This window comes from Haliotis rufescens, unplaced genomic scaffold (genome assembly GCF_023055435.1).
Source record: "Haliotis rufescens isolate VD_foot unplaced genomic scaffold, xgHalRufe1.0.p SCAF_11, whole genome shotgun sequence".
NCBI classification, from domain to species: Eukaryota; Metazoa; Mollusca; class Gastropoda; order Lepetellida; family Haliotidae; genus Haliotis; species Haliotis rufescens.
Window position 1 is genome coordinate 230,291 of NW_025963791.1, and position 53,214 is coordinate 283,504.

At 42.6% G+C, this 53,214-nt stretch overlaps 2 protein-coding genes across 3 annotated transcripts; one reads left to right on the plus strand and one right to left on the minus strand.

Moving 5' to 3' along the window:
- Positions 1–6,205: 6,205 nt before the first annotated feature.
- On the plus strand, positions 6,206–14,611 carry LOC124113714 (forkhead box protein J1-B-like). Of its 2 annotated transcripts, none has more exons than XM_046474219.2 (3): positions 6,206–6,506; positions 8,326–8,888; positions 9,692–14,611. In XM_046474219.2, exons 2-3 carry the CDS (start codon positions 8,397–8,399, stop codon positions 10,484–10,486), a joined length of 1,287 nt encoding a protein of 428 aa, XP_046330175.1. In that variant the 5' UTR covers positions 6,206–6,506; positions 8,326–8,396; the 3' UTR covers positions 10,487–14,611. The 2 variants fall into 2 exon arrangements, with proteins under 2 accessions (XP_046330175.1, XP_046330176.1); XM_046474220.2 differs by lacking the exon at positions 6,206–6,506 and adding an exon at positions 6,708–6,892.
- Positions 14,612–20,338: 5,727 nt separating this feature from the next.
- LOC124113716 (WW domain-binding protein 11-like) lies at positions 20,339–51,685 on the minus strand. Its single transcript, XM_046474221.2, has 15 exons — positions 51,503–51,685; positions 46,993–47,024; positions 46,663–46,756; positions 45,944–46,041; positions 42,222–42,309; positions 39,131–39,202; positions 38,624–38,717; positions 33,427–33,536; positions 32,802–32,984; positions 26,209–26,411; positions 24,930–25,176; positions 24,557–24,748; positions 24,135–24,428; positions 23,695–23,820; positions 20,339–21,355 (listed from the first exon to the last, which is right to left on the minus strand). Exons 1-14 carry the CDS (start codon positions 51,564–51,566, stop codon positions 23,696–23,698), a joined length of 1,896 nt encoding a protein of 631 aa, XP_046330177.1. The 5' UTR covers positions 51,567–51,685; the 3' UTR covers positions 20,339–21,355; position 23,695.
- Between the last annotated feature and the right edge of the window lie 1,529 nt (positions 51,686–53,214).

A 53,214-nucleotide genomic window follows, 5' to 3' on the forward strand; every position in this document is an offset into this window, starting at 1 on the left:
AATTACCTCCTACTAACAAAATCAAACAATTGTTGACCTGGTGCCATTACCTATGGTAAAGTCTTTTCGGGAGAATACAAGAGAACGTTCCCGGTCTAGGTTCTATGCATGGTCAGACATGACTTGTGTTATAGTGCCTCGGTGCTACTGAATGTCCCGAGGTACGATGTATTAGCCGACGCCGCGGACAAGTGGCTTCATTTGATCTGATCGTATGAGTTGTGTTCATTGAAATCAATCAGCTATCAATCCCCCATGGACTCGCGTGTATGTTTGCATTGGAAATTGGTAAATATGTAAATATATGCATGAAGCACGCTCATTGACCAGGTTTATCAACGGACATTTGAGATGTGATAGTTAAGCAAGGGTAACTGTACATTGCCCTTATCTCAGTGATGACGCACCAGGCCATTGTACACGCAGGTATAATGTCCTGTGCTATGTCTGCAAACACATATTATATTACAGCCTCAACGTACAAATAACAACATTTTTAATTGACTGTGAATGTGTTACAGCCACAATAAACAAATACATGTACTACTTCCTTTTGGTTAATGATTTCCCTTTAATAGTCTCATAAGATATCATGATATAATTTCTTGTACATTGTTATATGTAACCTAAGAGATCATTTGCTCTCATTGATAATTTCACGTGGCAAAACAGATGATTGCATATTATGAGCTACCAGACATGATGTTCGCATTAACACTGTTGCGATACTCCCGCCGAGCAGACAATCCGTGCTGTACTAGACAATATCTTCAACAGCTAATTCTCTTCTCGTCAACTTTTAACACACAGCAAGTTAGTCCATTCGGAAACAACGATGTAGGTTGAAATATGTGTTTGTCTAGTAGAACTATAGCCAATTTGTGCGATATTGTGTGTTGTAATGGGCTGTGACGAGCCGGGTTACACCCTGCGGGGCGGCGACTGTGATCTGGCGAGCAGGTTGTCTTTCATCATAGTCTCAGACTGCGTCCATCATTAGTAGCCATGATGGAGAAATTAGGCGGGAGTAAAGGACTAGCCGCCACATAATTAGCCATGTTTGTTCCACTGGGTGTTTACTGTTGGTATTGAGTTAACGATGTTACTGTACCGTCAATACAACATACTTGAATATAATATATGTACGAAGTTTGTCGCGTTATTCTTGCGCTATATTCAAAATTCTTATAATTTTAATATAATCGGAATAAATATACGTTTATTGTTAGAAATTGCCTGTTTGTGTTCAGATATATCGAGTGAAACAGTCTTGTAAATTAACGAAACTCCGCCCATGGTATAACATGAAACATATCACATGTTTTTAAACGTAACGGTAGATTAACATTTAGTCTCGGAAATAACTTTTACAGAGAAAAAAAACGGTCGTTAAATTATAGCTATAAAATGTAATAAAAAGGAACCAAAAGACAATCTTCATTTTCAAACACTGTGGTAATCTAGACTTGCCAAATATTATAGACTTGCATGGGCTTTATTGGATGTATTTGTTTCAGGGTCTGTATGAGACGCTACTGTTTGATATTAGTGCGTATTTAGTAAAACACAATGTAATTTGTGACAATTGTTTATTCTGATTGAATGAAACGAGCACATTAATTGCCAGATTACATTTTGCGTCTATGTTTTTGGCGGCTCGTTATGCATTAATCTTCCTGATTTGATAGTCTGAGCAGACATCAGTGATTTAAAAACATATATCCATGGGCCATTCGTAATTAACATCCACAAACATAATGAGCGCGGAATTAGGCGGGAATCCTCGCCGGAAATCAACTAGTTATGCCTCGATCGTCCGCTAAATTCAAGAAACAAAATCAGCGGAGCAATTAATTAAGCGCATTAACGAGATGTGTGCAGTGGATCCACTTAGCCACCTAACGTGGCATAATGACAGTAATTGAAGCCCTTTGTTTTGCCACTTGCTGGTTGAATATCGTTGGTTCTATTGAAGAGCACTCCCGTGCTGGTTACCCCATTCCCTCGATACACTGGCAATCGGATTATGTGATACGGGTGTTTGCGCATGTGTAATTATGACATCATTGTCATTGTTTAGAAGCAAATAGCAGCTAATCCTCGCCCACTATGTGTAGAGCAAACATGCTGAATCGGGATAGGGTGGTTGTTCCACACTTAGCAGTTTGTAATGCAATCTGTTTGTCAGTTTCGCGCTATATCGAGGTAACGATGGCCCATACGTAGTCAGTTTGACGGCATTGTTTGTCAATCGTTTACTGAATTGACATAAATTTCATGTTTGCTTTGTGATAATGGTTTGTCACAAACTAATCTGACAATATAGTGCTACAATCAGTGTCAGTATAGATACAGAAGTATATGATCAAGCAAGTGCAACAAACATTATAATATGTCAATTACAACATTTAATATCAATCTCGAAAGTGGGTTTCATATACACAGGAAGCCTTTCTTGAAAAGCATGGTAATAACGATATACGTGTAAACATATTTAAGTGGAAGTTACGGCAGGTCGATACATTATATTATCATGCTAACAAATGTATTCATTATCAATTATGCACATCGGTGGTGGTGCTCTCTGTGAAATAACTGACGATACTACAGAATATTGAAACAAACATGTGCAAAACACATTTACATCCACGATCAACTGAAAATTACATCACGCGTTGTAACTAAAATGCGCGTCGGCGTTAATGGAATCTTATCACCTTTAGGGTAATATAAACATCGATTCATAAAAAATCAAATATTAGCAAAATAGATTCATCAAAGTCATAAAGACATACTCCAGTTTCCACTCCTCTTTTACAAGACGATATATTGTAACACGTTTGATGCTGTGATATGATCGTTAATAGCACAGGGCTCTTCTTATACCGTGTTAGAAATGTAGTAATGTCATCTTGAAATCACGCGATGACTTGGTGACTGCATGTACCACCTAACCCTCTCTACACCTCCTGTGAAATATGCCATGTTACCTATGTATGTTCAGCTGGCTGCACAGACGTTATCAAATCAACGTCTTTGTAACATTTGACGTTAATATTACAGCTTAAACAACATGCCATTTGTTGATACAAAACATCTCCGCAGTCTGCGATAGAAATAATGTATAACAATCAAAACCATCGATATCACATGTCAGTCATTACACGTCACCTAACCCTAACATAACCTCTAGGAAGGCGAAGGTCAAGTTACATAAATGACGTGAACGTAATGTCGGCTAGGAACGTCAATATTTGCTCGTCTGTGACTTGCAAGGATTCGTGTGTTGACTCCGGCATTGTTGAGCATGTGGAAGGAAACCAATGGCCGTTACTACATAAGTACATGGAATGTTTGCTCTGTATGTACTGGGTGTATAAACTGTTTACCTTTACAATTACTGGTTGCCCATCGCAAATATATGGGGTCTGAAATACACTTCAAAATCGAGGTGATATTAATTTCAAGGTATAATGCAATAGCGTCTGGACACCCTATTGTCCAGACCTCGTAATTTCATTCTACATAACCTGCCCAGCACATTTTTCTTAAAAATACACGCGTGTATTTTTGGTTTTGTTTGACGTTTAACGAAATATTCCAGCTATATGACGGACGATTGTAGATAATCGAGTCTAGACCAGATAATTCAGGGATTGATATCATGAGCATTTGGGATACGATAACATGTATCAACCAATGACCACCCTACCCCGGTAGTCGCATCTAACGTCAAGCATAGACGCCTGTAACGACAAGCGTGGGTTGCCGAAGACTAATTATAGCCCCGATCTTCACGGGTCCCAAGACTCACGGAAATACATATTCCCTCTTCCAACATTTGCACTTATATAAATGAGATTTAACTGCACTTTAAAAAAAAACAAAAAACATATTCAGTGGTGGCGACTCTCCTACAAACTGAATATTCGTTATCTCAAACTTCGGTTATCTGATTGACTCGGTTGTTGTGCCATACAGACCAGTGCCAGTTGGTCCATGTACGTGGTGTGCACGTTATAACGTGTTGGAATTCGAGATGCCCTGTTGAATAAATGATGACCGGACGTGGCCAGTCCTGAATCAATTACAACACGCGTGTCATCAGCTAGATACACACGTCTATTTCATCTGTATTTATTTCGCCATGATCACCTTGTTTTGGCAATTGCAGCCATCCTTTTGCGTTGTCTATTTCATCCACCAAGAAACAAATAGTCACCGCCGTGTAAACTCTGATTATACGTCGTCTATTCATTGCTAAAACAGGAAAAACATTAAAATATGGTTGAAAAAAGCCCTTGGAGCCCTAGTCTCCCTTCATGGATGCCAGACATGCCTGTTATTCTAGTACCTCTAACCCCCGCTCTCTTGTGTCAGGTATGACACACATTATTTATTCAACGTGAAACATGCAATTAATTGTTCATCCTCCCGGTGATTGGAAAGGTAACATATATTCGAAGGTGGGAAGATTTTGATGTATGAGAAATAGCAGGAACATCAGTGACATAAGATACTGATCTTGTATTAATGATTACATTTTCTTCAACCGACCACAAGCAGTGAGTTTATCCAAAACCGAAGCATTTTTGCCAGCCTTTTAGACTGGCAGTTAAGTCACGAGATGTAACAGCATATGCTTAAATAACAATGGAGAAATAATGAAGACTAAAATGGTCAATTTTTATAGCCTTTAAAACTTATCTGTCACTCTCTCTTTCCTATCAGGGGGCACGGGTGGCCCAGTCGTCTAAGGCGCCGCGATTTGCTGTGCAGAATTGCGTCCATTTGGCACGCCAGAAACCTATGATTGTGGGTTCGAATCCCGGTTCGACCCGATTATGTTTCTAGGTTTGTCAGCACCGTGCTCGTGAGTTTCACCGAAGTGGTTAACGTCTGAAACCTGCATCACTTCGGGCTTTCCTCCCACATAAAGCTGACACGCCGCGATATAACTGGAATACTGTTAAAAGAGACGTTAAAACCCAACACACTCACCCACTCATATTAGTTTCATTTTGCGCAAAAAGCACATTGGAATTAATCTTTGATCGGAGAAGTCTTAAGAACGATTCTTCAAATTACACTTGCATACACTTAATACCTATTATGTATGTATCCTGTCACATATTCTTATTTTAAATGTCAGTGTATCAGTGAAGTATTTTCTTTCTGATGGTGTATAACTTAAATCCCCGTGACGTCACATACAGGATTTCTTGTACTTGACCAGCAATGGATATGATTGACGACTCCGCGGTAACACTTGTGCGTGCACAATGAATAATCCTACGAACAATAGGTTTTTATGTAATGTAAAGAATTATCCCGATTTCATTTAGTATCAATACTCCTGTATTAACAAACCGGCACCCCAAACCTATTATTTCACGAAATGACAAGGAAATGCGATTATGCGATTGCTCATTCATCTCAGACAATTCTTGATCCTGCGTGTAGAATCTATAATCGATGTCGATACCTTTGACTCTAAACCCCATCAAGGCCATTTCAGAATGTTCATTAATCCAGACTCAGTCCAAGTTACTGGAACGAGTATAACACACACGTGAATAAAGTAACAAAGTAAGATATTGGAAAATGGTGTGTGACCTAAATGCCCTGCTAATCCAAGTCATCCGGGCATGTCTAAGACAATATGTGCAATTATTCTTTGCGAGGTGTTATAAATCAATAGAACATGATCGTCATCAAGTTGTAGCATTTTCTTATTTCTAGGCACCGAAGAAATGTTGAGTTATTATCTAACACTAAATTCATTGCCTACGTCAAATACGTGTTTAAATGTTGACCTATACTCTTCCACTGATTTAAAAAGGAAGTCCGCTGGGATGAAACTGCCCAGGCTTTGATTTATGAACTCCGTGTACGAAATAGCGCTGTGGTATATTCAGTGTGACCCGAACCTTGTCGCTAGCACTACTGTTTACAATGTTTATTGTTTTCAACCCCCCCCCCCCCCCCCCCCCTCCAACCATACGTATTGATGTGTACTGACAGTAGTCACATACACAAGACAGCGTGGTCTATGAATATCAATTTCACTCCCGTTGTTTACATCGCTGCCATTGGCGCGCCAATCAACATCGGCCCAGCCAATGAGAGCGCAGCATATTATTTATACCGGTTTACATTGTTGCTAAGCCGGGGCTTATTCACCACGAGGGCTATTTATTTCCACTCAATGAATGTGACCCTCAGTTGTGTCACGGGCCCTATTCGACGGGGAAAACGTGTGGATGTTCATCCAAACAGAAGTAAATAACAACAAGTGCATATTACAAGTGACAAGTCGGAATCAATTTCAGTCATACGAAAAAGGGTTCCGATTGTAGTTGCAAACTGTTCGTACTTGGATTTTAAGTGTTTACTTCATTTCGTCAATACCACAGCTGATCGGACGTCAAACTGCTGAATGACAGGTCTTGATATCAACACGCCGTCAACAAGACCCGTCGCCACAACTCACTAAAACACATAAAGTAAGTGCAAATTATCAGTTTAAAATACACATATATAGCGGCAGAGCATCGCCACTCATTGTTTTATTGACAGTTAACGTGTAAACAATTAAACCCCGTTATGTTATGACGGGAGCCAAGGCGTGTTGAGACCGGCTTCAAGATCGGCGCTTTCCGTCAGCGGGCTCGCCAAGTCTGTCGTAGCTTGTCTTCATGCAATCATTGTAGGCGGACCGGGAACCGGGACCTTGTATATTTCAAGGGCAGTAGTGGATATGGTCAGGTTATGATAATTCTGCTTCAAAACTGCTATTCATATTTCGGCTGTACATAAGGACGGAGGACTACTCGCTGTGATGGAGTGACCAGTGGGAACTTGTCCTGTCGCACTTGATATTGGCTTACTTGTATGTATTGATTGTTTAAATAACATTCTCTCATGATAGGCTTGATCTCTAACACGAAACAGTGAAATCAACATGAGGAGATTTCACTAAAACCTCAAAATAATCTTTTGATATAGCATTGTAATTATCATGGAATCTAATCAATGTATACCATTCTGGACGCACCTGTTCACGGTGACGACAAAGGATACATATAGTTATAAAAAACAATTCCTTAATTTCACCCTTTCTTATTCTCGCACCTTCTGGATGCATCGCCAACCCTCCCACTGTCAGAACCCGTGGTGACATAAACAACCTTATCAATGAAGGAAACCCCTGCTATTAGCCTTACGTCATGGTTATCGATTTCCTTCGTATGCCTGGCATCCCGGCTGCCACGAGTGTGTGTGATATCCTCTCTGAAGACTTACTGTAATCAAAGCCTATACTAGTATTCATCTAAAGTATTGATCATAGTTTCAGGGTGTCAGGTTACTCTTGATTCTGCATGTAGATCTGAGCACGCGAAGGACTTATTGTGGCATCGTTGTTATGTACAGTATTTCTTTCATGTCAGTGTTGTTAACCTCCGATATGCTGAACGTCCGCTGTAACGTGTGTATTAACATTATTGCTCCACCTTATCGTTAGCGAGTGCAACATTACAACAGCTCCATTAAAGCCCTGATGTATTAATACAGTTGGCCAAGTTTCAATACATCTGTTCAATCATGAAATAGATTGGGTACAGGTCAACACAACATGGAAAGCCCTCCCCGACAAGAACACGTATTGACACCTGTGTAAAGTTTTAATCTAACACACTGTATATTTTTCATCTTCAAATAGCATTTTGATAACGAAAGAACACATTGTAAACGGAATTCTATAATCTTAATAGCCACCCCCTGTAGCTGATTGGAGTGAAACGTTTCTCCAACTATTCCTGGACAGCCATTCGTGTAAGTCACGCCTGACAGAGTTCAGTGGGCTAAGAAATGGTTATTTTTCGCTAGTTGGACCGTCATTGATTTGCAGAGCAAGGGTCGATAAGTACGAGCACAGGTAACCCAATTAACCATGAAGCTGATTACCCTAATTAAGTCTACCAGTGCGAGGCTTGCGGGGCAGTCACAGTGATGGTAGTTAATACGTGAGCGGAACCCCACAAGCCACGTCTTGCACGCCACCTCAAACACGGCCTACATTGCCATGCCTCAGCAGAAACATGTACATATCTGTATAGGGTCTCTGGCTATATGACCTGAATACAATACGGTACAAACCTGTATAGGGTAATCTGTAATTTAGTAAATTACTTACATTAAAATACCGCTAATGACTGAAACTAGTTGTAGATCACGCGTGTTCTATGGTTCATTGACCTTGGTAATGTCCGTTGTTATTGTTTCCGTATGGCGGTTTTATACAGTTTCCTTGTTTCCTTCCAGTTCATTCAGTCCATCAACCAGCAGCCAAGACGAAGTTCCTCAACAACCTCACGCTCAAATCCCCGGCCAAAATGCCAATTCTAACACGTGACCATTTGGCCAACAAGTTCCGGCAGAACTGGGCCGCCAAGCACCCCCTTGATTCCTGTAGCGGGGGAGGGGTCAACCTAGATGACAGCTTGACCAGTCTCAGCTGGCTTCAGAACCTCAACATCATGAACATCACATCCCCCACTCCACCACCCAGCCCGGGGCCACAAGATACTTCCAACAGAGCCTTCAAGAACAACAACAACAACAACGTCTGCGTGCTAACCACCGTCCAGCCACCCAAGGTTGACTCCCGTATCAACCTGGCCGACCCCGCACCGGCCTGCCTCGGGTACGGCACTGACTCCATCGACTACAAGTCCAACCCATATGTGAAACCCCCCTACTCCTACGCTACACTTATCTGCATGGCGATGAAAGAGACGAAGAAGAATAAGATCACCCTATCTGCTATCTACAACTGGATCACTGAGAACTTTATGTACTACAGAATGGCCGACCCTAGCTGGCAGGTGAGGGGAAATCTGTTATTGACCATATACATTCCAATACTTTCAAAACCGGATTTACAAAGCCGCGTTTAACCCAACTCAATTACTGAATAGTCCACAATTTTAATTCAGAAACTAATCTCGTCACATTATCCTGAGCAATAGGTATGTTTACTTCTGCCGAGGGAATGACGTAATTTATTGACACAATCATATTCAATTACTAGAAACAATTATTCATCCCTGAGCAATAGGTATGTTTACTTTTGCCGAGGGAATGACGTAATGTATTGACACAATCATATTCAATTACTAGAAACAATTATTTATCCCTATATCCGGCGAATTTGTAATGAGATAAGGGCCAAATGCCAGTGTCGAATGTCACAATGACTTGTAGACTAGGGAAGGTCTTCTCCCACTGAGAAAGACAATTGAGAGAGCAATGCCATTAGGAGCCAGCTCACCCTCCCCAGACCTCCCTTCCCCACCCACACCGCTCCATTGTCCCACACGCTCTCAAAAATCATTAAATCCACAAGACGGAGGGCTTATTACTGAAGAAAGGCTCCACCTTCCGCGACAATCGATATCTTGATATACCTATCGATTTGTGTGAATAAATAAGCATTGTTGTCTCCATGTTTGCCTCAGAGAATACGTAGGCGTTAGACACAAATACTCTATGCTACGTTAGTACACCCGGACGCATATCTTATAATGATTACATTTTTGTCCGTAGTTTGTGTTTGAATATGTTTTCAAAACCCTGTTTCATTTTCTGTCGAAACATGATTTTAAACTGATCTTGTTCTGTGTTTTAGAATTCTATACGCCATAACCTCTCTCTCAACAAATGCTTTGAGAAGGTTCCCCGGCGAAAGGACGAGCCAGGGAAAGGTGGTTTCTGGCGGTTAAATCCCGAGTACAGCGACATGATCGAGAATGGCATCTTTAAGAAAAGGAGGGGGAGCAGAGATTCATGCCCGGCTCCACCCGCCAAGAAGATCAAGAAGGAGGAAGACCCGTATAGCTTCTTGCACGAAAACACCAAGAACCAACGCGAAGACAAGTTGCTAAGTAATGGCTCAGTGATACATTTCAGTGCCCATGATGAAGATGAGGAAGAGGACCCTGCGTTAAAGGGGGACTTCAACTGGACCTCTATATTGAGTCAGGACATTGAAATAGCCGGGATTAAAATCAAAACAGAACAGCTGCTTAATGATGATTCCGACGCTGGGCCTTTGATAGCAATGAGCCCTCCTAGTTCAGAAAGCAACTCAGACGATTTAGGTCTGGATGACTTGTTGTCCCAAACCGACCTTGTCAATTCGGACTTCCCTCTAGATTTCACGAACAATTGTCCACTGGATTTAACGGTTAGTGGTACAGGAATCAAAGCGCCCGATTGGTGGGAGGTCGGGGTCAATGGTCGCAGCAGTTTGACAGACATTGCCAACACAAATGACAGCCGTCTATCAACACCTGTCCATCAACCGGGCTATGATGACCACATCAGCTGGGATGATGGGCCAAGTGTTGCAGACATTGCTAGTGCTTTCGACGTTGATAATCTGTTTGACATTGAAAACATACCAAGTCCTCGGTTATTATGAGGTATCGTTTCATAGACTACCATCAGCATTATTCACTCTCCACCCATTGTGTACCCCAAAGCTCATTGAGGAGATTACACCAATACACGAGCCAACGAAGGGCCGACCTGGCTCAAGGAATGGCTGTGAAACCAGTATTGTGATGATGTCCCATACAGAGACGTGCCAAACATGCTTGGAGCTTGTCAGGCGTGATGCCTAAGAATGGACATCGACATAGGGTATATATTGTACATATCAGCCTATTTATATAACAAACCAGTTGTGTGTTTGATCATTCTCTGCTCACAGCTTGAGACTGCCTTTTTATATTTCATAACCACGGTGTAGATTGCAGGCCTCGGTTGTGACCGTGTTAGTTACCTGGCACACCGTCAAACTCTGGACAAAAGTGAAAGTTTATTTTTTACTTATTTATTGGGCATATAAGTGCTACACTTTGGCTGTATCTACAGCCTTAATGTCTGTTTTAGCCAACTTGTTACATCAAAAACAAATAACTGTGCATTCCAGGGTGCATTGATATGTACAACCGTGTCACTTATCACGACATGACGAGTAATGTATCACGCATCTTTGACGTGTGTGTATTGTTAAAGGAGGCGTTCCAAAGAAACTTTCAAAACATTGTTTATACAAACGGTATAATCCCGAGGCCTGACTCCCGTGTAGCATGCACTTGTTAATTGTTGTACATTGCAGATGTCAATTTCATTTACATATTTATTTCCTTGTGTTGTGTGAGTGTGATACTGACATGCCCATCACAGATCCGTCCATATTTACCTATTTATATATCCAACTTGTGATATTTTTTTACAAAAATGATTTTTTTGCGAGAATAAATGCAAAGATTTATTAACATTTATTGTACATATATTCAAAGTTGAGTCTTGGAAGACGATAGTTCACAGCAGGTATATATAGCGTCATGTTCAAGTTCCGTGTTGTGTGCCCTGTTCAATTCTCAAAGCAATAGTCAAGTAGCTGTCACTGTCGGATGACGAACACGTAATACTTCTGTAAGGGTGACAAACAGTTGCCTCGTTATATGTCTATCATGTTCCATTACGCTGATAAATATTTGGAAAACCACACCTCTTGAATTCCTACCCCCAGTACCTTTGAATGTGTATCGATACTATACAACATAGGGGAGCAGAGTATGTTGTCCCGCAGCACGGCTCTCCCTTCAGCATGACGTAGTCAACTCCCGTAAACAGATTGTATCACTGGAACAGTCCATATATTTTTGGGGTAGGGGGTGGGGTGTCTGGTATAATAGAACCTCTGATAAGACATGGCGGGCAAGCGAACACGTAGTTTATTACTGCAATCTGTCAAGTTGGTTAAACACTTTGATGAGATAAAATACTTGGAACGCCGTCAGTGCTTTGAACAATTGGCATGAATAGGCCAAAAGCAAACGCTAAACAACCTGTTATAATTAAATAATCTGATTTGAAAATATAACCCTACTTGATTAATTTACTCACGTCACTCTTTTAATTTTGTTTCAAAATTTCAAAGATTCTCTAAACTGTATTGATCGTATCGGTAGAAGAAAGCAAATGTTTTCCTTAATTTGTCAAGTATTGTGTTGAAATGTGGACGTATTGTATTCCAGGGAGGTAATACAAGACGGCCCTATGGTTACAAAGAATACCCATGTAAATATTTGGTTTCAATTGAAACATTAAGAATGGTTTGATCAATGGAGGTGGGAGGATAAGTCAAGTTGCTCAAGGAACAGTTTTCACTGTGTACAAAGACCAAATATGAACTGGTACAATGTGATTATTCAAGGTGTTAAAAGATCTTATATCGCCATGTCTCCGAGTCTAGTATTTGCAGTGAAATGTATTCACGGGTGTATCATAAAACGTGTCAATGAGAATTCCACTTTGAGCGGCCTGTGCGCCGGGAAGGGGCAGGTTCAGACAGGCTGTCAAAGGTAATGGTACACTTACGTCTCCGACAGTCTTGTGTGTGTTTATCTGCAGCGCTTATCGTGTGGCATTCCCGACGTCTACTAGCAATCATGACTATTCGTTTCACTTATCAGAGGTGTTAACATTGAAATAAGTGATAAAATATGTTTCACCTGAAAGCAATTATTATTCAGGATTTTAGTGAGATGCGTACAATGCTATGTGTTTATTTTGCATAATTCTTTAAGTGAAAATGTGTCGATTTCACTATTATTTTGGTTTTGTTGAAATCGGTTGATGTTGAATGATATTTTAACATAAGGATGCTGTGCAATGTATAATGATTTTACATATTAGGTGATCACATATCTGCACGGTACGCGTACTAGTTCTACAAGGTATTCACGTGTACACGATACCAGAGAGCAATTTAACGGTTGTCGATAGCCTTTTTTGCTTGCTTATCAACTTCCTGTCAGTCATAACGCGTGTCGAAATACATTTCATGGCATTGCTTCGCTACAGTGTCCGGGGGAGAACTGAATTGGCTTTGTATTGTTAATCTGGGCGTTTGATCCGCTCTGAGACGTGCAGAGACAAGCCTGGGTTTAGCCTCACAGGTAGCCCTAGGGTACTGACTGATCGCCGACAGTAATAGACATACTGTATTGATTATCAATATCTATAGCTTGGATATCGACAACGTCCATATCGAGGTTGCTACTGGTGGTCTATTTAGCTTATCTTAAATGGCATACTTGATATTTCAGATCTTTTTTAATTAAGTTGCCAAAACACCTTCATGGCGGCGTTGTTTGTAGCAGTTAGAGCAGCATTACGCGCTGTGTGTGCTAGATGTACATATGTTAGTGTCATCGAAAGTATTGTATTCAAGTCTGATCCACAATCTGTGATATTTGTGTGTGAAACTAGACAGTATTGACGTATGTAGTCAGGTTGTGTTTCTTTACAACACTCGTATTTTTAATAACTTCTTTGAGAGGCATTTAGACGGTGAAGTCCAAAGGAAGGATAAGGTTTATGGATGAACAACTTCTTTATTACAATTAGGAGCGACGTTTACACCGAAACATCGTTGCTAATTGTAATAAAGAAGTTGTTCACCCATATATCTTATCCTTACGTAGTATTTTTTAATACTTTACCCATTGTACACTTTACAGTAAAGCATGTATAATTCCACTCATTATGCCATTCCAAACAAACCAGTAAAACATCATTCCAAAACGTGTGGTGAAAGTATTGAACCTGTGATAATTATTTCAAAATCAACTTTCTCCATTAAAACATTGCTGATTAAGTGTGTGCTACGACTGAAACGAAGGCCAGTTGTTTATGAACCTGCTCAATTCTTACATGTGACATTTGACAATGTTAAATATGGCACGTGTTGAACCTGTTTGTAATTTCAAGTGATCTGTTAAACTAGTCACGCGTGGTTTTGAGCACCTCTCAACACGCGTGACTATTTCACAATATGTAGCATTATTATTGTAACCGTGTTTCTTTCACAGCTCGCTTGTCCATAAGTTCGCATTTTAATATGACAAGAATATTAGTGTATATAACATGGTGTCCTTCTTTGTGTGTCACAGGACGAGTGATAAGAACATGTTATCGACTGGTGTATATTATCTCCTGTGATTCCTGTCATATTAGTTTCCAATCGCATGAAGCTTGTACATTTCCGTCAAGACCCGATCCGGTCCGTATTATTAACTACAAAAGCTATCATAACCCTATTGTTATGATGAATAACATATCTTCATTTCATGACATTTTATTGTCACACCTGTCGAAACTGAAAAGTACATTTCAAAGACTTTTCATCACAAAATATTTAAGATGTACTTTTCAAACATTAGCATACAAAAGTGCAAGCCATTTACCTAATCATACTGAACGCTATCATATTTTTCAAATGCCCAGCCTGGTTACACAGGGAACCAGGCTGTCAAATGTCGAGATATTGTTGAAGGATTTCAAACATTCTCGAGTATTCTTGCACAGTCAGTATTTCCGCCCTTGTGACCAGTATTTGCACATGTTCCAGGCTATATCATCCGTCCATATGTTATACATTGTCAGTGTGGTTTACACGAGCTGCTGGCTCGACCTGCGTGAGGTCATGATCTGTGATGTGAACATGACAATAAAACATGAACAAATACAATCAATACTTTGTCTTACTATGGGATGTCTATGGAGTTGAGTTGGTCGATGCTGGAGCAAACTATTGCTGCTGTGGAGGTGGGGCGCTGTCGAAGTCGTCGTGGTCCGCTGTATCGATGGTCTTCAAGGATGCGTGGAACGTTGGTCATGCTATCAACCACTAGTTTGGCTGGTCAATTTAAGATACACTTTGTGTCAGTATACGTGCCGGTGTACTAGTTTCTTATATCTACATCGGCCACCTACGTGGTGTAGTGGATAGAGCGTCAGCCCAGAGAGCGGAAAGATGGTGGTTCGATCGCTTGGCCGCGTCATACCGATAGATTTTTAATGAAGGTATTTGTTGTTATCGTGCCTGGCGCTTGGATGTTAAGGGGATAAAACAAGGACTAGCCGATTCTGAGTTTGTATACTGTGTCTAAGTGGGTTATACATGTTAAACTGCGGCATGGTATCTGAGTGGGCTAGCACTATAAACCCGACCGTCCGGACTAGCAGCCACACGTGGCACGTCGTTGAATAAATGAACAAATTTTGAACGCGACGTGAAACCCGATTTCTTACCACCTCACCTATATCAATATGCAAATATGTCCATGTCTTTATGTAAAACAATATTTAAAAAATATAATTTGGTTCAGATTCTATTATATCCGATCTAATCTGTGTACTACATTCTTTATCTAGATAATTGACTGAAAAGATCTTACATGCTGTAATGCAAAATAAAATTATTAAAAAATAAAATGTTTGGGTATATCTTTAGGAATGAGCCTTATGCTCTTAATCTTGCAAAGCAAACATTGTTAAATTTGCTCAATGTTGGCCATGGTTTGTTTCAAAAAATATATTTGAACTTGATTTCGCTTAAATCTTTGCTATAAATGTTTTTCAAGAGATTTGTGTCAGGAAATTAACATATCAATAGCCGTAATGACCAATACAAAATTTAAAATAATAAATAAGAAGAAATGGTCTGTCCCTAATTTTAAAGTATTGGTCTGATAATATTTAACGCATTATCTTGCAATTAAATACATCGTAATACCATGGCTCTATATTTCCAATCGTAGCCTTGCATTCTTCTCGATAAAAAATAACTCCTCTCAAGGTATCAACCTGCTTCGTCTAACTTTAAAAAAGCAAACAGTAGCAATCAGACAACCCAAGTAAAATCAGGGATGAGTGACTTTGCTGGTAAGACACAGTAGGCATGTTGATCAACTAATTTTACTGTTAACACGGTGCACAAAATTAAAACAAGACATATATATATTTAACCGCAAAATTTATTTATCTATCTTAGCACTTATACGTGAGTAAAAGGTTGTCAGCAAATGTTATGCAGCACTTATCACCACAAGCATTATGTTGTCAACAAGATACAGACACACATGCATATTTGAGTTGCCTTCCGCTACAGTCTGCAAGGACCTCGTCAAGCACTGCCCACGTGGAGTTGGTCACTTCATGGATTGGTTAACCTTCTTTGTACGTTTATCTGACATTACCTTGACGGTAACCTCAAGTGTAATCCAGATTTCAGATTATCACGTTGATATCCTCATTTTAGTACAAGCAAGGTGACAAAGCTGATCCAGAATTGAGTTACGTGGGCGTAGACGTGAACATGTATTATATAAGGCATCCTTGGCCGGGCTTATGATTGACAAATTAGCCACGATAGTGCTGTGATTGATACGGATTTGGCTTTGTGGAACTGAGATTCCCAATGCTTTATACAGATGTGACATAGTATGTACTGTAGATATGCATTGAACCCTGGGTGATATGTTAAACACCCAGTTCCATTGTGTTTGTTCTAGCGATCAATGCATATTTCATTTAATATTTGAAATGAATGTTTACTCCAGTGCATAGCACAAAATCAACACAGGGCATAACTCCAAGCAAGTAAAACTGACTGGAGGATTCATTCAAAGATAGAAAGATAGAAAGATAGATAGATAGATAGATAGATAGATAGATAGTGCGGCGTTAAACAAGAAACCAAACCAAAAAAGAATGTAGACTAAAAGGCGACTAACGGGATCGGGTGGTCAGGATCGCCGACTTGATTGAGGCATGTCATCGATCCCAATTGCGTGGATCGATGCTCATGGTGTCAATCACTGGATTGTACGGTTCAGACTCGATAATATTGGAATATTGCGGAGTGCGGCGCTAAACAACAAACAAACAAAACAATAACATCTAATCACAATGAAATTTCACATCATGCATGAACAGCATGTGATGCACGTGCACACAGAAGCCAAAGTATGTGCTCCTCTAGGGGTACACCCAATCACTTATGCAACTGATTTAAGAATACACTTAAAATTGGGTTATCAAAAGAGAATTCGGTACAATAACAGGAAGGCGAATTTCAACATATATCGTAAAAACCGCCTGCGTGCAAGGCGTCCTGTGAAGGGTGTAACCCTGTCAGCTTTGCATAGGCGGCAAAGATTAGGGTGAGCTAGGCAACACCAGTTTGGGGTGTGCGCCAAGGTTTTGCCTTCTATTCACAGATGGCAGGAAATGTTGTAAGAAACGTAGCAGCGAGCGGAGGCAGGGGCAATAATTGTTCAGTGAGTGAGTGAGTTGGGTTTAACGCCGATTTTAACAGTATTCAAGTTATATCACGGCGTGTCAGATTAATGTGGGAGGAAAGCCCGAAGTGATGCAGGTCTCAGACGTTTACTACTTCGGTGAAACCCACGAGCACGGGTATGGTGCTGACAAACCAAGAAAAATAATTGGGGCGAACCGGGATTCGAACCCACAATCATAGGTTTCTGGCGTGCCCAAGGGACGCAACTCTGCACAGCGGATCGCGGCGCCTTAGATGACTGGGCCACCCGTAACAATTCTTGACCATGATCAGTATGGGGACGGTATAACCCATTGCAGGCAAACTGATTTGGTTATTGCGAATGAACGTTTGATTCGCCAGCGCTGTATTGACGTAATTTTGCGTCCTGACGTTGTTTTATTCGGTAGAATTATCAGCAGATATTTTGAACTGCAAGATGACAATGCCAGACCACATCGTGCCCAGGTCGTCACCGATTATGTCCGACGAGAAGACATTCGGACATTGGACTGGCCCGCTAAGTCGTCTGACATCATGTCCCCAATTGCGCATCTCTGGAATCTTCTCGGACGGAGCGGTACGCCAGACTAATGGCCCAGCGGAATGGCGGGCAATAAATAGGGGCAAAGGGAGGGGTCCAAAATATCAAACAGGGGTGGGTGGGGGTCTACTACATGTATCGCCCAACATGGTAGACACACGATATATTAATCTACACGCCCGACATTATTTTTGCAGACATCGTCCTTACACCTTCACAATAATTTCATACATTCACGTACCTTTGTGTATATAATATATATGTCTGCTAAAACACAGGGGAAGTGCTGAATATTTCAAGAATACCCCACATACATATACAAAGCCTGTTTGTATTCTATCCTGGAGAAAGCGAACATTAGCATGAATAATACATAGCTTCTCACACTCGGACAGTACAGTGATCTCTGATTGGGAGGCGCAGTTTACTTATTGTGAAAACACTATACGCTTTGAAGCTTTTTATATATATCTATAAAAATCGTCTCATATTAGCCGTTTTCGCCAAATGCGGTGCCGTTTTCGCCAGAGAAATCGGTGACGTTTTGCTGAGGTGCCGTTTTAGCCTGCACCCCTCACAGGCATGCGTGACGTAAGAATAGATCTTTTGCGGCAGTTCCATGCTTATATACATGTATATACAAGGTCGTAGTTAAAAAAAATTGACAGGGGATGGGGGGTGGGGGCAAATATTTGTACAAGTATCACTTGTCCCCAACTTGTATTTTCATGATTCAAATAAAACTGTTTTCTATTAAACAAAATCCGGCTGGCTACGGCACTGATATATGAATATTGAATACATTCCAAAAGTGGTCCAGTTATCTCGGCCGCTTCGTGAGATCCTACCTGAAATTCGTTCCATTTGACAGTGTGATATTGTGAATCGATTGTCTGACATTGACACCTGTGTACCCAACACTCCTGTTTCGGGCTTGCCGCGTTCCTCCGTGTTCCCATGGTGCATTGCGTACAAACAATGATCAACACATTTCTCACACAGCACTGCGTTATAGAGCACAGAAAACGTTGGAGGAAATGGTTGATAAAATAAATGGGGGTGTCCTATGTCGCAATCGATTCAAGGTGTCGGAGGCTTGAAGAAACTGCTTTATCGCGTGCCCCGGTGCATTTCGGCACTGTTGTGCATCTATTAAAAAAATATAGGTAAATACACAACGACACAACAGACTAAATTTAGCCAGTGGTATTCATTATGTAGTAGAGCAGCTGCGTCCGAGGATCATGTCAAACATGACCAGGGTCTATTGTTATCCGTTTTATAGATGAATAAGAACTCCATGTAAATATATCGTCTTGATTTTAACGAAGTCAGACGGCAGTGATCACGTCTACACCCACTTTGAGTTCAGATACACAAACACTAACGCTCCATTGTATTAAAGAGTGTGCATGGGTGTATGTTGGTTAAAGTTCAGTCGCCAATACTCCTGCTACATCAGCAGTGAATCGAATCTGGACCAGACAAACCATTGAGAAATGAACATAAGCATCAAGGTTCTATCCTGGGAAGCCATTACACCTCAGAATTCCCACTGAGGTAAAGTGGCCGTCTTGTAGAGGGTTGTAGTGGTATTGTGCTGGTTTGTGTGGTTCAAGTGGAATACCAGGAAGACTGTCCCATCCTTCTGATCTAATTACACACTGCCAAGCAATGATGTATTCCTGCTCATCAGATGTACCTGCAGGTACCGACCTGTGCAGTTACTTTGCTTAACAGCTCATCACTTGTCATACGTTATTTATGTTGTAATAACCCCAGGCTTGCTGCCCTACAAGCAGGATTTCTCCCACATACTATCTAAAATCTTATTCTATGGTTAAATGAGAAGACTACAGAGCATGCCAAGCGTGAAAGAAGCCAATGACAATACCACAATGTAAATTGTCCCAGTAAAATATTAAACAGTAACTCATTAACACATCCAGTTTGGTACTCAAGTACTCGAAACATTACAGAAGCATGCTGTGTGATATTTCATTCTACGTATTATTCTATGTATTAGTTTGGTTTCTATCGAGTCAGGGATGAAAGCTCAAAGGGACCAATGTCATATTTGTTATAGCCAATGTATGAAATTGCAATTCACTTAAGCAATTAATAAAATGCCAAAATATTTGAGTCCTTTTTCAAAGTGACTCAAAAATCTGTCGATTATTTGACAGACTGTCTAAGAAATATTACGAAGTTCAAAAGGGCTTAAAAACACCGCAATAGACTAATTATGCTGGGAGAAGAAGCAAAAAGATAGAAATACTTTAGTCTGAACTTTTTCAGTCACTTGGTGATGAAATTAAACAACAAAATGTTCGGAACTTGTTATAATAAATGAAGGGAAAGATTTTTCAGACAATTTGTAAAAACTGAAATATTAAGACATTTTGTAAATTGCCTAAGTGAAAATTTCAGTCATTTTATACATTGACTGTAGTGAGCGAGTTTGGTTTTATGCCGCTTTTAGCAATATTCCAGCAATATCACGGCGGGGGACACCAGAAATGGGCTTCACATACATTGACTGTAACATGTACATATAGATATATATATATATATATAAACCTGACACAGAATGTAAATGATTTATTCCATATCTTTACAATGGTATGTACAGGATCAATGAGCTATGTTACAACAATGGAGTCGTGCAGGATGACAGGAGGTAAAATCCATACATGTCAATATGACATCGCAATGAACATGAAGATCAATGAATCAGCCAGGATGGAAGCCTGGTTCCTTCCCTATGCTGATGTGTGATGTCTATTTAATCCGATACCTGTTTATTATTACCTAGAGGATAGAAATACAGACATGACAAATTTAGGTGATTATAACTGACGTTCCCCTGTTGAAAAGATTATATTTAAAAACTTTTTCACATGAAATCTAAATACACACATGTGTATAGCTATTTCATAGAATAACTTTTGTCAGTGTTGTACTTGGCACATATGGATGTATTGTATCATGTTGTATGTTGTGCAGATACAAGCAAGCATAGGCATACAAGAATAAAACACCACAATAGCCTCTCTTATGCAAGTAACCAGTCATTTTACACATAGCTCTTCACTATGATTTAACCAAAATGAACCTATCCTATCTCTTATCAAGTTGTCTGGTCGTAGTTTGAGAAGGATTATTTAATCCTTACTGACCAAGCTATATAACGAAGTCTCATAATACACCAAGATCTTCCCTTCCTGGTTGTGTAAGAGCTGATACTTCAAAGTTGGATAATTCATAGTGTTTGTGAAAGTCCAACTATCAGATATCTCTTTGACATCAGTTTCAACAAGTGATACATGAAGCGCCACTGTAATGATGGCATGGCAACACCTCCTTCATGCACTACTACTACAGCGGCAGGGAATCGATCTTTGTGAACACATACAACATGAAGATGTCTTGAAAACTGCAAGTGTAGCAACAGTTCCATATCTGTCCTCTAGTCATGTTGAGCATGTGCTTCTGACACACTGGTGTTCCTGGTGAACAGAGTCACTTTCTCACACTCCTGTTTAAATGCATAAGCACACACAGTCACATTGGTTGGTTCAGGATATTCAGGGCAGATTCTGTCCCTGAAACACAGACAAAATAATGTCAGAATACGTGCTGTCATCAATATACACATGGCTACAAAGACAATAAATTTGACAAAGCCTAAAGTCCAAAAAGAAACTGTAATGTAACCACTCTTAGTCTGTCTGAAAATATAGGTATAGTCTGAACAGAAAATATAGTATAACCTGTCTGATATAAGGAGATGGTAACCATGCTGATTAGTGATTAGTTGATTACTTTTTGGCTAGTGAGGTGCCACCACAGGACCACCACCACCACCGCTTGGGAGCTGTCTAGTGTGGGTACACTTTAACAAGTTACCTCCCCTTGGACAGTGTGTAATGAACAATCAGAGATGGACTCAAGACAATGACTCCCTGTGTTTTCACAGTGTGGGGTCACCTCGGAAAAAATGACCTCCCCCTGAACAATGTGTAGTATACAATGACCCACTGTGTTTTCACCATGTGTCCAGCCTCACCTCAGAAAAAGTGACCTCCCGCTGGACTATGTGTAGTATACAATGACCCCCAGTGTTTTCACCGTGGGTCAGGCCTCACTTCAGAACAAGTGACCTCCCCCTGGACTGTGTGTAGTATACAATGACCCCCTGTGTTTTCACCATGTGTCCTGCGTCACCTCAGAACAAGTGACCTCCCCCTGGACAGTGTGTAGTATACAATGACCCCCAGTGTTTTCACCATGTGTCCGGCCTCACCTCAGAACAAGTGACCTCCCTCTGGACAGTGTGTAGTATACAATGACCCCCAGTGTTTTCACCATGTGTCCTGCGTCACCTCAGAACAAGTGACCTCCCCCTGGACAGTGTGTAGTATACATTGACCCCCAGTGTTTTCACCATGTGTCCGGCCTCACCTCAGAACAAGTGACCTCCCCCTGGACAGTGTGTAGTATACAATGACCCCAAGTGTTTTCACCATTGTGTGGCCTCACCTCAGTACAAGTGACCTCCCCTTGGACAGTGTGTAGTATACAATGACCCCCTGTGTTTTCACCATGTGTGTGGCCTCACCTCAGTACAAGTGACCTCCCCCTGAACAGTGTGTAGTATACAATGACCCCAAGTGTTTTCACCATTGTGTGGCCTCACCTCAGTAGAAGTGACCTCGCCTTGGACAGTGTGTAGTATACAATGACCCCCTGTGTTTTCACCATGTGTGTGGCCTCACCTCAGTACAAGTGACCTCCCCCTGGACAGTGTGTAGTATACAATGACCCCCAGTGTTTTCACCATGTGTCCAGCGTCACCTCAGAACAAGTGACCTCTCCCTGGACAGTGTGTAGTATACAATGACCCCCAGTGTTTTCACCATTGTGTTGCCTCACCTCAGTACAAGTGACCTCCCTTTGGACAGTGTGTAGTATACAATTACCCCCAGTGTTTTCATCATGTGTGTGGCCTCACCTCAGAACAAGTGACCTCCCCTTGGACAGTGTGTAGTATACAATGACCCCCAGTGTTTTCACCATGTGTGTGGCCTCACCTCAGTACAAGTGACCTCCCCCTGAACAGTGTGTAGTATATAATTACCCCCTGTGTTTTCATCATGTGTGTGGCCTCACCTCAGTACAAGTGACCTCTCCCTGGACAGTGTGTAGTATACAATGACCCCCAGTGTTTTCACCAACTGTCCGGCCTCACCTCAGTACAAGTGACCTCCCCCTGGACAGTGTGAGGTACACAATGTCCCCAAGTGTTTTCACCATGTGTGTGGCCTCACCTCAGAACAAGTGACCTCCCCTGAACAGTGTGTAGTATACAATGTCCCCAAGTGTTTTCACCATGTGTGTGGCCTCACCTCAGAACAAGTGACCTCCCCTGAACAGTGTGTAGTATACAATGACCCCCAGTGTTTTCACCATGTGTCCGGCGTCACGTCAGAACAAATGATCTCCCCGTGGACAGTGTGTAGTATACAATAACCCCCTGTGTTTTCACCATGTGTGTGGCCTCACCACAGTACAAGTGACCTCCCGCTGGACTATGTGTAGTATACAATGACCAACAGTGTTTTCACCATGTGTGTGGCGTCACCTCCCCCTGGACTGTGTGTAGAATACAATGACCCCCAGTGTTTTCATCATGTGTCCGGCGTCACCTCAGAACAAGTGACCTCTCCCTGGACAGTGTGTAGTATACAATGACCCCCAGTGTTTTCACCATGTGTCCGGCGTCACCTCAGAACAAGTGACCTCTCCCTGGACAGTGTGTAGAATACAATGACCCCCAGTGTTTTCACCATGTGTGTGGCCTCACCTCAGTACAAGGGACCTCCCCCTGGACTATGTGTAGTATACAATGACTCTTGTGTTTTCACCATGTGTGTGGCCTCACCTCAGAACAAGTCCTCCATCTCCTTCATGAACTGATCATAAGCATCGTCCTTGGTTTTGGTTTGTGCTGCGGCCACAGGTGTCGGTACAGAGGATGTGCCGGTAGATCGCTTCTCTTCCTCCTTGCCTGTAACAGATGCTATTTTATGAAGAGTTTTCAAAAACAATAATGTAATATATTGATGCCGCCACCCTAGGAATAGTATGTTTTCAAGTATGATTTTTATCAAAATTAAATTAAATCACCTTAAGTAAAACAAGTTTTCAAACAATGATAGAAACATCAAAATGTACTAAGCTTGTCAGACATTACTGATACAAGAACATTGTCTTTATTACATCACAAAATCACCAAGTTGTTTGCACTATAACATTAAGTAGTGTTTGTAAAATAGCCACAAAAATTACACAATTCTATTTCCTAGTCTAGGAATTGCTAACCAGTTGTTTTGATTCTCCCCTTGACATCCTTGATCCCTCTCTTGACCTTGAGTGCCGTGGGCATGAACCTTGTAACATCCCCCAGAACATTCTTTATCTGTGGTTTGGCCTCGATGGTGGCTGTGTTCTTCTTCTCCTCGTCTGCAGACTTGAGAGGGGGTTTCATGATGCTTGGTGGGGCACTTAGAACATTGGGGTTCATTGGGGGCGCCATCCCTGGGGGAAGGGGGATACCAGGAGGGGGGATGCCAGGCGGTGCTCCAGGAGGCCGCATCATCCGTGGGGGGCCTACACCTACAACAGAAGGAAGGGAAGATTCCTTACATGTGTTCCTTGGAGTATTCAACACTACTGTTTCAATGTCTTCTTAAAAATATTTTGACACATGAATCCTGTTAGGCAGACATAGTCCCCCATCTTACCTGGATGACCTGGATGAAGGCGTGGCCCTACACCTCGTAGACTTGGTGGCAGGCCTGGAGGAGGGCCTGGGGGTAGACCCTGAGGTCTGCCAGGTGGGGGTCCTGGAGGTAACATCCGGGGTGGGGCCCCAGGGGGTGCTCCTCGCAGTGGTGGGGGACGCATGAACATGGGTGGAGCCCCGGGAGGTGGTCCTGTAAGCATCACAAGATAGAGGAAACTGTACAGCAGTCAGTATCACAGCAACTACTGCTGACAAAATAACAATTCAAACTAATGCTTATCATAATGATAAGAAACTGAAATATGAGTGGGCAATTTTGTCTCAAAACACAGACTTGAGCTGATTTTGTGATACTGTCTCTAGTCACTCACCAGGAGGAACGCCTGGGGGCACACCAGGCGGAGCACCAGGTGGAGCTCCAGGGGGGGCACCAGGAGGGGCACCAGGAGGGGCACCAGGTGCTGTATGAGCTGGGGGGCCAGGTGGGATCTTCGGAGGAGGCACAGGTATACCAGGGGGGTCTACTGGCTCATCCTGGGTGCCTGGTGCCTTCATCTCTTCATTTGGGTCATATCGAATTGGCTGCTTCTGAGGCATGGGCAGATCATCTTCATTTTCCTGTACAGATGAAGAAAGTGTTTATGCAACAAACAGATACAAAAGAATAGAATAAAAATATGCAATGAGTTACAGTCCCTGCCGAGAGCTGAAGCAGAATATTTCAACTTATACCCAAGCTTGTTGGAAGAACCTACGAATGTCTGACCTACGAAGTAAATGACCAGTGTGGAACATTGCTCAGTCTGTCAACTACTGTCCTAACCTGGTTACTTACAGTTTACCAGGATATAGCTGAATCCTCATTCAGTTCTACTTTGGAGCAGAACCTCTTTCACAAACCACACATGGACGAAGTAACCATCAAATAAAACCAACAGAGTAGTGGATTCTTAAGCTCAGGTCTCTCTAATGAAAGTTTCCAAATGAGGAGTTAAGATGCAGTTGATAGACAGGTTATCTGTTGAAACCTACAGCAACATGTCATGTTGCGTGAATACCACTTATGGTATGTTGTAACTGTGATATATTGGGAGTTATCTCCCTTGGATAAATGCGCCGTAAGTCGGTAGCCATTAAAGTGAGTTGTCTAAAAGACACACATCTCTGTCTCATGACTATATTACGTGGCATAGAGCACGTAACATGTCACATGCCAACTTTCATCATTAGTGGACAAATAGCCCCAAGAGGCTTTTTAAATATGATTTTCATGTAAATCCAAATATACTAAAGAATAAGATGGTGAAGATGTGAGCACATTATAGCAGGGAGAGTGTATCAAAGTGAAACAGATTTCTGTGCAGGGGACAGACTTTTAATAGTGTAAAAAGTATGTCTGCACAGCTATTTTCCTGATAACTGAAAACCAAGAAAACATGTTCCATCTCAACTGATTCACAGGCACTTGATGCAATAGATTTGCTATTATTTTGTACCTAGAAGTACCAGTATAAATCAAGTTTGATTGATAGAAATTGCCTGTGAATGTAAATTAAATTAAATCATTTATATGTGAAGAAACAACAGAAAGCAATCTGATCCCTCGTCATCCCTACTACTCCACCAGACCTCCCTGTGCAAGCTACTGACCTCGTCCTCACTGTCCTCCTTCTCAGCCTGGTCCATGTGCCCCTCGTCCTCTGGCACCTCCTGCCCTGCCATCATCAACATCCGGGCCTGAAGCGGCGACACCTTAGATTTAGACTTGGAGGACAGTCGCAGTCTGGTGTCTTTCTCAACTTCATTGAGGTCTTTTGTGTCGTCATCCTCAAACCGGATTCTACGAAGTTTAGCTGTCAAAGGCAAATGGACAGATGTTAACATCTATGATAATGTGTCTCAATCAGTACAGAAGCCATTCAACACCATGCATTAACTTACAACAAAACCATGTTTACTCAGACTATTTAGGGCCAGGGAAATGTAGAAGCTGGAGACAACCAGGAGGAGCAGAATTGGAGACAAGTGGAGTGGTGATCTTGGACATATGCATGTAGGCTGATTACACACAAGCTGACAGTGTCATGTAGCCACACCTACTCCTATATTTGTTCCATACATATTGTTGATTGGTATACCTGGTCAAAGTAACAACTGTGGCCTAGATATTGTGTACACGATGGACACTATCGGAAGAACATGAACAAACCCATCCCTCTTCATACACTGACAAACTGACAACTCGGAGCAGTCAACATATGAAGGGAGATTACCTTCATCACAGGAGGAGCCTTGCTTTCTTGGCTGATTACTATCCCTGTGTAATGACTGAAATCCCACTGCAATCTAAACTGCATGTGAAGCTAGTGATGAGCATGTATCCAGTCACTGGATGATGACAAGTACACATGCTACATGTCAAAATGACCATATAGGTCAGTGCTCCAGATAATTTATCAACCATAAGAGTACAGTACTGATCATTACCAGAACTGATGAGAACCGGACATAGTTTTTCAAACAAGTACCGTACTGCTCGTTTGTAAAATTTATGAGTACTGGTATTATAAAATAGTTAAACAAGTACTGCAATTTAACATATGCTGTCTTCCTGTCCTGCCTACCAGTACATGATTAATCAGGTCATTAAAAATTTGTGTGACCATCTCTGGGTGAATTTGTGTGCCTATTAGTTTGGAAAAGATTTGTCAGCACACTTTGCGTCCCATAGTTCAGAGACCTTGTGTTGTACATTCAGATTTGGGTGTCAAACTAATGAAAGCATAACCGAGATGACAAAAATATGCGTGTGTTATTATTAGCCAATCACAATGCAGGATTGGGAAGAAATCCATTTGCTGTTGACTCGAAATGACATATTTCCCGTTTATGTGGAAGAGAATGAAGTTTACCGGTAACAATGTTTTGAAGAACAATTTTTTAGAATAAAAAGATAAGTAGTAATTACAATTAATTATGAGAGCATATGATCTTGTTTGCCAGCGTATTTGGTACAGTTGTAACTTGCAATCAAGCCGTGATTGACTATCTGGAGCAGTGTATGTTAATGTCGAGGATCAGCTCGATCACATATCTGACATTGACTAAGCAAAATCAAATAATGAAAAACAAAGAAAGGTTAAGCCAGGACAGTGGTCTCATATGGTCTTAAAATACATGACAAGTTTAACCCCCCTGGATGCCACAGGGACATATATGTCCCTCCTCTTCAACCCTCACTTTGAAGTCGAATAAAATTTAAAAAAACATCACCCACACAAATACACTTCACAGTTTTGAATAAGGTGGGAAATTTTTACAAACCTGTAGAGGTTATGAATTCTCTGATGAAATCCTCCTTGGGGCACTTATTGCATTTTCCTGGCTCAAGAAAATCTACATGACATAGTTGTAACCATTTTTCCTTAATAAAAATGTTACCACACAAAAAACTTCGTTTTAGTATGATATACGACCACCCTTACGGTGCCTCACCCTCCACGGCGCGTCACGCCAGGGGAAGCAACTCTCACCCAAATCACTTTCCATATGTCTAATGCTGACGGAATGTGGGGAGGTGATCCAACGAGGATTTCATCAGAGAATTCATAACCTCTACAGGTTTGTAAAATTCTCTTTCAGATTAAATCCTCCATGGGGCACTTATTGCATCAAGACAGACTCCTAAAGATAATCTAGGAAGTGGCATCCGTCAGCAACAAGCATAATAAATACATCGTTTTTTGAATATTCAGTGAATAAACAAGAGTTCAATAAATGGAACCAACCTTATGGCGGGGGCTAGAGACAGGGCGTGGTCGACCATATACTATGAAATTAGCCGTTATTCATTGCTGATCATATTTGAGAACTCGAACCCCCCCACACACTTTTTGGTACGAGTGATATAGGGGCCTAGATCACGAGAGACTATAACCGCGCTGAGCTAAGCCAGAGGATCTCCGAGGATCTGAGGAGTGCGTGTGCAAAACGAGTATTATCGAGTAGTATGGACGGATAATTTATCGACCGTAGAAGATAGAATCCGGACCGTTACTGAGCAGTTTTATAACCGGTCAGGGCGATCTAAAATCTCGAAGGCTCAATCGGCTAGAGATGCAGAACTTTGCCCAGTTCAGAGAACTGACTGACCAAACCGAGCACGCTCGCTTGAGTGTTTGTCGAGTTGGTAATGTTTGATGAACGTGCTCGGCTGGCTCAAAATAGCCGCGGAGCAGATCTCCTCAATGGGAAGAGCCACGGCGTACGCTTGTGACGTAGTTGGTTATCCTTACGGATACCCTTAGTTCTGCTGATATAGGCCTTGAGGGTCCTGCGGACATCCAAGACATGAGCATGTCTTGCAGTGGTCCCCGACGAGGAAGGCTGTGAAAGAGCAGGTAGCTCAATAGGAGCCGTCACTTGGAAGGCGTGTGCGACCTTAGGACGGTAAGAATCCGGCAGCCGAATACTGACCCTGTCCCGGTGGAAGACAGTTAGCTCGGGATCGGCTGACATTGCGTGAATGTCGCCTACCCGTCTGCCGGACGTTACCGCCACAAGGAACGCCGTCTTCCAGCTCAACAGCTTAAGAGAGAGAGACGACAGATCCTGAAAGGAAGGACCGGACAGCCAATCAAGAATGATTGACAAGTCCCAAGGGGGACTGATCCGCCGTACAGGTGGTTGGATCCTGTCCACACCTGCTAAAAAACGCTTTACTAATGGGTGCGCACCCAGAAGTGCCCCGTCGACAGGGACGTGAAAAGCTGCGATAGCTGTAGAGTACCCCCCGACTGTCAATGCAGCCAGGCCGTCATCTAGTCGCGACTGGAGGAACTCAAGCACGGCTACGAGATCTGCAGAAAAGGGATCTGCAATCCCTCTATCGACACACCAGCACGCATAGCAGGCCCATCTATCCTCATACTGAACGTTTGTCGAATCCCTCCGCGAAGCCAGTATTGTGTCTGCAACTCGTGCAGGAATACCGCTCTTCTGGAGGCAATTCCTGACAGTGGCCAAGCCACCCACTGAATCCTGGGATTCGGGTGGAGGGCCCCGTTCTGGGATAGGAGGTCGGGTCGTAAAGGTAATAGAACAGGAGGCTGAGCTAGAAACCTGAGTTTTACAGGAAACCAGCTCTGCGCCGACCAAAGAGGTGCCAGGAGCACAAGTAGTCGCGCAGGCTGAGTGGCTAGCTAAGACAGGACCTTGGGGATCAGAGGTACTGGGGGGAATGCCCACAGTATTCTGTCCGTCCAATCTAGCTGGAAGGCATCCGGTGCCACTGACCTCGGGTCGGGGACTCGGGAACAGAACGTTGGTGTCTGGTGATTCACCCCAGACGCAATCAGATCCACATGGAACAACCCGTATAATTGGGAGATAATCCCGAATATCCCTGGGTCGAGCCTCCACTCATGAGGAGCGAGGATCCGGCGAGACAGACGTTGTACACCCCCGTGAGATAAACAGGTATCACCCTGATATCGTGTGAGTCGCACCATAGGAGGAACTGCCACGCCTCTTGGAGAAGCGACGGTGACACGTTCCCCCCTGCTTCCGGATGTAAGTCATCGCCGTTTGGTTGTCCATCTCTAGACGAACCACTTGGCCAGGAAGCGTTGGAACACCAACCTGACCGCTCTCGGTTCTAGCATATTGATATGCAGTTTGATCTCCTGCTGGGACCATAGTCCCGAGGCTGTGTGATCGTTCAGAACGCCTCCCCAGCCGGAGAGTGACGCGTCTGTTTGAACTGTAAGAGACGGAACGGGAGTGTCGAGGGGGAGCCCCCGGGACAGATTCCCGACCTTGGTCCACCACTGAAGGTGTGTAATGAGCCACTGCGGAGTCTCGAGAACAGTCTCGAGATCTTCCGAGTTCACCCAAAGTTGACGGAGCGCTTGTTGAATGGGTCTCATTCCCAAGCGCGCCCGCCAAACCACATGTTGCCCAGTAACTGGAGCCATGTACGAGCAGTGTGTCTCATGGACAGAAGAGTGATAGAGATACAAGTCCGCTCACTGTGTTGAGGTTCGCCCCTAAGAAGACAAGATTCTGAGTAGGGCTCAGCTCTGACTTCTTGAGATTAACTATCCACCCTAGAGTGATCAGAATGTCTAACACAGCTTGTGTAGCTATCTTACTGAGGGATTGCGATAGAGCTCTTAGTAACCAGTCGTCAAGGTACGGGTGGCAGAACCGGCCTTTCGACCTGGCCACTTGGGCAGGAATCAACATCAGCTTGGTGAACACCCTCGGGGTCGTGGCGATCCTGAATGGTAGAACCCTGAACTGATAACACCTCCAGTCTAAAGAAAACCTGAGGTATTTATTGAACTCGAGGTGTATGGGTACATGGAGATAGGCGTCTTTCAGGTCTATTGACGTTAGCCATTCTCCTGTCTCGGCCGCTGAGATCACTGAGCGCAGTGTCTCAATCCGGAAGGACGGTACCTCTATAAGATTGTTCAGCCTTCTCAGATTGAGAATAGGTCTGAACCCCTCGTCTTTTTTGGTGACTAGGAAATATGTCGAGTAGAAGCCCTCACTTTACTGTCCCATCGGAACCGGTTCAATCGCCGCCTTCATCTGAAGTGCATCGACCTCGGCACGGAGGAATTCCGCCTTCTCTCGGGTAGCAGGCACCGGAGTGTGCTTTATCCCAGAGAAGGGGGGCGGATGATGTTTCCACCGAGGCAAGTGGCCATCCCTTAAAGTGGACAGGGTCCAGGGATTTGATGTGACTGTCTCCCATTCCCTCAGGAATAGAGCCAGTCAGCCGCCTACGGGGACATCCGGCTTGAGGCAGTGGACCCCTGCTGTCTGCAGTTTGATAAATTGCGACTGTGGGTCCGCCCGTGGCACTTTGGGTGCTAATGGGAACCCGATGGGTTCCCGGCCCCGCGAAAAGGCTGCTGGCCTCGACCAGCTGCCTTGCCCCGCCCGGCGCCCTTACCTGAAGGAAGCGGCTGCTTCCAAGCAGGTGCGGACTTCTGAGCCGGCGCGTCAGCGTAGGAGGAGTCAAGCGGAGAGGCCCGCTTACGCGGTTTGACGATCGGTATCTCTATTACCTCATTTTTATAAAGTACGATTTCATCAGTTCTTATGGGTTTTTTTAATAACTAAACGTATACAGTTTCTTTATCGATATTTGTGTTGGAATAGTTTGGTTCCTCGTGAACAAAACGCCACAAAAATATATTATCCTTACCCACAGCTAATTCTCACCAAGTGACCTGAGTTACAATAAACTAGTGCTAAGCATAGCAGAGTTATGCCCCCTTTTCTTTGTACGTGTGTTACCTCTCTGTCGCCTTTTGACGTCATAGAGAAAAATCAGTTTTCGTCATTTACGGCATGCTATTTTTTACATTGAATGTATGTCGTTATACATACACATATAACTCCATTTGATATATAGTTATGTTGTTCAGATATTAGGCAGTATTTTGTTTGCTCAGTTTCCGTAAAGCTTCTAAATAAAAAAAATTGTCACACAGTACTTTTATCGGTGTACGATAAAAAGCGGAGAAATTTACTGTTTTTCAACGCAGAATAAATTCTCGGACAACACTTAGAAGTGTTTAATATCTGCAGTTAACTTTACACCATCAAATAGGAAATTTAATATTCTCCACCTCTGCTTAATTTTATAGCCAGAGGTTTATCCAGAGGGTTAATGCGAAGCTAACACAGGTGATGCCAACGTTTTCCTATTGAAATTATATTCTAATCTATTCTGAAACATCCACACTTTAGTTTACAGATAAATGCTACCAGATGAGTGAGTGAGTGAGTGAGTGAGTGAGTGAGTGAGTGAGTGAGTGAGTGAGTGAGTGAGTGAGTGAGTGAGTGAGTGAGTGAGTGAGTGAGTGAGTGAGGTTCTACGCCACTTTTAGCAATATTCCAGCAATATCATGGCGGGAGACACCAGAAATGGGCTTCACACATTGCCCCCATGTCGGGAATCGAACCCTGGTCTTCAGCGTCACGAGTAAACGCTTAACCACTACTGCCCCTCTGCCTTACAAGATGTATGTCATTAAGTTTGGCAGTACATTCTGTTGCCATGGTTGCTGTTTGTAGTTGAATATTGTTAATTTTTAATCTATCCAAAATACAGAGACAAAATATACAGTAAACCTGAATTATTTGTATCAGTTATGTCCAGCTGCAGATTATCCTGAAACCTACAAATGTGTGTCATGGTCGATGTCAGATGACCTCACACCTACCTGGTGGTTCTTCCCTGGTTCTGAAGTCTGGTGGAGCTGTGGCTGTTACTCCAGCCGGTATCACGTCCCCGGGGGGTGCCACTTGTCCCGGCATCGGAATACCCACCTCCTCCAGCATCTCATGGGCATGGGCGTGAATATGTTCCATATCCACATCCACCGTCCCGATGTTCTCCTCTATCCCTGCAATGCAACAGAGACATAAGGACACTGTGAAACATTCTCAAATGGAGCTTACATTGACTTTTTGTATTTACAATTCATGTAAATATTTTCCAAATGTTTGGATACCGTCTTCATAAATGTGCATTAGATATCATCCTCGATATGAATTTAGATTTGGAAACCTTTCCTATTACAAGTGTTTCTTGGCAAATGTAGACTTGGAGTAACGACACAAGTGCTACAGAAAAAAACACGGCTCCAAAAGAATATTCATTTAAAACAAAGCATGTAATTAATTTTTCACACCATAATATAGCAGATATCCAGCCAGTTACTGTCCTTTCATTTCTTACCAAGGTTAACATGGTCAATGATGAAAAGACAGACTTTTAATATTTTTCACTAGGAGGACAACATTGAGCTTTGAAAGCTGCTTTTTAAGGAGGTGTGAATCTGTCACCTTTAGCTGGGTCATATTCCTCATCTTCACTGTCACTCAGCTCCGGTGGGGGACCAGGAGGGGGACCAGGGATGTTCTTCCTCTTCCTGGCAAAGTACTCCTCCTGAATGCTGAAACACAGCCGCATCAGGTCAGTAGTTTCCTCGTGCACCCCCTTCCCCCCGAAACCGCTATATAACAACTAGAAATACAGCACTGAATCCTGAAACACAGCCGCATCAGGTCAGTAGTTTCCTCGAGCACCCCCTTCCCCCTAACACCGCTATATAACGGCTAGAAATACAACACTGAATGCTGAAACACAGCCGCATCAGGTCAGTAGTTTCCTCGTGCACCCCCTTCCCCCCGAAACCGCTATATAACAACTAGAAATACAGCACTGAATCCTGAAACACAGCCGCATCAGGTCAGTAGTTTCCTCGAGCACCCCCTTCCCCCTAACACCGCTATATAACGGCTAGAAATACAACACTGAATGCTGAAACACAGCCGCATCAGGCCAGTAGTTTCCTCGAGCACCCCCTTCCCCCTAACACCGCTATATAACCGCTAGAAATACAGCACTGAAAGCTGAAACACAGCCACATCAGGTCAGTAGTTTCCTCAAGCACCCCCTTCCCCCTAACACCGCTATATAACGGCTAGAAATACAACACTGAATGCTGAAACACAGCTGCATCAGGCCAGTAGTTTCCTCGTGCACCCCCTTCCCCCCAACACCGCTATAAAACAACTAGAAATACAGCACTGAATGCTGAAACACAGCCGCATCAGGTCAGTAGTTTCCTCGTGCACCCCCTTCCCCCCAACACTGCTATATAACGGCTAGAAATACAGCACTGAATGCTGAAACACAGCCGCATCAGGTCAGTAGTTTCCTCGAGCACCCCCTTCCCCCCAACACCGCTATATAACGGCTAGAAATACAACACTGAATGCTGAAACACAGCCGCATCAGGTCAGTAGTTTCCTCAAGCACCCCCTTCCCCCCAACACTGCTATAAAACAACTAGAAATACAGCACTGAATGCTGAAACACAGCCACATCAGGCCAGTAGTTTCCTCGTGCACCCCCTTCCCCCCAACACCGCTATAAAACAACTAGAAATACAGCACTGAATGCTGAAACACAGCCGCATCAGGTCAGTAGTTTCCTCAAGCACCCCCTTCCCCCTAACACCGCTATATAACGGCAAGAAATACAGCACTGAATGCTGAAACACAGCCGCATCAGGTCAGTAGTTTCCTCGTGCACCCCCTTCCCCCCAACACCGCTATATAACCGCCAGAAATACAGCACTGAATGCTGAAACACAGCCGCATCAGGTCAGTAGTTTCCTCAAGCACCCCCTTCCCCCTAACACCGCTATATAACAACTAGAAATACAGCACTGAATGCTGAAACACAGCCGCATCAGGCCAGTAGTTTCCTCGAGCACCCCCTTCCCCCTAACACCGCTATATAACTGCCAGAAATACAGCACTGAATGCTGAAACACAGCCGCATCAGGCCAGTAGTTTCCTCGTGCACCCCCTTCCCCCTAACACCGCTATATAACGGCTAGAAATACAGCACAGAATGCTGAAACACAGCCGCATCAGGTCAGTAGTTTCCTCGTGCACCCCCTTCCCCCCAACACTGCTATATAACGCCTAGAAATACAACACAGAATGCTGAAACACAGCCGCATCAGGTCAGTAGTTTCCTCGAGCACCCCCTCCCCCCTAACACCGCTATATAACAACTAGAAATACAGCACTGAATGCTGAAACACAGCCGCATCAGGTCAGTAGTTTCCTCGAGCACCCCCTTCCCCCTAACACCGCTATATAACAACTAGAAATACAGCACTGAATGCTGAAACACAGCCGCATCAGGTCAGTAGTTTCCTCGTGCACCCCCTTCCCCCCAACACCGCTATAAAACAACTAGAAATACAGCACTGAATGCTGAAACACAGCCGCATCAGGTCAGTAGTTTCCTCAAGCACCCCCTTCCCCCCAACACCGCTATATAACGGCTAGAAATACAGCACAGAATGCTGAAACACAGCTGCATCAGGCCAGTAGTTTCCTCGAGCACCCCCTTCCCCCCAACACCGCTATATAACGGCTAGAAATACAGCACTGAATGCTGAAACACAGCCGCATCAGGTCAGTAGTTTCCTCGAGCACCCCCTTCCCCCCAACACCGCTATATAACGGCTAGAAATACAGCACAGAATGCTGAAACACAGCTGCATCAGGCCAGTAGTTTCCTCGAGCACCCCCTTCCCCCCAACACCGCTATATAACAACTAGAAATACAGCACTGAATGCTGAAACACAGCCGCATCAGGTCAGTAGTTTCCTCGAGCACCCCCTTCCCCCCAACACCGCTATATAACGGCTAGAAATACAGCACAGAATGCTGAAACACAGCCGCATCAGGTCAGTAGTTTCCTCGTGCACCCCCTTCCCCCCAACACCGCTATATAACCGCCAGAAATACAGCACTGAATGCTGAAACACAGCCGCATCAGGTCAGTAGTTTCCTCAAGCACCCCCTTCCCCCTAACACCGCTATATAACAACTAGAAATACAGCACTGAATGCTGAAACACAGCCGCATCAGGTCAGTAGTTTCCTCGTGCACCCCCTTCCCCCCAACACCGCTATAAAACAACTAGAAATACAGCACTGAATGCTGAAACACAGCCGCATCAGGTCAGTAGTTTCCTCGAGCACCCCCTTCCCCCTAACACCGCTATATAACTGCCAGAAATACAGCACTGAATGCTGAAACACAGCCGCATCAGGCCAGTAGTTTCCTCGTGCACCCCCTTCCCCCTAACACCGCTATATAACGGCTAGAAATACAGCACAGAATGCTGAAACACAGCCGCATCAGGTCAGTAGTTTCCTCGTGCACCCCCTTCCCCCCAACACTGCTATATAACGGCTAGAAATACAACACAGAATGCTGAAACACAGCCGCATCAGGTCAGTAGTTTCCTCGAGCACCCCCTCCCCCCTAACACCGCTATATAACAACTAGAAATACAGCACAGAATCCTGAAACACAGCCGCATCAGGTCAGTAGTTTCCTCGAGCACCCCCTTCCCCCTAACACCGCTATATAACAACTAGAAATACAGCACTGAATGCTGAAACACAGCCGCATCAGGTCAGTAGTTTCCTCGTGCACCCCCTTCCCCCCAACACCGCTATAAAACAACTAGAAATACAGCACTGAATGCTGAAACACAGCCGCATCAGGTCAGTAGTTTCCTCAAGCACCCCCTTCCCCCCAACACCGCTATATAACGGCTAGAAATACAGCACAGAATGCTGAAACACAGCTGCATCAGGCCAGTAGTTTCCTCGAGCACCCCCTTCCCCCCAACACCGCTATATAACGGCTAGAAATACAGCACTGATACTGAAACACAGCCGCATCAGGTCAGTAGTTCCCTCGAGCACCCCCTTCCCCCCAACACCGCTATATAACGGCTAGAAATACAGCACTGAATGCTGAAACACAGCCGCATCAGTTGAGTAGTTTCCTCGAGCACCCCCTTCCCCCCAACACCGCTATATAACAACTAGAAATACAGCACTGAATGCTGAAACACAGCCGCATCAGGTCAGTAGTTTCCTCGAGCACCCCCTTCCCCCCAACACCGCTATATAACTGCCAGAAATACAGCACTGAATGCTGAAACACAGCCGCATCAGGCCAGTAGTTTCCTCGTGCACCCCCTTCCCCCCAACACCGCTATATAACGGCTAGAAATACAGCACAGAATGCTGAAACACAGCCGCATCAGGTCAGTAGTTTCCTCGTGCACCCCCTTCCCCCCAACACTGCTATATAACAACTAGAAATACAACACAGAATGCTGAAACACAGCCGCATCAGGTCAGTAGTTTCCTCGAGCACCCCCTTCCCCCTAACACCGCTATATAACAACTAGAAATACAGCACTGAATGCTGAAACACAGCCGCATCAGGTCAGTAGTTCCCTCGAGCACCCCCTTCCCCCTAACACCGCTATATAACAACTAGAAATACAGCACTGAATGCTGAAACACAGCCGCATCAGGTCAGTAGTTTCCTCGAGCACCCCCTTCCCCCCAACACCGCTATATAACAACTAGAAATACAGCACTGAATGCTGAAACACAGCCGCATCAGGTCAGTAGTTTCCTCAAGCACCCCCTTCCCCCTAACACCGCTATATAACGGCAAGAAATACAGCACTGAATGCTGAAACACAGCCGCATCAGGTCAGTAGTTTCCTCAAGCACCCCCTTCCCCCCAACACCGCTATATAACGGCTAGAAATACAGCACAGAATGCTTAAACACAGCTGCATCAGGCCAGTAGTTCCCTCGAGCACCCCCTTCCCCCCAACACCGCTATATAACGGCTAGAAATACAGCACTGAATGCTGAAACACAGCCGCATCAGGTCAGTAGTTTCCTCGAGCACCCCCTTCCCCCCAACAACGCTATATAACGGCTAGAAATACAGCACAGAATGCTGAAACACAGCTGCATCAGGCCAGTAGTTTCCTCGAGTACCCCCTTCCCCCCAACACCGCTATATAACGGCTAGAAATACAGCACAGAATGCTGAAACACAGCTGCATCAGGTCAGTAGTTTCCTCAAGCACCCCCTTCCCCCCAACACCGCTATATAACAACTAGAAATACAGCACTGAATGCTGAAACACAGCCGCATCAGTTGAGTAGTTTCCTCGAGCACCCCCTTCCCCCCAACACCGCTATAAAACAACTAGAAATACAGCACAGAATGCTGAAACACAGCCGCATCAGGTCAGTAGTTTCCTCAAGCACCCCCTTCCCCCTAACACTGCTATATAACAACTAGAAATACAGCACTGAATGCTGAAACACAGCCGCATCAGGTCAGTAGTTTCCTCAAGCACCCCCTTCCCCCTAACACTGCTATATAACAACTAGAAATACAGCACTGAATGCTGAAACACAGCCGCATCAGGTCAGTAGTTTCCTCGAGCACCCCCTTCCCCCCAACACCGCTATATAACGGCTAGAAATACAGCACTGAATGCTGAAACACAGCCGCATCAGGTCAGTAGTTTCCTCAAGCACCCCCTTCCCCCCAACACCGCTATATAACGGCTAGAGGTACAGCACAAAGACAACAATGTCAGTTAGCATGTCTTCTTACCCAGTGTATGCGGAGGTCTTCTTCAGGATCCCGATTGGAGGTCGGTCCGGGAAAGGGAGGGGCATTTCATTGGGGAGTGGGATCATGGAGGGGACTGAAACATGGACCATACAGCATTAGTGACACATTCCTGCCCAGAACATGCAGCAGCCAGGGCTGCAGCTGACAGGTACAACTGTTTCCAAATGAACACATGAAGGGACAGCATGGATGTTGATCCATCACAACTAACATCCTCGACAAACATAGCAGATCATTATAGACATGTAGAATGATTGAACATACTTTAAATAATGTCTCCCACAATCATTATTTATTTGGAATAGCAGATGCTTGCCATAACCAAGACTTATGAAGAAGGACTAATACATACTCTCAAGTTCTAAAACAAACCCTATCACTTGAACAGTATTGTAATCCTGAAATCCAAAGAGGGGAATAAATTATGTTTAGGTAGAACAGATAACAGATCCAATCCCTATCAACATGGAAGATGCTGTTACTTACTGGGTGTCTCCACGGGCATATCGGGCAGGGGGATCTGATCAAGCTGCACTCTCTCTGCATTCTTCACTTGCTCTGAAATATACATCCACTTCCTGTCATTGAAATATAGTATCCAGTTATATTACACTCACCACAATCAGTAAATAAATAAAGATCCAATCACTTTAACCCCTGCATACGCCAAACACAATGTTCTGTGGGGATGTTACTTCAAGATAAGAACATGCATACTAGGGCTGGGACGGGTATCTCGGGTACTCAGGTCGGGTGGGTACTGAGTAGGACCCGGGTACCCACAGGACTATCCGGACCCGTGGTTAGTCACGTGATATATTGTTTAATGACAAAAATTATCTGGAACTCTATAGTTACAGTACAAGTCACTAATGTTCGCATTTCTTTCTGACTATGCACCCATTCCTTCTGATTTTTCATATGGTTGAATAAAGATATAACTTCATTCAACTTCAGTGTATGAATGACCGGATTGTTTTATACATTTATCTAAATATGTTTTCCCAAACGGACATTTTGAGACATCTCCTGAGACCTACAGTTGGTACGGGGGTAGGGTCAGATAATAGGGGGGTTGGTACCCGGGTAGTAAATTTGGACTCTTCCCAGCCCTAATGTATACAACATGACACAGAAACAGGTTGTATGCAATACACAGCAATCATCAGTAAGATGAAAATGTGACAAAGTGAGACTGTAGGCCATCTTTCGGAGGCAAAGGAGTTAACTGACCATAAAAGTTTAGTTTCCACCCTTGCCAAACTAGGCTGGAATTCCGCAGTTAAATTTTGGCTTGACTAATGAGTCCATGCATAGTCCAATCAAAATCGAGTAACGAAAGTAGACATCCCATTTGTAAACAAAATGGATTTCAACGTGCAGATTTCGTTCCACTGCAAGATTTATAAAGCATGTGTACTGTCAACTGGGCTTCGACAGATATTTTGCTAATCTTTTCGTGGTTTTTAATCCAGGTGATGAAGGTATTTGATACACATCGCAGGGTAAGATCTGTTTTATGAAATATAGATCTGATTATCAATCACATCTTCTCTACTGACATCTGACACCTGATACTGTCTGCCCACCTACACAGGTACAGCTGTACTACAAGGCTGACACCTGGTACTGTCTATCTGCCCACCTACACAAGTACAGCTGTACTACAAGGCTGACACCTAGTACTGTCTATCTGCCCACCTACACAAGTACGGCTGTACTACAAGGCTGACACCTGGTACTGTCTATCTGCCCACCTACAGAGGTACAGCTGTACTACAAGGCTGACACCTGGTACTGTCTATCTGCCCACCTACACAAGTACAGCTGTACTACAAGGCTGACACCTGGTACTGTCTATCTGCCCACCTAAACAAGTACAGCTGTACTACAAGGCTGACACCTGGTACTGACTATCTGCCCACTAACTCAGGTACAGCTGTACTACAGGCTGACACCTGATACTGTCTGCCCACCTACACAAGTACAGCTGTACTACAAGGCTGACACCTGGTACTGTCTATCTGCCCACCTACACAAGTACAGCTGTACTACAAGGCTGACACCTGGTACTGTCTATCTGCACATCAACACAGGTACAGCTGTACTACAAGGCTGACATCCGATACTGTCTGCCCACCTACACAAGTACAGCTGTACTACAAGGCTGACACCTGGTACTGTCTATTTGCCCACCTAAACAAGTACAGCTGTACTACAAGGCTGACACCTGGTACTGACTATCTGTCCACCTACCAAAGTAAAGCTGTACTACAAGGCTGACACCTGGTACTGTCTATCTGTCCACCTACACAAGTACAGCTGTACTACAAGGCTGACACCTGATACTGTCTATCTAACCACCTACACAAGTACAGCTGTACTAGAAGGCTGACACCTGATGCTGTCTATCTAACCACCTCGTAGGTACAGCTGTACTACAAGGCTGACACCTGGTACTGTCTATCTGCCAACCTACACAAGTACAGCTGTACTACAAGGCTGACACCTGATACTGTCTATCTGTCCACCTACCAAAGTAAAGCTGTACTACAAGGCTGACACCTGGTACTGTCTATCTGTCCACCTACACAAGTACAGCTGTACTACAAGGCTGACACCTGATACTGTCTATCTAACCACCTACACAAGTACAGCTGTACTACAAGGCTGACACCTGGAACTGTCTATCTGCCCACCTACACAAGTACAGCTGTACAACAAGGCTGACACCTGATACTGTCTATCTGTCTACCTACCAAAGTAAAGCTGTACTACAAGGCTGAAACCTGGTACTGTCTATCTGCCCACCTACACAAGTACAGCTGTACTACAAGGCTGACACCTTATGCTGTCTATCTGCCCACCTACACAAGTACAGCTGTACTACAAGGCTGACACCTGATACTGTCTATCTGCCCACCTACACAAGTACAGCTGTACAACAAGGCTGACACCTGATACTGTCTGCCCACCTAAACAAGTACAGCTGTACTACAGGCTGACACCTGATACTGTCTGCCCACCTACACAGGTACAGCTGTACTACAGGCTGACACCTGATACTGTCTGCCCACCTACACAGGTACAGCTGAACTACAAGGCTGACACCTGATACTGTCTATCTGCCCACCTACACAAGTACAGCTGTACTACAAGGCTGACACCTTATGCTGTCTATCTGCCCACCTACACAAGTACAGCTGTACTACGAGGCTGACACCTGATACCGTCTATCTGCCCACCTACAGAGGTACAGCTGTACTACAAGGCTAACACCTGATACTGTCTATCTGCCCACCTACACAGGTACAGCTGTACTACAAGGCTGACACCTGATACTGTCTGCCCACCTACACTGGTACAGCTGTACTACAAGGCTGACACCTGATACTGTCTGCCCACCTACACAGGTACAGCTGTACTACAAGGCTGACACCTGGTACTGTCTATCTGCCCGCCTACACAGGTACAGCTGTACTACAAGGCTGACACCTGGTACTGTCTATCTGCCCACCTACACAAGTGCGGCTGTACTACAAGGCTGACACCTGATACCGTCTATCTGCCCACCTACCAAAGTAAAGCTGCATCTGCAGTCTTTTCTTGTCATACTCAAACTCAGCCTTCTTCAGCTCCACAGCATACTCAGGGTTCTCCTTGTCCTGGAAAACATTCAGCAGCTTAAGTAAGTCTACATCCAGATGTTCAAGTTCAAACAAAAATCACTTCAACTTTGCTAGCCAGAAAATCGCCACTCCTTTCAAATGTGGTTAAAATCATTCAAAATATTTTCTGCATAAACACTGTGGACAAAAAGTATAAGAAATATATGAAACAATAAAATTTCTACAATGAGTACAGTGCCAAAAACGCTTTTTAAGAGAACAAAAGAAAAAACAAAATAAATAAATGACTGAGTAATTGCTACAATTGTAAATTTTACATTAAATTGTATATGTATATACTTATCCTGTCTGATGCTGGGATGGTCGGGAGGGTATATAGCACACGAGATATAATAAGCATATAAATATACAATTAAATGTAAAATCAACAAATTTTTAAACTTATCCTATCTCACACTATGCATTTATCTGGAGGGACCCAGATACCCTAGCCTGTAGAGACTACAACCATGGGCGACCACGTTGCTTTGAATAGAGATCTATTCAGTGTATGACTTACAACCAGTTCGAAGGGGTCTCCAGGCAATCAGTCCTACAAGACAGACCACACCACTATCTCTGATGAACAATAGGGTGGGCCAGCTTGGCATCTCTTCTAATGCTTCGTCAAAGCTATCCATCACCCCAGAGGAATGTGAAGCATGCTTAGACAAGAAGAGGAGCAATCAACACAAGAGGATCATCAAACTGGTACCAAGACATCACCTGCCAAAAGCAGAGGTGAGCAGGTAAGGGTTCAGGACACCACCAAACATTTGCGCCTTGTGGCGACTTCGATGTTAAATACCGGAGTCTCTACAGATGAGGTAGCTCACCCTCCACTGGGTACTCAGTCTGGGGACACAAATAATAAAGACAATTAAAACAGGAGCGACACATCCAATATTTATTCTGTATGTACAGGATACGGGGAACTGGGCATCAGAGCGGGTATTGTCTATCTCCATTGGTGTGCAAAAGGAGATTGTAGTACGGGAGACTTCTATTTAGGCCATGGTGGAAAAGGGGATGAAGAGTCCACAGCTTCGGGGTAGATATGGAGTGGGCTAACCATGTCTTCATGGTCCTCTAGACTCAGGATAGACACCAACGACTGGATGGTAAACAAACGGTCTGGCTTTCCCGGAAACTGATTCTTCGCGATGAAGTCCTTGTGAAGGTCCAGAAAGACCTTCCCATTCTGTATTCTCTTAAACATGTTAACATCAAGAGAGTGGATCTCACTTACTCTAGTAGCAGTGGCAAGGGCCAGGAGGTAAGCTCTCTTAAGGGTGATCAACTTGAAGTCCTCTGCAAGTGGTTCATAATCTGCAGAAGTCAAATAGCAAAGGATGACTTTAAGATCCCAAATGGGCAGACGAAATTGAGAGGACTGATCTGTCAGCTTTGAGGACCAAATAAGGGACTGTAGCTCAGCAACCGTGGAGCTAATCGTAGTGAGCTAGTTAGCCAAAGTGGATCCTTTAAGCTTCCGAGTAGACCTCAGATGTTGCAAATACTCTGCGACCTGTTGAGGGAGAAGCAGCGATCAGCTTCGAACGCCTATGGTCAAATAAGGCCTTAGTGGAGGAACGGTGAGCCTCCATGATGGTCTTGAGTACTCTCTTCGAATATCCTTTGGCGACAAGCAACTTCTGGAGATGAGCCAGACGCACAGATGGAGGGTATCGAACGATTGGTGCACTAGGTGCGAGTGAGGCTGGAGTAGAAGATAATCCACCAGTGGATGATGGTGCAACTTTCTTTCTGCAATCTGTACCAGCGTTGGCCAATAAGGTATGACCAAAAGCATTCAAAGTTGGTTGGTGGACACCGCCTTCTGAATGGTAGGTAGAATGTCGGTCAAGTTCTCCCACAAGATGGCCAGAGCATCATGGTCCCATTCCTGAAGATCTGGGATGGGATAGACGGAACCGTGGTAGCTAAACATTGAACCTGGTTGCAAAGAGGTCGGCGTCTGGTCTTGGGTTAAGTTGGCAGATTCACAGTGCAAACATTCAACATCACCAGCCACCACAGAAGATGCAGATGCAGTGAGATCAGGAGGGAGATCGGGACCTGGCAATTGTCGCTCTGGAGGAAGGGCTTCAGGAAGCACTGGATCGGTCGAAGTTGAATTTAACAACTCTGATTGAATGTTTGTGACAATGTCAGAAGGCCACAGGTGTTATTGTTTGCATAGAGGTAGGGGCTGTCTGAGTGCCAATTGCATGAAACATTGCATTTTCGACCACCTGTCTGGAGGAAAGGACATCACGCCCAGTCTGGTGTCAAATGGAGCCTTGATGACCTGAAACTGTGGAATGGGAATCATCATGGACTTTGCAACGTCGACAAGCCAATCTAGCTGATGAAGAAGCTGCTGTTAAAAAAGATGTTGCACGAGGATGTCCACATATCTGCGTGGGCCTGAATGCAATTGTCAATGTACAGGTTGAAGACAATCCATCAAATGTGCAGAAACCTTGTGACCGGCTTGGTAATATGGGTGAAACCCATGGGCCGAGAAATAATCTGCAAGGTCAAAGTGCTGAGGTCAAGTAAAGGTCAAAATTTAACATATTGCACAAAAAAAGAAACACAAATGATGAGCCCTACTACTAGCAACACATATACCAAATTTCATTGAAATACACCAAATTACGTTGAAAATCAGAGCAAATTTAGGAGTCATCGTTGGTGGGAACTAGCAACTTTAAGCTTCATTGGTCCAGTATTTCTTTCTTTAGATGTTTTTTACAGATGACATCAGACAACCAGGTCATGACACAAGCTAACTACAGTCAAGTCCTGTTAATCCGACATTGTTGGTTGCATATGATTATGTCGGATTAATGAGTATGTCGGATAAACGAAATTAGGTAGTATAAACGTTCGTGATCGAAAATTGGACAACTATACGAAAGATAACGATACGAACACATAGGAAAAGGAAAAATATAATATTCATATTGTTGTGTTACATTGTCAGCGGATTATGTTTTCTAATCATGCAACCACTAAAGTTTAACGCAAAACTACTGTTACGGACTGTATGACTAATTCAAAATTGACTGATTTTAAAGCATAGTCTGGAATGGAAGTCGCTAATTTAAAACTTGTGCTTAAGAAAGCTGCTTTCTTAGTGGCTAATGTCGACTTCCTGTTAGTAATTTCATTGGTCGGACAAAGTTCACGAAGGGTCGTTCTGACATGACCTGTAATGGGATGACCAGTAGTGAGAACTTGTATCCGATTTTAATGAGATTGAGGTAATCTAGGCATGTGATTAATCCTGTTTTGTTTATTTAAAGCAGTAATTGTTTATTGTTTAGCAAGTTTATCTCTGCAGCCATTGAAATATGCAGCTACTCGCCGACTTGTCTCGCATCAAAACACTGTGTACTCGCGGGCAGATAACCACGGAGTACGCTAATCACTGTGTCGGATTAACGAGACTAATTAATGAGTGATTTCAGCAATTCGTTGCAAATTAGGTGTGTCGGAGTGCGAGACTGTCGGATTAACGGGTCTAAATAGCACTGATTAAATCGGTTCCCATCGTTTGTGTCGGATAAACCCGATTGTCGGATTAACGAGACTTGACTGTGTACACCCTCATAATACATACATAAAGTCTGAGGACTCGCTGAAATGTCTCCTTGAGTTTCTTTCTCTTGTCTTTCAATACTTTCTCATTCAGCTTAGGAGCCTCAATGGGATTGTACTCTGTAGGGAATATGAAGTTATATAAGCAAGGAGTAGTTCACATCACCTATTTGTGTAAGCATGGGTTAAACTTCTGTTGCATGTTAGATAACATTTTTCATGTCAACTTGATATTTGTTTGTTTGTTTGTTTAATGCCGCACTCAGCAATATTCCAGCTATATGATAGCAGTCTGTAAATAATCGAGTCTGGCCCAGACAACCAAGCGATTAACATCATAAGCATCTGTCTACACAATTGGGATACGAAGACATGCTTCAACCAAGTCAGTGAGTCTGACCACCCGATCCCGTTAGTTGCCTCTTACGACATGCATAGTCGCCTTTTACTGCAAGCATGGGTTCTGACGACCTTTTCTAACCCAGATCTTCATAGGTTGTCAACTTAATGACAGTCAAATATTCAAAGACTCTATTGCTGAAAGTACAGGTTAATTAAGTTGTTGATTGTTGTTTAAAACCACACTCAGCAATATTCCAGCTATATGACAGCGGTAGGTTAATTAAGCAAATACTTGACTTGAAATACAGGAATCAACAACCCTTTGTTTATACTTGAAAAAGTTTTAAACAATAACAGATTGTATACATAAAATGAAGACAGCAGGATTTCAGTACCCACCCATCGAATCAATCTGTTCCATTTCTTCCAGCAGCTTCATTGGATCTTTCCCTTTGAGCACAGCCTGTCGCACCAGCATACGCTGCTTCTTGTTCTAAACATACAATTTGAAGATGCCGTCAGAAGATGTGTACACTGTTTTTCACACACTGCATGACAACTATCCATTTACAAATACAATAACTCTGTTAAAGTTAAGTTTACTCATTTTGACCAAAGTGAATTACTATATTATTGCAAAGCTTATCATTAAAATAAAACATAAACTAAATTTCCATCAATAAACATACATGGTCCTCGTCATTCTCATGATACAGTAATTAGTCTTACCTTCTTCAGTTCTCTCTTTCTTGCCTCCTTTCCTAGTGAAAACAAACAGAAGAATGATAATCAGCCTTTTTCATGTTGATAGTACCACAAGATATCGTAAGTATTTCTCAACATGTTGGAGGAAACAGGACTTGTTTTGGCGCTAATTCTCTATGCTGACTATGTCATGTACCAATAATTAAGGGGGATTTCTGTGGTCCTTGAGTGTGTCTGTGTGGTTGTTTCACAGCACTCTCGGCAATATTGCAGCTATATGACCATGGCAAGTTATTCCAATGCAGTCGGGACCAGTGATTGATATTATGAGCAAGGATCCACATAGAGATTTCAGAAACATCTTCTTCCGCCCACTGCATCAAAATTCTTTGATGTTGTATCATTGGGTACTTTTTAACTGAATCACCAGTAGATTAGGAGAAAATGTGTGTACAGCTGATTACTATTTCCGGCTTACTTTATGAGAAAATACAGACAGTCATCTTAATCTCAGCATATAAAACAATGCCTTGTAGAGCAGGAAATACAATTTTAATGGTAACTCATCGTGTCTAGTGATGTTTTCAATCAACTTTCATATATTTATTGACCAAGTCTGTTATACATGTTCCTTCACTTGAATTTGCTGAAGGGATATGATGTGGGTTTTTTTTAAAGCGCATAACACTCAATAATTTCTTTTTTAACCTATGAATCATAAACAACTACTATTCTAATCTTATTTCAAACTCAGAAACGTACATCGTAGATCATGTTAGGTAGGCAGAGTATGTTGTGTTGTCATCTTCCCCCCATGACTCCACCTCCGTTAAGACTCAACAGCAGGAGACATTGTCAGAACCCTGAGGGCATCACAGTCCCCTGACAGTGTTGACATTTTAATTTTCCGAAAAAAAAGAACCTGAAGTTGAACTATTCAGACTGAAGTACATTGATTATTTTCTGGTGTTTGAACTTTGAAGTTTTCTGCTGTTTTGAAATTTAAGTTGTTTTGAAGGAAAGTTGGAGAAAGTTTCATTTCGGAGCATCAACATCAACAACATCAGCATGATCAGTAGTCTTGTTATAATGAAAGAATTTTGAGTGTTCCAAAATCATGAAAGGTCCAATCTTGACATACTTGAAGTCTGAAAACTTAATAAAAGCTCTAGTGTACTAGAGTACTGTTATCTGGGATATTTTATCGTTGCGTATTGAGATATGTATCGTACTGTGACCAGAATATAGAGATACAAATCGTATCATGACCTTCCTGTATCGTTGCAGCCCTATTCATTGCTATGCTATCAACCAAGTCACTGATCAACTGATCCAGTCTTTCGTCTTACAATCAACAAAAGTTGCTGAGGACCAATTCTAATGTGACATCCTTGAGCATTGTTGAGCATATTGAGGGTTTGGGGTAATATCATATTTTAATATAAGTAGCCAAGAAAACATTTCATACTTAACATGAGGATCATGATGAGGACAAGTCTGTGACTAAGTTTCAAACTTAAAGGGAAACAACACTCCAACTTTGAAAGTATTGTGATATGGATCAGCTTTTTCTTTGCGGATTCAAAATTTGCTTATCATGGACTATAATCTTGAGTTGTTTGACTTGTGTTGGGTGCTATTTTCGCTAGCAACACCTATCGGAGGATCGAGGAATGAGAAACCTGATATAGTAACAAAGGATAAAAAATAAAGAGTTGCAGCCAGACTGCCATGTGTTTTCTTTGTTGAGTAGTGTATTCCAAAATGCAAAGGTGATGTTATTGGTAAACAACATATTATGCGAAGTAAAAAACTACTAAACATATCTCTTCAGTGAATTCAGCTAGATCTAAATGGAAATTTGGTAACTTTGAGATAATTTGAAATAAAATAACACTAAACATTGCTAAACATGATGATTTACCATTAATATTTATTTTCACTTCTACTAAGCATTGTTTTATATGCTGACATTAAGACCATCGTTATTATTTTCTTGTAAACTAAGCTGGAAATAGCAATCAGATGTACAAACATTTTCATGTAATCTACCGGTGATTCATTTAAAAAGACCCAATAAAATAACTTCAAGAAATTTTGATATAATGATCAAACTAATTGTATCTGCCACTATTATTTTATCAGAAATAATATATTCCAATACAATGTCATTTTAGTGGCAGTCTTTACTATATATAATCAAAATATTAATAACCATAAACACAGCTCTTGCTATTGCCGGATATATTTTATGTTTGGAATATGTCTGTGCATTGAGGCGTGTACAGGGGTTAAAAATACCATTGCCAAGTAAGGTTTAGATGTTGGGCGAGTAATATACGTTTGTCTAGCATGCCCGTGGACAAGTAGAGCAAAATGAACTGGGTCAAGTTTCACGAGAATGTAATCATGTGATCATGTTACGATATTTTACTGGCTAATATTTTGCTCATGCCCCAGACCATCAATCTAATTTGCATACAGTTACACCAGTCAACCAATAGGATTAATACACTTAAATGTCAGGCAGGTCAACAATGAGAACCAGGCTTGTTTCATTGATAAATTGTTGTAACACTTCCATATATGGCACTTGCTTCTTGGAAATGGAATGACGGACAGTTGACTACATTTCATGGAACTTGTAATGCAAGGTAGATCTAGTGCCGACTTTTGAAGCTTCGTTAGGCCTAGCTTTGATGAAATATTTTATTTGAATACACCAGTCACCGTTGAGGCTCACACGCTCTTGATCACGAAAACTTTGTTAAAACAAAAGTCAAACTACAACAAATATGACTTTTAACGAGTGGGAGTGTAAAACTTGAGTTTATTAAATATGTAAGTAAATTTTGGGAGCCATACGTTACTGTGTGCTATAACCGAGTTAGCGCTATATTGAGGGGCTCAATAGTGAGAGAACACTGATTCTCAGTTCTGTAGATGTAAAATTTTACTGAATTTATTTGCTTGATTTTGGGCAAACACATTTTAAAATAGGGCTTGTAAGAATGTTGGTCATACTTGCCCTTGGTCAAGTAACATCTTTCATAAATTTTCAACCACTGGTGTATTATGTGCACCCCAATCAACACCATGTAAACAGCTAAGAAAGTGTGCACTTTACTCAAGAAAGTATGGTGAATGTAATGAATGTGTTTCTTGATTTTATTCTTTTATCCAGTCATGGTCAAATATGAGGTTGGTGTGTCAAAAAAACAACAAATGTCTGATTGACAAAAAATAATAATTTTGGGATCCCTGGTTGCAATAAACTCAGCAACCCAAGCTTTGTGTTGTCTTAAACAATAGGTCCCACAATTACCCCCTCACTGGCCCGAAGTCCAGTTTATTGGGTTGCTGATGGCAATTCGTATTGGGTAATTATTTGGGTTATTATCATGATTATAGCGGTGCTGGCAGACATCTGAGAGTTGGAGTAGTGTTGCCCTTTTACCATGTTAACCTGTCATGGAATGGTGATCCTTTCATGACACATTAATCAGTATCAAGCTAACACTACTATGACTACAGTTGCTGCTATCAGCAAAAGAATGCAATAACAAGTTGACAAGGGAAACATGGTTAAGTGTGACAAGCAATTGTTTTTTAATTGTAGACAACATTTATTATTTATGTTGTTATGTCCTTACATCGAGCACTTTGTTGGGAATGTTGACATGAAAATTAGTTCTGATTGCATTAGTGACTAATCTGTAAATATCATACTTTTAACTATAATTTCAGCAATAATAATGTGGACACTAAGAGCTCTGAATCTGGAAAAGCAAAATCAATATCTTCTTAAGTAGTATAAGTAACTCCCACTCATTAAGTTACTGTCATTACTTATACTACTTCTTTATACTATTTAACAAACTCTTTGTGATATCATGAGTGAGTTGGGTTTAACGCCGCTTTTAACAGTATTCCAGTTATATCGCGGCGTGTCAGCTTAATGTGGGAGGAAAGCCCGATGTGATGCAGGTCTCAGACGTTTACCACTTCGGTGAAACCCACGAGCACAGGTATGGTGCTAACAAACCTAGAAACATAATCTGGGCGAACCTGGATTCGAACCCACAATCATAGTTTTCTGGCGTGCCCATGGGACGCAACTCTGCACAGCGAATCGCGGCACCTTAGACGACTGGCCCACCCGTGCCCCCTGTGATATCATGATATTGTATGGGTCATCAATAATTTGTCGCAATCAAATTGTGCACGAGTAGCCTGCTCATAAATATCACAAAATGCTTCAGACAATACAAATGTCGAAAAATGACCCATACACTTGGTGCTCAGGAAAAAACATGAGAGGCCATGTAGGCTGCCTGGTGTTTCACTAATCTTGTGCAAATTAATATGTTACTTTTTGTACAGATTAGCGAGTATATGCTTCATTAAAAAATAAATGACAGTCATGTGCTCTTTTTCCTCCGCAGTGTAAACGTGAATATATCTTTCTATTGCTGTGTAGTAGCTTCAAGGTACCATTCTACCAAATGTACAGTATGTTTTTGGCACTACTTACTGAATTGATCCGTAGGATTCATATATTTCCCACTCTTGGTGGTGTTAATTGACCGTCTACCCATCGTTGCAGATTTATCAGCAACACTGGCACACGAAGAAACTGCAAATAGCACCAAAATTCGATTGTTGTCCCACTTCTAATCTACGTTAGCGCAAAGGCTTCCATGACAGTCACGTGACACCTAGTGGCCAAGTTTTTGGTATTTATTTGCGACATTACATTGCAACAAATATGACAAATATGACAAATATGACAAATATGACAAATATGAAAATATGAAAATTGTAACTGACGAAAATACGATTAAATGGAAAAAGGGTATAGGAATAGCGAATTTGAAAATGAAATATTACGGTAAAACACTAAATCAGACATACTTCTTTCATGGTCATTTAGTAATTTAGTCTATCTTCATTAGAGTTTGGTCCAAACAATAAAATCTCCCAATTATCGTAAAGTGTTACCATGCTGAACAAACTAAAATACTATTCAGAAGTATGCGTGAAGGTATTATGACAAAAGTATATTTAACTTACTAAACGGAAAGAAGGCAGCGATACACTATGACTGGTTTGTTTGTTTGTTTGTTGTTTAACTCCGCATTCGGCACTATTCCATCTATATGACGGCGGTCTGTAAATAATCGAATCTGGACCAGACAAGCCAGTGCTTTGCGTCATGAGCATCGACCTAGGCAATTGGGATCACCCAAGTCAGCGAGCCTGACCACCCGATCCCGTTAGTCGCCTCTTACGACAAGCGAAGTCGCCTCTTAAGCATTGTTCCTTTTAACAGAGTGTACCAAATTCTTTATGGTGATTGAGGATTATTTGTGATTCTCTTTCTTGGTTGTATTTTATATAAGACAGTGACATCACATGTTCCAATGGGATTGGTCTTTTTGTATATCTATCATTCTCAATTTTTAGTTTGTGATTACTTAAACGATGTTTTGATAAATGTGACCTATGAGCTTTGTTTTTACAATATGTAAGATAATTCTCAATGTTTATAGATGACTTGACCAACATGTATGTTCTTAACTTGCTGTTGGATAAATAGGAATCCCTTATTGAATGCGTGATCATATTTTTACATTTGGACTGAAGTTGGATTTATATTGGTTTCATTACATTTTTTGTGTTTACTATTTCAAAAGTTGGTTTTATTTAACCCAGAGATCGTTTTGACCAGAAAGATTGATATTTGCGACCAAAGCTTATTTAAGAATGGCATTTCTTGTGTTATATGTATATGACTTGTAATCAATTATTTTATATATTATTAATATTGGTACTAATAGTGGGTATATACCAAGTTCTGCCTGACAGCCTAGATATGTGTTTTCTTGCCTTGGTTTTCCTTGTGCTGACCATTTAAAGACACTGTTTCTTTTATTGTGATTTCCAAAGATAACTACATAAATAATAATCAAATTGTACTTTACACGAATCCTCTCCTCCCATTGCTTACACTTCCTTCCTCTGCATATAACATTATATTGCGGGGAACAATTGATGCTCTGCAGCAATCTCTACTTGTACCCTATTGCCTAGACTAACATTTAGTCTCTGAAATCTTATATTACACAATATCCTTCTTGACTCTAAAAATAAAAATAAAATTCCCTATGCTGATTGTGGAATAGAGCTAGCTTGAGCTGGCTAGACTTGCTTTTGTATGCATTTCTAGATTATGTTTTTTTCATA

Excerpts from the sequence above, each read along its gene's own strand:
- LOC124113716 (XM_046474221.2), bottom strand. The coding sequence starts at position 51,566 with ATGGGTAGACGGTCAATTAACACCACCAAGAGTGGGAAATATATGAAT. Across the intron at positions 46,757-46,992 it reads GAAAGAGAGAACTGAAGAAG|AACAAGAAGCAGCGTATGCT; the intron begins GTAAGACTAATT and ends TTGTATGTTTAG. Across the intron at positions 42,310-45,943 it reads AGCGAGTCCTCAGACTTTAT|GACAAGGAGAACCCTGAGTA; the intron begins GTATGTATTATG and ends AATGTTTTCCAG.
- LOC124113714 (XM_046474219.2), top strand. The coding sequence starts at position 8,397 with ATGCCAATTCTAACACGTGACCATTTGGCCAACAAGTTCCGGCAGAAC. Across the intron at positions 8,889-9,691 it reads TGGCCGACCCTAGCTGGCAG|AATTCTATACGCCATAACCT; the intron begins GTGAGGGGAAAT and ends TCTGTGTTTTAG.